This window comes from Stegodyphus dumicola, chromosome 3 (assembly GCF_044657685.1).
Source record: "Stegodyphus dumicola isolate Sdum_Otavi_A_Nest chromosome 3, ASM4465768v1".
NCBI classification, from domain to species: Eukaryota; Metazoa; Arthropoda; class Arachnida; order Araneae; family Eresidae; genus Stegodyphus; species Stegodyphus dumicola.
The window spans coordinates 8,539,995-8,601,864 of record NC_140770.1 but is presented as its reverse complement, the minus strand read 5'-3'; the positions used below and the strand labels follow the sequence as shown (position 1 = coordinate 8,601,864).

At 32.0% G+C, this 61,870-nt stretch overlaps 1 protein-coding gene across 4 annotated transcripts; it reads left to right on the top strand.

Annotated features, from left to right (window-relative positions):
* Positions 1-9,946: 9,946 nt before the first annotated feature.
* Uba3 (Ubiquitin-like activating enzyme 3) lies at positions 9,947-53,851 on the top strand. 4 transcript variants are annotated; one of them, XM_035361543.2, is made up of 16 exons: positions 9,963-10,117; positions 10,218-10,320; positions 11,824-11,890; positions 12,311-12,391; positions 16,768-16,850; positions 16,946-17,026; positions 19,539-19,582; positions 22,181-22,245; positions 26,215-26,364; positions 31,397-31,490; positions 33,937-34,050; positions 35,317-35,407; positions 38,654-38,735; positions 41,671-41,771; positions 47,998-48,116; positions 53,674-53,851. In XM_035361543.2, the coding sequence occupies exons 2-16, from the start codon at positions 10,280-10,282 to the stop codon at positions 53,772-53,774; spliced, it is 1,314 nt and encodes a 437-aa protein (XP_035217434.1). In that variant the 5' UTR covers positions 9,963-10,117; positions 10,218-10,279; the 3' UTR covers positions 53,775-53,851. The 4 variants fall into 4 exon arrangements, with proteins under 4 accessions (XP_035217437.1, XP_035217434.1, XP_035217436.1 ...); XM_035361546.2 differs by having other exon boundaries at positions 9,947-10,320; positions 47,998-48,142; XM_035361545.2 differs by lacking the exon at positions 11,824-11,890 and having other exon boundaries at positions 9,965-10,117.
* Positions 53,852-61,870: the final 8,019 nt, after the last annotated feature.

Below are 61,870 nucleotides of genomic sequence, written 5' to 3'. Positions count from 1 at the left end.
AGAAGAGTAAATATCCCGTTCCTTGGACAGCGGAAACAACTGCTGCCTTTAATGGAACACTGATCTAACAAATTCAGCAGCCCTGATCATCAGTTGCCATTGATGGTCGATGCCTCAGATATTGCTATTGGAGCCGTTTTGCTCTCGCGACGCGATAATGGCCTTCATCCATCGGCGTTTTTCTCCCAAAAACTAATTCCACCTGAAATTAAATACCGCACATACGATAAATAATTACTCGCTATCTACTGCGCTGTAAAGCATTTTCAACATAAACTTGAGAGACAAGTTCTTGCAATATATACAGATTATCAACCTCTAATATTTTTATGTTTAGAAAAAAAAAACAAATTCTACATGACCCTGGCAGACTAGGCATATAAATTATATTGCCCACTTCTAGAAAATATTTTGGCATATATATATTATCGCAAATTACAGCCATTAATAAGCTGGATGTAAAATTTTGCACAGATTACTGAATCTTAACATAATGATCCCGGACTGAACCATCTGTTGTTCACTGAAAGTAGCTCATTAAAATTACGAGAAATGGAATTGTCTCCTGGGCTAAATTTGTATCGTGACTCAAGTGGTGACAAGATACGTCCCTTTGTTCCCAGCTAATTCCGGAGAGCAGTATTTGATTTACTCCATGGAATTTCTCATCTAGGTATCCGATCGACCAGAAATCCTTTCGTTTCGTTTGGCCTTCTGCATCAAAGGATTGTGTTGCTTGGACTCGTGCTTGCATCGACTGTCAGAAGTCCAAAGTTATACGTCATTCTCAGAGTCCATTGCAGTTTTTCGCTGTACCCAGTCAATGTTTTGAGGATGTGCATTTGGACATGGTCGGGCCTCTGGCATCCCCGGAAGGATACTCCTACCTGTTAACCCTCATCGACCGATTCTTCCATTGGTCGGAAGCAATACCAATGAACGATATTTAGTCAGAAACTGTCCCAATACCACATACAACCCTGTAGCGAATGGATTAGTTGAGAGATTTTACCGTTCACTAAAGGATAACATTCAGTGGACGTCGAGTCCTCCAGTTATCAACAAAGATCTGGGTGGAACCTGCTCGAAGGTGGTCTATGGATGTACAATTCGCCTTCCCGCAGAGTTTTTGCAACCCACCCAGGTTTCTAATTCTGTTAACCCGATTTCATTTATATAGAAACTGTGTGAGGCATTGAGAAAGATGTCAGCAGTACCCACATCAGTTCATGTTTAAAATAAGCGTTTCGTGCACCCAGCTTTAGAGTCTTGTACTCAAGTGTTTATGAGGCACGATGTATTTAAACCACCATTGATTCGCCCGTATAATGGCTTATTTGAAGTAATAAAAAGGTTTGATAAAAATTTACCCTTCTCATTAGGGGAAAGGGATGTCATTAGGATCGACATCGATCGCCTGAAAGCAGCATTTTTTGTTTCAGGCACTCCAGCATCAGTTTCCATTCCTGAGCAGGCTCTTACAATAAATCCGTCGGGCACCACAGTTGAAATAACTATGCTGGCCAACCAAACACCATCAGCGTATACTGCTTGTGGCAGTGGTTAACCCGTGGTATCCTTGACCCCTTGTATCTTTGGCAGGTGGAGAGGGGGAGTATCCTCGTTGAAATAAACGACAACATTCATCTTTGCTATGCAGTATGCATATATATTCGCCATAGCGCGAACTATTTGCTAAGTCTTACTACTTATTTCTCATTTTGTTTGCCTGTTCTTTGCCGATGTCTCACGTCGGCCCTTGTGTGTTAATGTTTAAATATTTAGCCTCTTACGAGATGAGCTTTCCTTTTTTAAATGTTAAATAAAGTTAACTTTTTTTATCGTGCACACATGTAACTTTTAAATAAATAATTAATTTAAAGAAAATAGAATTACTTTGTATGTTCGGATTGAATGTAGAAGCAGGCAAATATGGGATATAAGTCATCTACTTTGATGGCAAAAATAAGGCCATATGCACAGTCACAGTGAACCAAGGAGAAGAAACATCCAGACTATCTAAGGAAAACCATACACAGTTCAACGCCCCAACCCTTAGAGGCGATCCGAAGAGACTAACCCCCCAATCAACCCAGTGGGACAGAAAGTCGCAAAGCCTAGGTAAATACAACGTTTAGTCAGTGACGCAATCGTCAACAAAGAAAACGCAAGTCAAGGGGTCTGTCCCCAGTGTTGACCAGGAAAAGGCATTCCCCCCGGACAACCTTGTAAATCTAACCATGTAGTGTCCCTACAACCAAGGGGCAGACAAGACTGTACCACCTGCCGAGCTTGAACCGAACGCCACATATGCAAAATTTTAAATTATTTGATGATTATAAACTATACCATATTTGACATCCTCACCGGATTTTTACTTTTTTAATGAACATAAACACAATAGTTACTTTTAAAAAACGCAGCACTATTTGCTAATTCAAAGTTATTAAGCGTTGCTCATGTGAAAATAACTAGCATGCTTTGTAGGCAGAATAATAGAAATATAATAATATTTAATAGAAATAGAATGCATGCGAGATTTGCTTGTTTCAGGTTAGAATGAAATGATTACAAAGAAATGATTTAATTTTACATTTTATTTCATTTCGTTTGTGACTGAAAATGCCAAAGCCATGGAACTTCGCTCGATGATCCGAATCCTAATGGAATTTTATTGATTTTCAAGTAATCACTTCGGATATTTCGATGCAACAGTTTATCAATGTTAGAGACCAAAGCAAAAATCTATAGCGAATAATGATTATCTGAAGACAAAAATACAGACCCTACGAATGGAGAAGTAGTCTGGCAAACTAAACCCGGCGATCTACTCATTGCATGTGTTGATAAAGTTACAAGGAAAGCTGACATCTTGAAAGGGTGAGTACTAAAGTTTACTTAGAGCAGCTTTATCCTCTAAAACTAAACATAAGGTGTTATTGGAAATGATAATTCTAATTCCCAGATAAAAAGAAATAAAGGCAGCTGCAGTAATCCAGCAGCAATTGCCGTAGCTGCAGCCACTCAGTGTCTTTCATTATGGTTAAACCTAGCAGCGATTACACGTGGATATTAGAGAATTACGTGGTGATTATTTAGATCATTTGAAAATGACTGACACGAAATTTCTTGGCCGACTTAAACGACGAAAAGTTCTGAATACAGAAATGGGACATAGGAAACTAACCTCTTTATTTAGGAAAAGGAAACTGAATACTACGTAATAAACCCAAAGGGTAAAAAAAATCGGAAAAACTTTTACTTTTCTTCTTGTAATCTATAGAAAAGATTATAGATACGCTTGAAAGAGATCTTTTTCTTAGATAATAGAATTAGTTAGCTTACTAATACACGAATAAAGGCACCCGTGTGTGTATTTCTAATTGAGATGGTACCAAAAGAAGGATTTGCTAAAATTTTCGACATGAAAGATCTTGTTCATGAAAGATCAGCCCCAATAGAGAAAAAAAAATCATAAAGCCTAGAATTAGTTTTCCTAAGTGGTGGTGTAGTCGAACATGTTCGAAGGCTTAATGCCCCCCTGAGTAGAATGGTGCAACACCGGAGTACGTAGGTGCACTGAACCTACCTCCATCGAAGAATATTCGCTTTCTTATATATCAAGGCGAACTAAAAAAAGAACATTCTATCAATAATTGCAAAAGATCTGAAGTTGAAGAAACATAATAGTCGAAGAAAAGTCCCGAAATTATTCGTGGCTGTAGACGTGAGAATACGAAGCAATTACGAAAATATAAATCACGTAATAAAACTAAGAAAAACACTCAAGCAAACAAAACTACGAATAAATAAGCTACAAGTGAATACAATGCTTCTCTCTTAGTTTCTCCACCTTTACTGGTTTTAATACCGCACATTGTTTCGAACAGTTTCGAAGTTAAGATAGCTTCTTCTTTTAGACAATTACTACCACCGGTAACTTTATTAAATTCTAAGATTGATAAAATCCGCAGTATCTTTTTTATATTACGGTATAGTTCTTTGCAACAGCAGTTATATAGCATAAAAAAAATGAGAACAGTTCCATTCGACGTTGAAGACCATTTTGAAGACCTATCTATCGTTACTACAATCGCGAATTCGAAAAGAAATAAAGAAGTTGTGATGACTTCGTGGTTTAACAAGGCACCATTTAGCAAGACGAAACAAACATTTATTAAATATATAATTCAAATAATAATATAATAGTTACTCAGAGCAGTACGTCGCTCCTACCGCATAGTACAATCTACTACCTTCCTCTTCCGAGGCTAACATGCAACTCCTAATAAATACATTAACCCTTCTCGAAGAAGAGCTACCTGCGCCAAGCATGCTCTGTTGATCGCCAAACAGTCGCCAGATATCACACCCCCGTCGTAAGATTGTTGTTGATATTATTTACAAATCAATCAGCAATCTGGAAACTAAAATCTAGCAACTGTTTGCGATCAACGTGAAAAAGAAAAAAAAAACTACATATACTTTTATACATTCTCTCCTAATTTTCAAATCTCAATTACTATAGACATACCTCAATTTACTACATAAACATAGATAACACATTTTTATACATAAACATAGATAAATCATTTTTAACTTCACTTGTTCCGAACCTTATTATTATTGTAACAATTTATCAATTCTTAATTCAAAGAAACCAAGTTGATATTTTCTTTTATAAACATGTTAAAATATACCCTAGTATTATTCCAATGATGACAGTAAAATTATTAAGTTTCTTATATATATATATATAAAATTATATTCTTAGCATTCCTTTTAATTAATGATGCTGCAGCATGATTTAAATCCTTGGGAGACAAATATCTAAATTTACCACTTACCTCGAATATTTGTTATCCAATAATTTCTCTATCTATTTCAAATTACATAAACATCTTATTTGCACAGAATTGTAAAATGATTATGAAAAGCAAAGAAAACTATATAATTATTAACTATACAAAATGTTCGTGAAGATGAACAGTAAATTAATGTTCAAAGTTCACAAGTGGGAAGTCTGGATAATGCATCCGCGTTTGACAGTTTTTTTCCAGGGCAATGTTCTATTTCGAGATTGTATTTCTGCAAAGCTATGGCCCATCGTTGTAATTTGGACGATTGCGGAGCATTTCTCACTATAAAGGCTAAAGGATTATGATCAGTCACAATTTTCACCGATGAACCGAATATCCAAGGTTCAAACTTCTTCAATGCCCATACTATAGCATAAGCTTCACGCTCCATAGTCGGCCAGCTCTGTTGAAGTTTCGATAATTTCTTGCTCGCGTAGCAGATGGGAAATTGCTTCTCTCCCCTTTGCTGTGACAAACATGCACCTATTCCGATTTGGGATGCATCAGAATGAATGACAAACGGATCCTGCAGTGTTGGGGTGATCAGCTCCGTTGACATCGCTAATCGTTCCTTCAGTTGTTGAAATGTTGACTCATGAATTTCTTTCCATTCGAGTATTTCCGGTTGTTTATTTTTCGTGAGTTCTGTGAGTGGGTAGGCGATCTCTGCATACCCTGGGATATAATCGCGATAATAATTACATAGTCCTAACAGACTTTTAAGATCTCTTTTCGTTTTCGGCGTTTCCAGCTTCTTGATTGCCTCTATTTTCTCGGGATCTGGTTGATGTTTTCCTGATCCAATGATGTGTCCTAAATATTTAATTTGAGGTTTTGCAAACGAACATTTCTTCGAATTGATAGTAAATCCAAGTGATTCTAATTTGGTAAAAACTTTATCCAGATGTCGGAGATGAGTGTCGAAATCCGTGGAAAATATAGCTATGTCATCAATATAGGCTCTTGAAAATTGTTGAAATTCTTTCAGCGCGTTATTCATTACTCTCTGAAAAGTTGCTGCTGCGTTCCTTAATCCAAAGGGTAGCACTTTAAACTGATATTGACCTCGATGAGTTTTGAACGATGTGTACTCTTTACTTTGTTCCTCCATGGGAATTGCCCAATATCCTTTCAGCAAATCTAAAGTTGTTATGACGTTGGCTCTTCCTATACTGTACATTAAATCAATGGCATTTTGCATAGGAAAGTCATCTGGCTTCGTCACTGCATTCAAAGCTCGATAATCTAAGCACAATCTGATATCTCCATTTTTTTTGCTTACACAAACTACTGGATGAGCTATTTCTGCATTACTTTCTTCTATTAGTACCGATTTCAATAATTCTTCTACTTCTTCATCGACCTTGGGTTTCAATGCTTCAGGAATCCTATAAATTTAAGGTTTCTTCCTCTCCATATTGGGTATTAATCTAATTTTATGAGCTTCAACTTTAGCTATTTTCAGCTTTCCGGTAAATAGTGCTCGGTGTTTGTTGATAAGAGCTATCAATTTTCTTCTCTGCTGCGGATTCAAATTTTCTAAATTCAGATTTGCATCTATTTTAAAATCTTCCAGGGGGGTCGAGAGATCTTTTCCTGGTAAAGTTATAATTTCTCCAAATTCTTCTTCATTTTCAAATATCACTCCAACTGCATTGACACTAGCTTGGAATTTTCTAATTTTATTTGCATGAACATGTTTGATCTTTCCATCAGGTAGTTTTACTTTATAGGAATGAGGTGGGCAATGATTCACGATTTCTCCTGGACCAGTCCATCGTGCATAGAGTTTGTTATTTGAATCTGGTATGAGTAAATAAACTTGTTCTCCGATTTTGAAATTTTTTGGTATTGATCTCCGATTAAAGTACTCAGCATATTTTTGTTGTTTATCACTTGCAATTAAATTGGCTTGTTCGGCTGCTTGTTCTAACCTTATTTTTAAAAGTTGTAAGTAATCCACTGCCGATTCACTTAGATTAGGTGGTATAGGTATTTCTCCTGACCATGAAGACTTCAGTACTGCTAAAGGACCTCTTGGTTGTCTTCCATACATCAGCTGAAATGGTGAGACACCCGTGGTGCAGTTTGGTACTTCTCTGTATGCAAAGAGCAGGTATGGGATGTGCTTATCCCAATTCGAAGGATCAGTCTTTATGACATGATGTAACATTTGCTTGAAGGACTTGTTCCATCTTTCTACTAATCCATTTGAAGCACTATAAGCAGGTGTAGAGAACCTAGGGTGAGAACCTAGTCTTTTCTGGAATTCTTTAGTTAATTTTGAAACGAAGTTACTTCCGTTGTCACTAGCTATTGTATTAGGGATTCCTGTTCTCATGAAAATCTCCAAAAGCGCGTCGCAAGTGGCTTTTGCTGTCAAGCTTCTCAGTGGAATGGCTTCTGGCCATCGGGAATGTTGATCTACCAGACATAACACATATTTATGTTTCCTAGCAGAGGAAGGTTCAATAGGTCCAATAATGTCGATGTTAACTGTTTCGAAAGGTAATCCTGGCCTTCTGACCGGTGTGGTGGGAATCTTGTCAGATCGCTTTTCTGGACTTTTCAACTGACAATCTTTGCACGTTTTACAAAAGGTTTCAACATCTTGTGCTAATCCAGGCCAATAAAATGAATATCGTATTCGCTCCTTTGTTTTTCTTATCCCAAGATGTGCACCGAAAATGGAACTATGTGCTAATTCCAACACTTGCGCTCTTCTACTAAGTGGAAGCACTAACTGAAAAACATTCTGTCCTAATATTTTTTCTTGGTGATGTAAAAGATGATCAATAAATAAATAATTTCCTTTTTTTTTCTATTGCTAGCTTCCATGCTTCTCTCAGCGAGGGACAGTTAACTTGCTCTTCGCGTAGGCGTTCAGCAGACGATAAGTCTGTGTTTACATAAACACTCGCCTTCTTCCCTTCCTCCTCTTCGTTTTTCTCCTCCATAAGCATTAGCGGGGGGGGGAATCGACGCTGTCGTTTGACTGTGCATTGGCGAAAAAAGTTTGTAAGTTTTCGCTTCCGTAATTATTTCTTTCTGCGTTTGGTTCTTCTGCCGCAGGATTAATCAACAGTTTGTATATTTCTGGAGTTATTAGGCAAGGCACATTTAGCTTATCAGTCACTGCAATTAATGTATCCACAAAATTAAATATATTGCTTCCATGATCTTTATGGTAAATAGGTACACGGCAAACTTTTGCTTCAATTGGTTGTCCGAAAGCAGGTGTTAGCAATATTTTACCTCCTTCTCTCTCCTCTAAATTTGGAATGAGCGATGAATGTACGATCGTTATCTGCGTTCCAGAGTCTACGATAGCTTCGATTTTCTCAGAGTTAATAAAAATATCTACTTTTTGCAGTGGTTGAACGATGCGTTCTGCGAATTCAGATCGTAGATGGGATGAGTCTACTTTAGCTACGATGGCTTCTTCTTTTGATGTTCTGTTTGAATTTTTTTGAGTTTTGGAATCATCCTTTCCCTTCTTATTTACTGCAGTTTCGTTCTTTCTTCTTTTGTCTGGGCAATCTCTCGCGATGTGTTGATAATTTCCACAAATATAACATTCTTTTCTTCTCGCGTGAAATCTTTCGTGTTTTGGATATTCTTTTCTCATGGGTGGTGGAATATATTTGTCGTGTGCACATGTTGTATCCAGGAATCTCGGTGATCGCTTAATTCCATTTCGAACTTCGTCGAAAGATTTTCCTTTGGCCGTGAAATAAATATCACATTCTGTAGCTAATTCTTGAGGCTTCAGCCATTTATTTCCTTGGCGTATTGCGACGTGTGCAGCTGTTTCTTCATCTAATGCTTGGAATAATTTATCGGAAATAATTAACTCCTTGAGTGTTTCGAAATCCTTTACTTCTCTTGACTTGCAGTAATAGTCCCATGTAGCTTTTAGTCTTGAAGCGAACTGGATATGCGTTTCGCCGGAATAACGTTTAGTTTTTCTGAAGTTTTCTAAACAGGTTTGAGGAGTAGGTTGATATTCCTTCAGAACAAGAGTTTTCACTTTTTCGTAATTTTGCAGATCTTCCTCCTTTATATAAACAAGAACATTTGAAGCTTTTTCTCCAATTAATTTCAATAATATTTCTGATTTGTATTCTTCAGGAACCTTCTTGTGCTTAAATGCTCTTTCGATAGAATCGAAAAATATATTCCATTCTTCTGCTCTCTTCGGTACTGGTATAGTCAGTGTTTCTACTCCTTTGATCAGCTTGTCCAGGGAAATTTCGGTTTCTCGTTCTGTGTTTTGGATTAAAAGTGTTGGACTTCTACTTCCTTCATTTTGAGTTGCTCGAATCTCCGCTAGTTCTATTTCGTGTTCTCTTTCTGTTCTTATTCTTTCTTCTTCCATTTGCATTCTTTCCATTTCTTCTTTTCTTTTTCTATTCTCCACTGTAGTAATCAGAATTTTTCACGAAATCAGCATCTTCGATGTATTCCTTGCTATTCTGGAGTTTGTGTTTCAGTTCTACCAGCTTCAAATCTGGGGATGCTTCTTCGCCAATTTCCAATAGAACTGTTACTAAATCCTCTTTCTTTGCGTTTTTGAACATTTTCTTCTATTTTCCTTTAGAATCAAGCCTTTCAAACTCTCGATTAAATAATTCTCACGTTTTTACTCTCTTTTGCAAATGAACACTTCTTTCGTTAGTTAGGCTTAACTTTACGCCTCTTCCGTTTTCAACGCTCTAAGCTTCTAACCTCTCTGGTTATTCTCGTAAGAGAGCGTGTTGTGATGACTTCGTGGTTTAACAAGGCACCATTTAGCAAGACGAAACAAACATTTATTAAATATATAATTCAAATAATAATATAATAGTTACTCAGAGCAGTACGTCGCTCCTACCGCATTGTACAATCTACTACCTTCCTCTTCCGAGGCTAACATGCAACTCCTAATAAATACATTAACCCTTCTCGAAGAAGAGCTACCTGCGCCAAGCATGCTCTGTTGATCGCCAAACAGTCGCCAGATATCACAGAAGTGAAATTCATTAAAACGAAATAACGCAGATTGTCTTTAGTATTAACATCACAATTGACCCTATTTGATCGATAAATATGTTAAGAATAACCGAAAAGTAACAAAAGGAGATTTTACTTTCTCTATGTATAGTGTATTTTCTACCATCAATACGAAGTGAAGTGAATAAAATTTCTAGTAGAATGTAAACATTGTTTCTTTCGGAAGCCGGTTGGAAAGTTGACTTGTTTTCAAAAAGTCTCTCGCTGTAATATAGTCCGATTTTTTTTAATAGCTTATCAGAAACTCACTTAATTTCATATCTTTGCTTTTTTCAATACATTTGAATAACTATTATTTCTGACTAGAAGTACTGCAATAATGGATTGGCAAGGTCGCTGGAACCACATAGCGAAAGTTCTTGAGAGAAATGGACCTTTTGCCCATGAAGACTTTTCACCTGGACCTGAGGTGTTTATTTTCTATAGTAAAAATGCTGGTTTTTGATATTACGTGAATAATTGTTTACATTTTGTGTATGAATTAATATTTTTGGGTTCTTCTTTGATTTCTTTCTTTTCCATAAACTTTTAAGTTTCTAAATATTGTAATGTCTTGAAATTAATCTCACAATTGAACCTGACGATTTATCTGTATAAATATATATTTCATATATATATATATGCATTGGGTTTTGCCCCTCAGTTCTTGTTTATGTATGTTTGTTTCCATAGTTTCTTCAGTCATTTTATGTTTTCCTAATTAAGTTGTTTTTCAAAATCAATAATTCAAATGAACTATGACACCATGAAAGAACTCTCTGTGGCATTAAGCCATCTAAAATGGAATAAATCTTCAAGTGAAGATGCAATTCATGCTGATGAATTTAGGCATTAAAGCAACTCATTCTAGTCTGAAGTTTTTCAGTATTATGTGAGATACCATCTGTATCCCCTCAGCGTGGTGTAAATCAATAATCTCAATCCCCCAAAAAAGGAAAGAAGCCCAATGACATAAAGGGAAACAGACTGATTTCACTCTCAAATATTTTATGTAAATCTTAACGGAGAGGATAATTCAATAAAGGCTAAATTGGTATGTTGAGAATTTTCAGCTTATAGTCATTGAACAGGCTGATTTCTGACAATATAGGTCAAATGGCCAGCATTTACACCACTTAGCCAAATGATAAGAATATACTATATAAAAAACAACACCTTCGGATTATGGTAACTTGGCGAAAATTTGGCAACCAACCCTGCTACAGCAGCCTGCTAGTTTTTTTTTTGGTCGCCATTTTGTTTTCACAAAATAAAGGCACATTTTTTTTTTTTTTTTACTCAACATTTTTTTCCAACAATCTGCTAGCCGAATTACGCGTATGCTAGAACTTTTATGGAACAAAAGTGCTTAGTCATGACGAAGATTAGGTGCGAAATTGGGAGAAAGTGCAGAATCGCCCACTGCTTGCTGTGTTTTTAAGAATTGAACATACATGGTTTCCATGTACACATCGGCCTATTTTCACTTAAAAAAAAATCCCAGAATTATACAAAAATGGCATTGCGCACACTCTTGACCTTATTCATGTAAACTGCTTAAGTCCTAGCTAGTAACCTTTATCGCCTTACCAAAATGTCGCCAAACTACCTGTTACCATATTCCAAATATTAGCCAAAACCCTTTCTCCAGTTTTCATTGACTTAAAATCTATTTATGACTTAGTTTGCAGGGGTACTTTACTCTAAAAGCTTTTCAATGTTGGAGTTCACTCAAACACATTTCATTGGTTTAAAAGTTTTCTTAGCCAGCAAATTTGTCGAATTCATTATGAAGATTGTTTATGATATAAAGTTTTAAGGACTGGCCTCCCACAGGGAGCTGCTACTAGATGTCTTCTGTTTAACATATACATAAATAGGCTGATAACTGAAATTAAAAAAATGGTGTTAAAAGTTTACTGTATGCTGACAGTTTCGTCTTCCGGACTGAGACTCCCAAACATCATGCAAAGGAAAAATCAGAATTATTTCTAAATCAAGTAAGGACAAATTGCTTGTTTTTGCATAGAAACTCTAATTTTAATTGTGAAAATTGTTTTAACTGTGTTTGGTGTTTTATGTTTTTCTAGATCTTTCAATTTTTAATGAAAATAATTGGAATTTTTATGCATTTTTGACTTATCCCGAAGTGAGAACTGATTTAATTGAAATAGAAATGTATCTCTTATGAAATTCGAGGAAACAAGTTTAAATGAAGGAAAAAATGCAGGAAAAAGTGCATATAATTTGATACTCCATGAAGGAAGTTGTGGTGTAGACATCATATTATTTTATTTTTAATGATTACTCACTTTTAAAATTTGTCATCTAGTTTTGTTGATAGATTTATTTTTTATGTTTTATTTGTTTTATTACTACAGACAGTAATATTATTCACTCTGTAAAATTTTATTTTTTAGGTATTGAACTTTATACAGAATGTTTGTAATGTTCTAGTCATTGGTGCCGGAGGACTGGGTTGTGAATTGCTGAAAAATTTAGTAAGCTTTCTATTTTTAAAATTATAATAATTATAAGTAGAAATACTACAATGGAACTACTCTGATATGCGCCCTCAAGTCGCCAAATTCCTCGCCAAATATTTTTGGCGAGAAACTCCACGCTGTCATATTACTATCTAAATTTTTTGTCTACATTTCAAACTTTAAGTTTAAAGTCTCCAAGAACGCGGTTCTCGTATATGCAAAAATGACGTTTTGAACACGCAATTTAAGCTAAAAATCCGAAACAAAAACCAAAAAAATTAGATAGAAAAACGTAAGGTTTCTAACCAAAAATATTTGACAAGAATCCATGTACATAGCGATATGTTTTAACTTAAAAAAAAATCTACGAACGGTACAATCTAGGCAACGAACGAATCTCAGAACTACTCACACCTCACTTTAATAAATTAACATAATAACAATAAATTTCAAAGACTACCATGTATACAGCATTCTATTTCAACTTCAAAAAACATCTACGAATTGCACAGTCTAGCCGCTATGCACTAATCAACAAAATAAACTAACTAAAATAAATTTTAAACAATTAAAAAAAACAACAACACTAATGACAGAAATCCATACTAAAAAAACAATGAACATAACATTCTACAAAATAAGAACAAGAATAAAATAAAATGCACTTACCATGAATTAATGCTTTTTCGAACAGCAGAAATACCAACTACACACCACCACGTAATCACTATCGTATTTATATGACAGCCAGGCACACTATCCAGAAAATTCATACTATGGTTCACAAACAAATAAAATCACAAATCCCTACCCCTTCATGCACAGCCACTAAAAATAATCTCCCAGACCTTCTTTCCACACCTCCAAATACCCACTGCCCATCAACAGGATAGCCACGATATTTCCTTTTGCCGAACTTCAACTCAACAACTTCCACGATTTTCTCTTTCCCCCCCTATCTTCGCAAACCAACGAGCTCAAGCGAAAGATTTTTCAACGTCAACAGGGTTGCTATACAACACGCAATCGTGCCAAAAGCCAGCGCAGAACACATATCGCCACATTTGGTGAAATTAGGGCATATATCAGAGTTGTACCACTAAAATTGATGAATAAATCTTACTAGCAGAAGATATCTAATAGATAAAATTTACTGAAAGAGGTAGTTAAAAATTTTTCTGGATTTTTTTTTTTTTAAAGCTTCTTTCATTTCCTCTATGGATGTGTTATTGCTGGAATGGAAATGCCTCACAAATTATCTAAAATTAAAATCTAACATTACTTTGCATTTTGGCATATTAAAGACATTTTGATTCTGAGAAATAAACAAGATAGATAATAAATACTATAAAACACTTTTCAAAGCACTCTTTAGCAAAAGCAGAAAAGCTACCGTAATTATTTAAAAATTAATTTCACCTGTCTTTTATATTTTTCATAAGAGTTTTTTCCCTTGTAATTGTATCAGAATATTCAAATGTATATCAGTTTTCTCTTAAAATTTCTCTTTACACTTTTTGTTTCTGAACTTTTTATTCAAATAACTTCTGGCTTTTTGTTCTTACAGAGTGGGATAATTTTTAGACTCTGTATCTCAGAAGGTTTAGAAGGATCTGAAAGCAAGATTTATAGAAAATGTGATAAAACGGCATTAACATTAATGTGATGCCTTCATGGCATTAACATCTAATGAATGGGTTTTATAGGAAATTTGTATTGAATTTCTTGTGAAAACAGAGTTATTTGAATTTTCTGCTTATTATCCTAAAAAGTCTTTCTCTTAACATGTTCATCTTCAGTTTATTTTCTCATCTTTTCATTAGACACAAAGTGAAAAATTGCAGAAATTCTAATCTTGTCGCATGGACATATCTATACAAAGGAATTTTTCTATTAATAAAAAAATTGAAAACCAACAGTTTAAAAGATTCATCTTATATGTCTCACTACATCATATAGAGGTGCAGCTGTAGCTATTTTAAAACTTGGTGGCAATCTGTATGATTCCCAACTTGATCCTTTTTGGGTCCTGTCTGGTGTCTGTCTTAAATTCTAAAAAGTTTGCTAAATCTTAATACCTAACATTTTACTGATCCGTAATCACTAAAATTTTGCTCAGTGCTTCACTAACTTCTAAAATTCTGCTACAGTGGTTTTAGTGCCTGCCCTGACCTTATATCATTTTACATTTATTCTGAGTATTCATAATATTAAAGAAATAAAATTAGCAGTTTCTTCAATACTTTCTAAATACATGCAGTTCTTTGGATTAGCAGAAATTGGCATTGTTCTGTTATCCAGGACTGGGTTTGAAAATGTATATATATATGTATGCATGCACTTTATATATGTAAGTACGAATGTATGTGTGTATACATACACATATAAATGCACATACATACATACGGTCATATGTTCATACATTCCTGAATCTGGTTCTGATAACAGAATAGTACCCTGATATCTTCAATTAAATCTGAAATGTTAAAATGAAGAGGAAATTTATTGAGAAAGAAATTGGTTACATAAAGAAAATTATTCTTCGAAGATATATTGTTAAACATTAACAAATTAGGTCATGAAACAGAAACTAATGGGAGCATTGAATTGCTTTTTGTACAAATAAACTTAGAAAAAATGCTAAAGGGAAGAAAACAGCTATCGATAATTTCATTTATTTCAATTCCCTCTCCATATGCAGAAATGTATACAGGTCCTGATTATCATTTTTGGTTGATCTTTACATTATGGTAACTTGGCGTTTTTTTGGCGAAAATTTGGCGACCAACTCTCCTACAGCAACCCTCTATTTTTTTTTCCCGCCGCCATTTTGTTTTCACGAAGTAAAGACATGTTTCTTTTCTTTTTATCTACTGAACACTTCTTCCAACAATCCACTAGCCGAATTTCACTTATGCTAGAAATTTTATCTAACAAAACTGCTTAATCATGACAAATATTCACTGCAAAATTGGGAAAAAGTGCACAACACCATACTCCTTACGCGTTTTTCAAAATAACACATACACATAAACCATGTACACGCTGACTTATTTTTACTTAAAAAAAACATCCCAGAATTGCACAAAAATGGCATTGCGCACACTCTTCACTATATCCATGTACACTGCTTTTTTCTCATAAATTAGAAAAATTTCACGAAAATACATGACAATTTTCTCAATCTTTAAATCCGGTAAAAAGAACATATATGAAATTACCTGATCGCGAAAAAGTATTTACCCTTTCCAAATATGAACATTTCCACATATAAAATAAATAAAATATCCAAAAACTTTTACCTCTAAATCATCTATTACATTATACACGCCACCAACAAATTCATACCGCAAGCATTACAAATACTTAGTGTCAGATATTTAAATTATTTCCATGCACGTTTACTTCAACTTAAACGTGTACCAAATTCCTACAAACATAAAATTCACAAAATAACTATCATTTAATTAAAATATCACTAAACCATGTACACACCGACTTATTTTTACTTAAAAAAACATCCCAGAATTGCACAAAAATGACATTGCGCACACTCTTCACTATATCCATGCACACTGCTTTTTTCTCATAAATTAGAAAAATTTCACGAAAACACATGACAATTTTCTCAATCTTTAAACCCGGTAAAAAGAACATATATAAAATAACCTGATCGCGAAAAAGTATTTACCCTTTCCAAATATGAACATTTCCACATATAAAATAAATAAAATATCCAAAAACTTTTACCTCTAAATCATCTATTACATTATACACGTCACCAACGAATTCATACTGCAACCATTACAAATACTTAGTATCAGATATTTAAATTATTTCCATGCACGTTTACTTCAACTAAAACGTATACGAAATTCCTACAAACATAAAATTCACAAAATAACTATTCATTTAATTAAAATATAATTAAATTCAAAAACACTACTTAAAATATAAATGAGCACATACATTAAATTAATACATACATAAATACCCATTTCGAATTCACTTTAGTTACGGCCATGGGATCCAAAAATTCACGAACACTGTTTCACACAACACAGAATAAAGCCAAATACAAAATTTCCAGATTTTTTCCCGATTTCCCCCCTTTTCCGATTAAAGAACCGTAATTTGTCCATTAATATCACATGACATATCCCATGATCTCTCATTTCCCTCACACAAAATAATGCATAATCGGAACTGAGTACTGCTCACATTATTACCAAAGTCCCAGGTAGTAACCTTTATCGCCTCCAAAATGTCGCCAAACTACCAGTTACCATATTGTAAAGATCAACCTCATTTTTATGCATAATATAAAATTTATCATATCCTGTTTTTGATGGCTGATTTTTTTTTTTTACTGAAATATTTTTCATTTTAAGGCTTTGATGGGTTTTAGAAACATTGAAGTTATTGATATGGATATAATAGAAGTTTCAAATTTGAATAGACAGTTTTTGTTCAGGTCAGTAAAGTTCTTATTTAGATAAATAATTACAATAATGTGTATACATTTGTCTCATGATTTAAAAATATAATACTCTCTTATGATGACTTTAGAGTGAGTGATGTCGGCAAGCCGAAAGCAGATGTGGCGGCTGCTCATATAAATAAACGAATTGAAGGCTGCAATGTTGTTCCGTATCCTTTTGATTTTCCTATTCAACAGTAAATGATGCGATAGTAATTGTAAATATTTACTGTGATGCTTTTCTTTTAATTCTGAAATATATGTTGAGTCACTTTTTAAGTTTGTGTTACTTTGTGAGCATTTGTAATTCATTAGTGACTAAATTTTTGCCAAACTAATACATGAAAGGCAACAGCCATTTTCAAAATGAGGGCGTACTAAGTTCCATTCAGTTTCAGTCAATAAAATTAAAAGCAAGAAATTTACATAGTTTTCAGTCAATAAAATTAAATAAATCAATTAAATTAAAAGCAGTAGCATAATATAATAAATCAATAAAATTAAAAGCAGTAATCAATACAATTAAAAACTGTAGTTTTCAGTCAATAAAATTAAAAGCAAGAACTATTTGTAATACTTACCATTTTCAAGAAATCCTTCTTTTTTGTGCTGCTGTTCTGCTGATGTTTACAGTGATCTGTTTTTACCTAAGACATCAGTGACTTGCTAAAACTTGGCATTGTACAACTTGAACATTGCACATCAACCAAAATAAACATGCTTTATACATACCTGGGTTTCTTTTTGCTGTTGCCCTTGTACACAGTGATCTGGTTTCACTTAGAAGCATCAGAGCTTGGCATCATACAACATGTGCTATGTGCTTTCCTGGATTACCACATAATACTTCTGAGTGATATTGTGGATGGCCAAATAACTGTTTTGGCAACATGTTGCTTTGCTTCATGAATACTTTTCCCACAACTTTGCATTAGGGTGTGGATAATCAGAAACTAGCTAATTTTCTTCAGCAAATATTGATGTTATTTCATCTTGTAGAACATATGTCAAAAGTCGTTAATCCGGACTCGTCGGGACTTCGGCGATTCCAGATTATCGATTTTTCCGGATTATAAATCATCACTTTAAATCTGGTAAGATGGCATGCAGAAATTACAAAATTAAAAATATGAAACCGTAATTTATGAAATAAAGAACAATTATGATCTAAAGGGTATCAAAATTTACAAAAAGAAAAAGCTTAATATTTATTTGTTTACTTTATTAAACATTTCTTTCAATGTAAGTTACTTCGTTTCATGTGATAATACTTTCTCTTTAATTCTATTAAACAGACATAATTTCTTGTTTAGTTACAAAGTTCTGCTGTTCAAGTCCTATAATTGCTGTGTTGAGAACACCGACTAATTTGTCAATTGAAATGTTTTTGTTTTCAATAACCTCTGGGTCACTTTCTTCACTATCGGAAGCGAATTATAATGACGAGGAACTTGATTTAAATCATATCAAAGACGGAGTACGTTGAGATGAAATACTAGACTTAGTAAGGAATTATAAGCCAAATAAAATAAAAACATCTACCCTGAAGATAAGGATAGTGCTGACAGATCTACTTCCAATCTGCAGCGTGAAATTGATAAACAGATTTCGGATTTCAAAACATACTTTCGCTTTGTAGATACAAATTACATATTAGTAAATATATATCAGAAATTCTATTTGACATAATCGAAAGTTCAAGCTTACTTTTATGAAATTGCTCTAACAGTCTGCAAAAAATAATAAGCCGGATCCAATTCGAAGATTAAGGAACAACGCAATCTGCAACATTAACTGAATTTTTAGCTTAGCTTATACCTCCGCTACACATTAAACGCGCATGCGCACAAACATATTCGCAGACGTAAAGGTCTTACGCGCACTCTTAAACGCCTGTGCGCATGCGTGAACGCGATGCATGCGCAGAAAGTTCGTAGCTTTGAGATCCGGATTATAGATCGTTCCGGATTATGGGTGTCCGAATTAACGACTTTTGACTGTATACATATTAAAAAAAATAATAAACTCCTTTATTCACAATGATCAATTATATTATATTCAAAGTTAAATGTTTCCATTTTTTTTTTTAAGAACTACTTAGTTATATGTATGTAATAATTGTTAACTTTCTTATAGTGTTCATTTTCTGATTATTTTACATAATATACAGTAATATTGTCATTCTTTTCATAGGAGATAGGATTTATGTTTTGATGTTGACAGAAGGCCCACTGAGTTTAATTTTACATCTATTTAATATAAACGGGTATAAAATTAAAATTCAAGATCCTTCTATGAGTCACAAAGTGTCTTATATTATAATGGTCAGTAACCTTTTTCTTTAATTCGAAAATTCTTTAAACAGTTTTACAGAAATATAATTTGGCACTACTGTAATATACAGTTGGTTCTATAAATAGTTTTTAAACATTTAGTTGACTATTTAAGTAAATGTGCTTCGAATTAAAATAAATTTATGCACAGTTCATTTTAACGAACAGTTGTTAACGTTTAAGTATCGGATTCTAAGTATGTCTAATGAATGTTATCTTAGAAAGGCAGATTATTTCTTTCTTGTATTTGTTTAATTTCCTATGAATTCCTGAATTTGCCTAAATTGGTGCAAGCATACTTGCTGAAATGCTTTTTTGTTTGGAAAATTTTTCTTAAATTCTGCCTTAGACATTTTAAGAAGATTCAAGATTTTGATGAATCTTTCTACCGAAGTAAGGGTTTTTTTTTTTTTTTTTTTTTTTTTTTTGTATATCACATTGTAAATTTTGATTCAGCAATAATTTTCACATGCAACTGAACACTAAGTTTAAAATTTTAAATTCTTCCGAATGTAAAGCTATAACGATTTAATTCTAACAGAAATTGGGATGCGCAAAATAAAAATTATGTAGTGTACATAAATCTCTGCATTTTATTCTTGGAATATATATAAACGTTTTTAAAAATGAAGCATAATATTTTAAAATTTGAATAGCATTTTTGAAATTATTTTATACACAGCATTTAATGAACTATTACTCAAATTGTGTCATTTAGTTTTAGTTACAATTATTTTAAAAAGTACAATATTAGGTTAATACATTAAAGTTGCTACGGTGACATTTTATTTATAGAAAGATGCATTGCTTACACTATAGAATTAAGCAGTTTATTACTGATTGATACTTTTTTGCTCTGCATTTGAGATTCTTTTAAAAAGTAGAATTAATGTAGATTTTTTTTTTTTTTTCATTTGCTACTGTTGTTTGTAACTAAATTCTGTAGTGTAAGCAGGATTTTTGGCTAATCTTTAGAATATGGTAACAGGTAGTTTGGCGACATTTTGGTAAGGCGATAAAGGTTACTAGCTAGGACTTCAGCAATAATCTGTGAAGTAACAGTTTGAATCACAGATTATTTTGTCTCAGAGAAACGAAAGATCATGAGACATGTAATGTGACATTTTCCGGAAAATTTCAATTGTAATTTTAGCTATTAAGCATTTAGAAACAATTTCGCTGCTTAAGTGCAGAATTGCTCATTTATTTGTTTGGCACTTTTTACAAGAGTAAGAAGAATTGGATTTTTGTCAATTTTCTTTGACTTTTTAAGTGGAAGTAGGTCGATGTGTACATAGATAAAGTAAAGAGTGTGCGCTATGCCATTTTTGTGCAATTTTGGGATGTTTTTTTGAGTGAAAATAGGTCGACGTGTACATGGTTACCGTGTATGTGCAATTCTTAAAAACGTGGCAAGTAATTTGCGATTCTGCACTTTCTCCCTAATCTTCGTCATGATTAAGCATTTTTGTTCCATAAAAGTTCTAGTATAAGCGTAATTCGGCTAGCAGATTGTTGGAAAAAATGTTGAGTAAAAAAAAAGAAAACATACTTTTACTTCGTGAAAACAAAATGGCGTCCAAAACAAAACTAGCAGGTTGCTGTAGCAAGGTTGGTCGCCAAATTTTCGCCAAAAACTCGCGACGTTACCATAATGTAAAGATTCACCGGATTTTTTTTAAATAGAAGTTATTTCATTCTTGTTACATACTGTATCCAGTTCTAAGTTAATAGTTATTTGAATCCCAGTTAGCGCATATCTGATTTTTTACCTTTCCTCTTTCAAAGAGTATAATATACATTGCAGCCAGACTACAATAATCTTTCACCACTTGAGTTTGATGACTAGGTCTCCTTCCTCTCCAACAGATCTTTATAAAGGGGAATTATAAAAAATTTTATACTTCTTCATTGCATACCTTTGTGATGTGAGTGGTAATATGTCCTGCTAGCAATCGAAAGATTTTGAATCTCAGCATAGGCATAGCTGATTTTTTTGTCTTTCTTTCTTTGAAAAGCCCAATCAATTCTACAAAGCGATGCCCTTTTAAAATATTGTTGCTGAATCAAAGATTTTATCAGTAGTCAATTGTCAAACAAACGTTTATTACAAAGTAAAAGTTACAGTGGCCCCTTGAAGTGTTAAAACCATTCCGCTTCAGTTTGTATGTATGGGAAATATGTAATAGTTCAGGGAGTTATATTTTAATGAGCTATTGATTTTTTTAAAAAATTTTGTAAGATCGTCATGTATCTGGAAGCCAAGTTAAGTTCAACAGACCTCATTAGACAGATTAGTGATTTATTGCTGAATCTTAAAATCTCACAAAGTAATGAAGAAGGTTTTAAAACAATCTTTTTTATTTAATCTGAATTTTTAACATAAAAGGTACTATGGTGTAAAATATAAAATAACAGTCAATTAGATTTAAACATTGATAAAATAGTTTGAGACTACACAGGTAAATAAATAAGCCATAAACTGCCTGAATTTCTTTTACCAGCATGTAAGTTTAAAGTATCAGTTGCAAGAGAATGCAAAAGTGGGATTAATCACTTCTAGACAGAACTGGCAAAATTCTAACAGCACAACATCAATGTCAGTAACTTTAACCTTTAGCTCATATACTCTAAGAGTTAATTTGCATTCTGGTGTATACAGAAAAAAGTTAAAGTACAGATTAAAATGATAACAAATGATTAATTAATGTAAGAACCTTACATTTTGATAAAAATTTATTTGCTGCACATTAATTAATTAAACTAGACCAATTAAAAATCTGTTGTCTGTCATAATGTTTGCAGTTGTCAATTTCCACTCGCTCTATTCCCAAACAGCTTATTTTAAATGACATGCTATATTACAAATTTTTTAGACCATTTTCAGTTATGTTGTATATTAATAATAAGCCTGAAGTTATATTATATTTGAACAATAACAGAATCTGTTTTTCATACCCAGAATATTCTTATTACTTTTTTTCCTTTCAGAATTTCATATTATTGTTTGTGGACTTGATTCTATTATTGCTAGAAGGTGGATAAATGGAATGCTTGTAAGTTCATTTAAAATAATGTGTGCGATATTCCAGTGTTTTAATATAGCAGCCTATTAATATAATGAATCCATCTAAGAAAACAAGTTGAAGCATTTCTTGATTAATTTGATGCTGTATCTCTTTATTAGCATTAAAATTCTAGTTGTTTAGCACGCTCTGTCTTTAAAAGAAAGAAATTCCATCATAGATCGGAACATTTATATAGTTATATATATATAACTGCATTATTGTAGTTGTACATCCTTTGTGTATTTTTAAATTCCTTCTATTAGCTCACACTCTCCTTATATCTTGTTCAAATTTTCAATCATTGATAAAATGCTTTTTATTCATCCACTTAAGTTCATACACTTTTTAAAATTTGTATTGGATAGCGCTTGATGTTAATGCAGTTTTTTCACATTTTTTTCACATATCACTTATTTATTCCTGTTTATTGGAACTAAAGATACACTGTTTTTAATATGACTTGTAATATTTATATTTGTAATATGACTCAAAGTGTTAATATTTTTTATATTATTATATTCGAGCCAATATCAGTGCAATTCTCCGCCAAACGCAGCTACGGTACTACTCAACAAAGAATGCTACCATTAATACTATCATGGGCAATAACAGTACATAAGATGTAAGGTAGCACTGTAGATAATGCAGTAATATATCTAGGACGAAAACTTTTCACAGCAGGTCAAGCATATCTCGCCTTGAGTCGTGTGAAATCATTAGATGGAATATTTAATTGAAGAACTCACTGGAAAGGTTCCTTGCAATAATGAAGCATTACAAGAGATGGATAGAATGAGAAATTATAGACCACGATAAGCTTTGTAAATTAGAAACAAAAAAATGTTAATAAAAAGTAACTAAAATAAAAATTTTCTTTGTTGACCTAAGTAGGAATTGACTTGAAAAATTTTTGCTATATTACTTGTTTTGTAAGTAATATCCTTTTCTGTATGCATATAACAATTATGTACTTAGTTTCAGAATTGGTAATGGATCTATAAGACAATGTTTCCGTGCTAAACATAGTGTTGCGTGTGTACGGGTTCGTTACGAAATGATTGCACAAGTCCGATAAAAAAATGAAGAAAATTTATTATTATCACAACAAATATGATTAAATGCCTTCAAATAATTGTGTAGTATCACAATATATCACAGTAGTTATCTTCTAACTACTCAAACGTTCAATAGAGCTTAATTCAAAACACCTAAAGAAAGCTAATCCGCAAATTCGCTACAATCAACAAGATCAGTTTTCTAAACAACAACAAACTAAGCAACTAGTACGAACTGAGAAGTTTTCCTCCTTTTATAAGATTTTAAAAATCACGCGCGAGAATTTTCTAGTACTTTCTAGAAATCAAAAAGACATATTTATTTATTTAATGTTAAATGCACATGCTCTTGTATTTTCAATTTTTCCGGCTTAGCTTTCTTTTAATATTCGTCACACGCTGCACTGTGCGGGAAATAAAACCATTTAATTTATAATTGAACTAAATTAGCTTTTTAAATACCATATTCGTAACAATAGTCTTTGAATTTTCAGTACTTTTCCATTTCACCGGTGCAAATCTCGCCAAGTAGTGGCGACAACATACAGTATACACATAGAAAATGTTGACAAATGTTAGTTCTAAGGATTTTTTATTTTGAAGGCATAACCATTTTAATATAATTTAAAATTTGTAAAAAGCCAATAAATTTGTAAAAAGACATTAATTTAAGAATTTATTATGCTTTCATGGTTCAACAAGATGATTCTCCGGTTCATATCATGTGACCCCAAGTGATCTTATCTCATGTAAACTACGCTACAAAAATCTAATTCTCTCAGTAATTATCTACATTAATTTCAAGTTAAATCTTAATTTGGAATACAAGTTTAAATGCAAGAATTATTTCACTTCATACAAATAGCTTATTCAGAAATTATGTAAAACCCCAGTGCTTTACTTAGCTAGCGTATTCCCATTAGAATTGATGAATTTAACCCTTGACTTTGCCTTTTCTGTATTTTTGCCTTCGAGGGAGCGGTGTGATTGCATTCTAATTGACTTTATTACCACGAATGGTATTGTATAAAATTATAAATAATAATGTATTATTTATTCGTATTATTTATATTATTTTTATAATAATATAAATTTATAATAATATAAAAATAATATAAATAATACGAATAAAATTAGACATCTATCTGATAGACACTATCTGATAAAAATTCTATGTAATTGTATGCCAGTATTGAAACGAACAATAAATCTGATAAGAAATGGCTGCAACTTGTTTTGAAAATGAGGCGTAAAAGGTTACTAGCGAGGATATTCCAAAGTACCGAATTTTCAAAGTTTTTGTACTTGAAAAATTTCCTATATTTGGCCAGACCCCCTTTTGTTTAAGTTTGTTTGTTTATTTATATATTTAACAAAAGTAATTGAAAGCATTAAATTGATAAAAATGTTGTATATTTAATGAAGACTCTAGATCTTTTTGCTCATAAATTTCCAAATACACTTTGTCAACTTTATTTGTCAATTTACAAAGCCACCATTTTTTTAATAAACTATGTTTATTCATTAGTTATGACAATTTTCTCAAAAAAAAAAGTTCCATACTTGTTCCTTCTGCTGTTGATGTAATATATGCTATATAATTATCAAAATTAATTTATTATTAATATTTAAACTGAAAAGCTGTCAAAGTATTTCTAATCTAAATCTTGATTTCAGCATCTTGCAGTTATTACTTCAGTTTTTAAATAAAACTGTGCCATAATAGTCCATGATGAAGCAGTGGCAATTGGATGTTATTTCAGTGACTATTAAGCGAAGCAGCTTTGTTCTTTTTTTTTCCTTCTCCCTTATACAGCTAGATCCCAGTGATTTAGTCTCTGTTTGTAATAAATTAGCAGCTTGTACTTCCAGCTGCCTAAAATAGTTAACTATTAAAAAGAAAAAAGAAATATGTAATGATTTTAATGAATCTAGCTAGTTTAATTTCGGTAGTCCAGCTAATAATTAATAGCAACAGAGATAAAGAACTGTGTCTATTGTTTTTACATCACTAACTTTGTTAATCAAAAACAGACAGATTAAATTTGAAAGAAAAATTAAATATTTTATTCTTTACTAAATGGCAACAAACTGTTGTATGGAAGATAAAATTGTTTTATATCGACTATTGGCATATATTTCTTTTGAATAGCTGAGTTCTTTACTAAATTTAAAATATAAAAATCTTACTCTTTACTGAGTGGCAAAACATTTCTTTTAAATTGGAGAAATTTTCTGATTAAATTTGAAATCTTTGCTGAATGGAAACAAATTGCTTTTAAATTCTCAAGTTCTATCAGTATGTCATTAAATTCGAGCCAGATATAAAATAAAAAAAAAAATAAATAAAAACCTCTGGCTTTGATGTATATATGCTCAGATGGAAGACTACATGTGTTGAAAATTTGGTGGCTGTCATTGCTGACATTTTCTCACAATGCAAGGAACATGCATGTAGATTCTTCATTATTTAATAACAGAGATGAAAAGTAACATTACCAAGTAACTCTGAAGGATAAACTAAAACTTATACTTCAGAAAATGACTAATTAAACTTTTAGTAATTAATCTTTTTGAAAGAAATCGGTGTATGCCATCATGCACAAATTCATGTTTTTTCAATTTTTTTCTTGTGCTTTCATAGTTTATTTATATTTTATTTATTTTTTTAAAGATGTTTTCATTTGAGTTTCTACATAGTCATGTTTTGATATTTTTTATTTGTATTTTATTGTATTCTGTTTTTAAAAATATAAAATAAAACCAGCGAGTGCTGTATTGTGTCACACAAACATGATTTTTCATAAAGAAACTAATCTAACCTTTTAAAAATAGAACCTTATTTAATCATTAAGAGAATGCATAGTTATTTATTTTGTAATGTGAAATTAATATTCTCAAGGTTGGCATCAATTCTGAAGAAATGGAGCAAGATGGATGCTTAATCCCTTTGATAGATGGGGGTACTGAAGGTTTCAAAGGAAATGTGAGAGTAATGGTACCAGGAATGACAGCTTGCATCGACTGCACTCTAGATCTCTACCCACCACAGGTACTGCTTAGTAGTTTACATTGTTCTCATATGAAGTGGATATAAGGCTTAATTTCTGAAATTGAAAGTTTTATAACCATATGGAAGGTAATTAGAAATGTAAAAAAAGAAACAAAGCAGTAAATAGTAAGCATATGAATAAAATATTAAAGCATATCAGGTCTTCCAAAAATTGTGTAGTTTATCATATTGCAGCATCTTTTCTTGATAAGGAATAACTTTTATCTAAGTGGATGCTTAAATACAGACGTTTCTGATCATTTTACATAGTAACATGCTTTGTGATTTTTTTTCATTGCATTGTAAGAATGAGGAACTTAAATTATATTACCCTCTTTTACGAATGTCACCCTGAAATTTTTGAGATACTCGTAGACTTTAAAAGTTATGAAATTTTAGATATGTTCAAAATGGTCTCTTCCAGCACTTCTTTAGGGGAATTTTCATAAAATGACTCAAGTTATTCATTTCTTGGAATAGATGAAAAAAAATGCATTTGTAATCTCATCAGTCTCATCTTTGGAATGAAAATAATATCTGTGTATGTCCTTTTTTAGATTAAAAAATAACCATAAGTCACACATAGCTAGATCAGGTGAATAGGGTGGATGTTCTATCATTTTATATGTTTTTGTTCAAGAAACTCAACTGTCAATCTTGCTGAAAGAGAAGATGCATTGTTATGATAGAGCATGAATCCTCTTCACATTCACTTCTTGAAGAATTTCTGGAAGATACTTTGTGGTGTACCAGTTAGCTGTGACTGTCTTCTGTCCTTCCAGTTTGATGGCTTTGACCAGTCCTGTACTTCTGAAGAAAATGGCATACATTACTTTTTCATGATATATTTTTTTTTCACCGTTGTGGGTGTGGGATCATCTTCAACGACCCATACTTAACTTTCTTGATGTGTTGGAACATCAATAAATGATAGGTACATTTCATCACCGGTTGCAATTTTAGGAATAATGTGGTGGCCACCATCTTAAAATAATTTAAGGTTTTTTTTACTGATTGTAACACAGTCCTTTTTTTGGTGCTCAGTTAAATTATGGGGAATGCAACAGGGGACTATCTTTTTCATATGCAATTCTTGAATAATTTTATGTATGGTGGTGGATTCAATGTTAAGTTCCTTCTGTATCATTTGGTAAGTGCAGCGATTATCATTGATTAACATTTTTCACACGACAGACACATTATATGGGATTACTGTTGGTAGTGGTCTCTTGTGTATTCTTCATTCTGAAGAGAGTGTGACCGATCTTAGTGAAATTCTGTAAACCATCTGAATACGGTAACATGAGATGCACCTGCATTTCCAAATGCTAATTGTAGACGTCAAACTCGTTCTTCTTGATTGAATCTCACTTTAAAAAATCACAGAAAATCATAGGACGATAATGTTCTTGCATTATCTCCATTTTTCCTTCTGCCTAAAATTTATGCTACAGTAAACTACTTGCAATTGTCCAATAAAAAATTGTATGCTTGGTTAAAATAGCTCATATTTTCAAATCTAACTGTTTATTTTTTTGTCACTTATTGTCTGCACGTATCTCAAAAATTTCAGAATGACCTCCGTATTTTCAAAAAGGGGAGAAAATGTTAGTCAGGCAACTCATAAAATTTGCATTGTATATAGACAAAGTGCTGTTTCTGATAATACAGTTTGAAGATGGTTTAAGAAGTAATCGCAGAAATTTCAGCCTCAAAGATGATGTCCGCTGTGGATGATCATCCTCTGTAAACAAGGGTCTGTTAAAGGAAACTGTTGTTGAAAGTTTTGTGCTCAGGTACTAACAGAGAGATTAAATGTTCCAAAAATACTACAATATATGATTATTTGAAAAAGGTAAACAATCATGATGTAAGGGTGCTCCTTGCTTTAAACAGAGTAAAATATACTTGCTTGAGTTTTGGCATGTGGTTCTTTGCTGAAAAGAAATAAAGAAGGCCCTTTTTTGAAGCAGAAATAATGCTTTGGTGAGATTATGAAGGAATTTTATACTAACGAATTCTATGCCGATGAACTAGAATTGTTGACATCAAATCAAACAGTAAATTTGAAAAATTATTCTTCCCAAATGGCAGTTTTAAAAGCAGAAATCAAAGAAAGTGTGTAGAATTGACTAATTAATTGAAGTTGTTCAGAACTGACTTCCATCATCACAAAGCTGGACTCTGCATTTTGATGAATGTCAGACAAAAAGACTATTTGACTATGGATGGAATGTTTTGTATCACCTCCCATATCCACCAGACCTCTTCCCCTCAGATTTTCATCTCTTCAGAACACTTCAAAGTTCCGTGAGCAGCCTGGAATTTACTTCTGTGGAGAATATCAAACAGTACCTTTATATGAATAAATCTGATGAATTCTTAATATGAATAAACATGGTGATGTTTTAAAAAAGAAATTTTCCATATGCCAGAGAGATGGTAGAAAGTCATAGGACAAAATGGTTTTTATGTGATTCAGTGAAGTTTTTTATGTTTTTGTACTCCTTCATCTGTATTTATCTTTAGAAACCCAAAAGAATTTTTTGCATGATCCAGTATTACAGAAAATTATAATAGGTAAACTGAATGTGTCATAAAATTAAATGAACTGAATCAGAATCTGATAAATATAGCAACTTTAATATACAAAATGGCATTAGAAAGAATCTGAGAATTCAAATAGTATTTTCTTCTATTTGAAAACCACGAACTGTAATTTGTCTTAGGAAATCTTTATAATAGTTGTCATGCAGGGTTTTACTGTATAGTCTGTTTATATTAGAACGTACTGTAAGTTGATATCAGTACTTTTCAAAAAATAATGCAATAATAATAATAGTTATTATTTTTTTATGGCCAGGTGCTTATTTAATATTCATTACCTTTGCGCCACAACAAAGGCCATTTCATTATGGAAGCACTTAATTGGTGGACACCATTGTGAAGGGGATGTATAGTTACAACCATGCCTTCTCCCTGCGATAATTAATTTTTAAATTGCAAATAGGACACATAACTGATGTGCTTTTTATATTCTGTCATAATAAACAAAATAATATTGTGAATAGAAATCAGAAGCAATATTAAAATATCAGATATAAAATTAACCTTTTTTTAATGCAAAATATGGTTGCATCCTATGGTTGATCTATGAAGTCATGGAAAATAGTTAAAAAATTATGAGGCATGAAGGGGTATATTTTGGGTTTAGTTTGTTAATATATAATGACTGTCTGGAGGATAGGATTAATAGAATAAAACAGGAGATGCCTATGTGGAAGATTTTTTTTAGAGAAACTGGCTTGTAGTAATGTTATACATGGAGAAAATCACACAGATATCTGTTTAGGTAGCATGCTTAATGGAATTCAAGCCTGGTTTGAATTAGCAGTACAGTGAAACCTTTGTTCACTGTGCTTAATTTGTCCTAAAGGTTGTTTATCAACCAAAATGTTCATAAGTTTAAATCATTTTCCTCATAGCAATTAATGTAAAAGAGATAAATGCATTGCTGGACCACAAATGGTTACTTATTTAAACTTTACAAGAGTATTTTGTGCTTATGTTTATAACCCAAAACTGATATCAATAAGATATAAAAAAGATAAATGCACTTTTAAGCAGATAAAATAGATAAAAATTTAATTTTATTCCACTTGTAAAAGGGAAAGGGTATGAAGCAGACAGCATAAATGGAAAATGATGGGGAAAGTGTTAATCATGCTATATTTCTTTCCGTAAAAACATCAGATCTCTTTAGGAAGCACCTTTTTTCATTTTTTGCTTTGTTTTTTAAGAGGTATGTGACTCTCTTCAAGAGGCGTTGAGGTTCTGTTTCAGTCAAAACTTTTCCAATGAGATATTTTTTCTTGCCTATACTTTAAAGTGTTTCTAAAGTGAGACATGCAATTGTCATCGAAAATTCTTATGTTATTGCTTTAGCAAGGTGATATTGTTACATGAAAGCTTTGCATCTTATCCCATTTTGCACAAATTTTGCAGATGAGTTCTTCCACATTTGCCTTTTGTTGCTGTTGCTGAGGTTATTGAAATTCTTTCTTGTTGAGCTCATTTCAATATCTCTCTTGTTATTTCTGCATGTCTTCATTGTTAATTTCCTAGCTTAAGTTTTGTGTAGAGATTCAGTATAGGCTTAAAAAAGTCTCTAAATGTTAGAGTGCTTTATGTCTCTGCCTGTAATTCTGGGGGCCATAAATTCTTCCAGGCCACAAACTGTGATCTTATAATTCACAGACTTCCAAAACTTTGTTAATGAGACTGAAGCAATGGAAAATATTAAGGAAATTGGATGTCCCTGAGGGTTAATTATGCGGTATAGACTTCAAAACACCTTTGAAAATCATATGTTGCCAATTTGAACATTTTTCTAATAAGCAATGGAAAATATTAAATTCATGTTCCTGAGGGTTAATTATGTGGCATAGGTCACTTCAAAACAGCTTTGAAAATCATATGTTACCAATCTGAGTGTTTATAACTTGAGATATCATTCCTTATTAGGTTTTTTACTGAATTATTTCCGAGGTGAGGTGTTCATGATCCAAAGTTTCACAATATTTGGTAGCCTTGTAGCAATGATAGATGTAGAATATTTTTAGAATCCAGTACTAAAGGAGATTAAATGCATTACATAAAACCTATTCATGCTGAATAATTTTATCCATCTTAATTTAATAATTATTTATATATTTTATGTGCTTCAACTTATATTTATTTTACGATATATTTCTTAAACGTGCAATATATAATAATTTATCTTGGAAGCAAAAATATCAAAAAATTTAGATACGGGATTAATTTATATTCTTATGTTTCTGTTATTTTATTAATAAGATTATTTTATCATTCTTTAATATTTTTCCAAAGGAAAAGTTAATAATGCATAAATTCAATTATAGCATTTATTTAATTTTCAATATTTTTTATCACATGAAACACAGGCCTATGCATGATTACATTAAATATAGTTTATTATATTTAGCAGTATATTTGCTTAAAATGTTTTCAGGTAACATTTCCTCTTTGTACCATTGCCCAAACTCCTCGCCTACCTGAACACTGCATAGAATATGTGAAAGTGTTGCTTTGGCCAAAAGAAAGAAGTATGTTAGATTCTTGCTAATTTTAATTTCTGATAATTTAACCTAACTTATGAGGTGTGTTTAGTGTTGGGCAGGTAGTGAGCGGGTGATTATAAACCAAATTGTTAGAATATTATAGCTGCCAACTCTTTCAGTTTTTAATTTTTTAGCTTTTACCGAGGAAAATGTTTCTCTGTAATAAATGAAATTTACTGAATTAATGAAATTTAAATTATAAAAATTGCGTTCTCCCACTTCTAGTGAATTTCAGAATAATTTTTGCTATTAAATTTTATTTCGTCTGAATTCTATTATACTTTTCTTAGCACATTTTATGATGTTATTAAATTTTATTTCATCTGAATTCTATTATACTTTTCTTAGCACATTTTATGATGTTATTAAATTTTTCTTATTTAATATCTTATAATCTTAATGATCCGAATAGTCTCAATCCCCTGTTAGACATATATAGAATTTTATATGAAGATTGAAGCAATGTTTAATGAGCTAATATTTGTATTTAATTTTGTTTTACTTCAATATATTGTACATTATAAAGTTTGTCCACACAAATACTAATTATTTATATTATTTTTTATCATTTCTTACTTAATAAAGCTTTCCCTCCGCAGGATTTCATGGGCATAAAAGGGAGAGTATTAAAAAATGAAATTCGCCAAAAAACATAGACTATCTTATTAAATATTAATATATTTTTATAGTGAGCATCATATCATAAATAGTTCATTTACTTGAATCACATATTATCCAGTTAATATCAGTCAGGAGTTCTTTTTGAAATGGCATCATGCATGGCATTAGGACCTTCCAGTTTTTGAGCAATAAATCTTCTGATTTTTCAGATTTTAGGGTAGCAGCTGTGGAATATGTATAATTCTGATATTTTAGTTTTATCTCTTTGATATTTTAAGTTTATTATTTTAAATATTGTTTAACCAGAGTTTTAATCATTGTGACCATTGTAAAGTAATGAAAGTAATTAATTTAAATGCAGCAGGTGATAAACCAATCTTAAGGTGATCAACCAATGTTCGAGGCAATTTTGGTCTTAAGACCATCTTAGTGAAGATGACCATCAGTGCCAACAGTTGCCAGTTTGTATGATAGATTCAATGCATTCAGACCTATAAGAAACTATAAGAGAAGACCATGAAAAGTAGAAGGGTGATATATCGATTACATGAAATAATCATAAGTTAGAAGGAAGTTAGTAAAAAAGTCTGAAAGGGTTTAAATTTCAATGGCCACCCAAAAGGGCTTTTTTTTTTAAGTTTAATATGGTTTATCAGTAGACATTACTAGTAGGGATGGCCCAGGTGGAATGGTGAAACATTTTATAGGACATATGAATGGACGTTTAGATGAAACATTATAATATCTTAAGTATATTTGAAAAACAAAACATTATAATATCTTTAGTATATTTGAAAAACAACAACAAAAAAAAAAAAAAAAAAAAAAAAAAAATTATAGTTTCAATCTAAAAAAAAATTATGTAGATATATCATCAATTAAATGAATTTTTATTTTAGTCAATTTGAATCAAAAGTAAAAAAAATAATGCTTTTAAGAACGGCATCTATTGCTTTTAAATAGCTTAATTTGTTAATCCATAGCAGGCAGATTAAATTTGAAAGATCTTACATTTTGTCAAATGGCAAGAATCGAATGAAAAGTGAAACAATACATTTACTGTAGATAGCATTTAAAGTGAATCGATGCAAAATCATGTTTCGAGACTAATGACCCCTTTAAGATAATAAGTCACATATATTCTTACACATTTGCTGCCGATCACACGCCAGTGCATGATGTGTTGTTTTTGCTGAAGAGCCAAACATGCACTACCGTCTGGCATGGAGTGATGTTACAGGTGCCCAGTCATCACCAGAACTGTTTATACCAGCTAAACTGCCCGCAGTTTTTTATCCAGCATTTCTCGAGCTTTCTGAATAGTTGAACTTTTACTGATATTTCATTTGATCAGGTAATTATATTAATTTTAAAACATTGTTTAGGTGTGAAAGATTTTAAATATATTTGCTTAGTTATGAAATTATTATTAATTAGGATGTGATTGAAACTGAGAATTTTATAAATTTGATTGAGAGAGAATGAGAATTAATGAGAATTTTCTTCCACAATAATGTAAATTAACAAGTAACTTAACCATTTATTATAGAAACAAAAAATAAAATATTTACAAAGAACATAAATTATAGAGCTGCATATCCTTATTCTATAGCAACTCCAGAATCACTGCATAACTTTCATTTTTTTTTCCACTAAGCATTGTGGAGTTCAAAGTTCAAAACTTTGGAGGAGAAGAATGAAGACCCTTCAATCAGTCCAAACTCAAAATGAGAGAGAAAATTTTATAATTTTCTGGTCTGTTAAAGTAATTGTGAATCATGTAGAATGTGATATAATATTTGCATTTCAGAGGATATATCTATTGATGGAGATGATCCGCAGCATGTAAGGTGGATATATGAAAAAGCCTTAGAGAGAGCTGCTGAATATAATATACCTGGGGTAACTTACAGATTAACACAAGGTTTGTAATTTAAATCTATAATCTTTGTGCTTGTTATGAGTTCAAAGAGGCAAAGTATAAATGAAATTGCATACTATTCCGTTATCGGGACCGTAAAAATTCACGAAATTATAGTTGATGCCAAAAATAATTATGGTAACCCTAATGAAAGGAAGGAAGCATAATAGTAAATAACTGTTAAAAAATATTAGTTTAATTTAGACAATAGGTTAACATTTATGGTCGACAGTAAAATATTTGGAGCATCTTGCAATTTATAAGCTTCCCAGCAATTTTATGCTTACAGCAGTCTGATTTATATGCATTCTAGCATTCAGTATAAGTAATACTTCCTTCTGCAATATTTTCCCTTATGACACTTAACAAAGTTTTTGTCTGTTGGTATAGAACTGTGGCTAAAAACATTCATTTGATTCTGTATATAATGTACGTACTTCAATAATCTTGTCTCATCAGCGGATTTTCTACATAGGCCTAGTGATTTAAAGCTGTTGCACACACCTTACGCATGTAACTGTTCCAGTCTTCAGTAGTATTGTGATTGATCTTTGGCTGTTCACAAATTCAATAGATATCATTTTCTGACACCAAAAATAAATGAATCAAACAGTTGTAAGGAAGGGGATTTTTGATCCTTTGAACCAATTTAGTGTTTTTAATTCTTTCTTCTCATCAATATTTTTCCTGCAGCGCAATTTCATTGTTGAGCTATCGATAAAATACTTTTTTTGTGATTGTTCAAGCATAATTTGTTATCATGAATGATGCTTTTTCTCTGAAAATTTTCTATTGCAGACTTTTCATTCTTTGGCAGTTTCCAAATTGTTCGATCCACAAAGCTATAAAAATTTTTTAAAATTAAACTAACATTTCAGTGGTTAACAATCTGGAGCTGTATAAATTTAATTCTGGAGCACAATCTAAATTCATGCATGTTTAGAGAAATTTATATTTACATGCAATTTGGAATTAAATTGGCACATTTGCAGGATTTAATTATTTTGTGCATATATTTTGCTGCAGTTTCATATGATCCCCGTAACAGAGTTGTACCTGAAATTAATACTTAAAAGAATCTAAAATAATTTATTTCTTTGTTTAATGTACTATATAGATTGATAATCTGTATTCAATAAATGATTTGTTACTTTTAGAGTTTTTTTTTTTTTGTGCATTAGATTTTCCCCCTTACAGTTGTAATTATTTTCTGAGTTCATTTTAAAATACACATATTAATCAAAGTTTTGTAATTTCTTAAAATTTTAGGTGTCATCAAAAATATTATTCCTGCTGTAGCTTCTACTAATGCTGTGATTGCAGCAGTCTGTACAACAGAAGTTTTTAAATTAGCCACAAAGTATGTAATCATTGTATTTCTATTGAATATTTTTGTGTGTACCGTCAAGTAATTTGCATCTTTATAGCCCCCTCCCCCCAAAAAAAACTGTAAAAATTTTTAAAAATAAAACTTAGATATAAAATGCATATTGGCAAAATCTATTTGTTGGATTACACTGGTTTCCAAAAGCTAAAGAAAAATTACAAAAATAGTGATAACCCATTCAAAAATAAGCCAATCCATATAAAATCTGAATATGTTGTCGAATAAATATTGCCAAGAAAAACTGTTATACGCAAATTAGTGTAGCTGCAATTGAAATACCTCATCTGGGAGGAGCATAAAATTTCAAGTTTCAGAGCAAGTCTGCAAATTTTGCTGTGATATTGAGGTAAGAAATCTGGGACAGCCAATTTGTAACAATGCCCCAGGCATCATTTGCCAGAAGAACTGCTGTGGAGAGCTGTTGGAAGACTAGAGGCAGGATAAAGTCAGGGAGAAGTGGCCAGATGGCTAAACGTGTGTCCTTCTGTGGTTGATAGATTTTAGAAACAATTTCTAACCACAGATTCGAATCCAGGAGGTACAACCAAGGACAGAGAACTGCTGCAATGAGCTCTGATGACGATATTTGTTGTTATGCACACGCAAGAATAGAGACTCAATTCCAACTCAACTCAGATCCTCCCTTGTTGTAACCACCGAAAGGCTGGTGTTAGTGCCAGCTGTGAATAAAAAGCTTCATGAAGGAGGTTGGTATGTGACGCGATCAGACATTTGTGTGCCACTCACATCACGTCATAGAGGGGAACATTTGAGGTGGGCAGGGCAACATGTCCACTGGACGTCTGATCAGTGAAGGTCTGTTCTCATTGAATCCAAGTTTAGCCTGCAAAGTGACAGTAGGCATTATTTGATTTAGAGAGAACTTGGAACCCGTTACCACCCAAACATCCTTGAAAGAGATGCATACGGAGGAGGCAGTGTCTGTATTTGGGATGGTATCTCTCTGGGTGGATGCACAGACTCTATGTCTTTCCACATGGAACCATGAATGCTCAGGCCTATAGAGGTGGCATCTTATCTTGATGCTTATGTGTGCACTTATGCCCGAGCAATAGTTGATAATTTTCTGCTACAAGACAACAATGGTAGACCGCACAGGGCTCGCATCATGGAATGATTATCTTCAGCTGCAAACAATTTAGTGCATGCAGTGGCCAAATCGATCACCGGACCTGAATCCCATCATGCATGTCTGGAATGCTTTAGGAAGATGTATAGCTGCTCTCTATCCTCTTCTTCAAACCTTTGACATGCCCGCTAGTAACTGCTTTGCAAGAGCAGTGGCTCTTACTTCCTATGGAACTGATAGACTGCATAACTGACATGCAATGCTGTCAATTATACAATCTCTTTACACATTGCTGTGTGTATTGTATTTCTTCTAGGGGAGATCATACTCTATTGAAGGTAAATTTTCTATACTAAACTGACACATCCCATTATTGGAGAAGTTGACAAGAATCAGCACAATGTTTCTAAATTTTGCAGCACTAGTTTCGATGGTTTAAATACAGAACAATCAAAATTAGTCCTGCAAAATTTGCAAACATGCTAATTCTTGTTGTTTAACTTTTCCAAAATCATTATTTTAACCTAAATATAACTGCATATTATTTAAACCTAAATGACGAATCCGATTTGTTCATTTTATACATATGCTAATTTCTATAACACCATAATTATTTGGTAATTTTTTCATGCTGTTTTATACCTTACTATATGCTGTATATTGTGGGTCAATTTCATTAAATTCTATATGCAACTTTTTGAATAATCTTCATTTTTGTAATTTTTCCTTAATTAATGATAACCAGTGTACAAATGAAAATATAACTTCTTGTATTGGTACTCGAAATTATAATTAATGAGTAAATTGATGATACTCACATATTAGCCCATCAGTCGTGAAACTGTCGCCATGCAGTGTGGTTTAATGCAAATTATGGATAAATTTTATGTAATGGTACACTCATCACATTTGTGTCTTCCTCTGATATAACTCCAATTTTTATATACAATTATACAAATTAACTGTTATTGCTTTTTTTTCTTGCATTTTGAAAGAAATGTTTAAAATTTTGAATCAGCTTTCTATACAATAGTAAGTTGAGGATTATTTTCGAAGTTATGAGATTCTACAGATCCATAAGGGATCCTAAAACTGTGCATTGAGATTAAAACAAATTACCTATGGAGTGTTTGTACTCATAGCATTCTAAATAGAGCATCCAGCAAAATCGGAGGGCGTAATAAAATAGAAATTTACAAAAACCTTTTTACAAAGCACAAAAAAGAAGTAGCTTGAATACTGATCATTTATTAAATAAGGAGTCACCAGTTTCTTCAAAATTTTGCAGGAATGACTGGTGCAACTTCGCCGAATCTCCATTGACTTTCATGGTTCGAATATAGCCAACTTTCAAGGTTGATGTGATAATATTTATGTACTGAATTGCTTTAAAGTTTTCTAATCCTTTAAGTGTAATGAATATTTTATTAGAATTAATTATTAATGTTTTTATTATCCCATTAAGACTCTAAAAAAACTATAAATATTTTTTTAAAAACTATAAATATTAAATACTGTAAATATCTTTTTAATGTGGGGCGGGAATTTATAAATTTAATTATTATACTAAAATTATATTGCCGTCGTGAGTCTCAGTCTTGAGAAGGAATATTTTGATGAAATTAAGTATTAATTTTTTCACTCTTTTTTTTTTTTTTGGATAGATGAGTGAAATACTTTACTATAAAAACTCATAAATTGTTCTAGCTACTAAAACAATCCAAGTCCTTTTTTATAAGGAATTTTTCCCTGCTTAATTGTCATTTAATTTAAATTCTGTCAGTTTTTTCCCCAGGGAATGGGGGAGAGAGCTTAAACTGACACTTTCCTTATTTTTTTATGCTTTTTGACCTAAAGTGTTGTTCTGAATCAATATTTGAAGAAACAGAGCCTGCTGTTTTTTTCAAATTCTTTTGAAAATTTTATTATACCAGATCAGAAGGAAATGTTATTTTAGTTTGCATAACTGAAGATAAGTTTAGAAAATAATGAATGCTAAGCTTTTTATATGTAATTTTTTGTAAGCATTTCTGTTTCTCTTTTCTTATCTTTTAATAAGTTCAGTAACTTTAACTAACAAAGTGGAATTAAATTAATATCAAACTGTATCTGTGTTCCTTTACTTTCAGTGCATATACATCTTTAAATAATTACATGGTATTTAATGACCTCGATGGCATTTACACATATACATTTGAAGCTGAGAAAAAGGTAAACAAATTTTCATGGTATAAATATTTAACTGAATGTAAGTTACTTATTCTTTTTAAAAAATTTGTATTCTGTTTAATTTTAAAAGCTGAATTATTAAGTAAAATGCTTGAAATTGTAATTGAAGATCCTTTTGGCAATGTCCAAAAGTACTTCCAAATGATACATATGTTAATGCATTCACTTTGTCACCAAATTTTCAGAATGTGCCTAACTCTGTAACCATTATTCGGTACTTACATATTAACACCACCACCTTGGTGCAATTTGGGGATTTTCTTTTTTTTCTGATGATAAGGCAAGCTTATTATTGGGTACAAATGGGCAGGTTTCTTGACTTTTTTTAAAGATTTCAGAGCTATTGATATTTCTCATAAGTTGACAAACATTATCAATATATCAAATGAAAAAACACTGAGTAATTTAAAGTAAAAATTTTAATTACTAAATAAACATTATATGATACATTAAATAGAAATAAAATCCATGCATTTTTCACAAGATCTGTCTGCAAAATTTTTCGCATTGTTGTTCTCCCCATGTACGGAGCTATCTGTTTTTTTTTTTTTTTTTTTAAAAACATCAGAGAATTGTGCAACAACAAGTTGCATGTGACATCAGCATTGTGTAGTAGTAGCCCTTTAGCAGTTTTACAGCAAAGTACTATTTTCGTGAAAAACTCTTACTGCAATTTCTTTCGTAGCTCGCAAATTCAACGCGCACATATTTAAAAATTAGTTTAAGAAAAACAGTTCATGATTTGTCTGTAAAACCATCGAAACTTCAAATACAACAAAGAGAATGCATATGAAAATGATAATGGTGTTTGACTGAAGGATTGTTCTCAACATGGTTACCTGAAGAATGATTATTCACATTGGTGCCAGATTTTGGTATATTCTGAAAATTTAGTGACTGAAGTGGTTGTGATAGTACGTAAGGATATGACATATTCTTTTGGCAGTGGTGCGCAAAATCATTTTTTTGTTTTTACATACTATAGCACCATTTCTGAATGTATTCTGTTGTATTCCAAAGGTTTTTTATAGACAAGTTGGGATATTTTGTGCCTTAGAATGGATTTTAAAATTTATGTTTATGGGATTTACTTACCCAGTATTTTGCAGGTTATAATATGTATATATTAGTTATCATTGGGCCTTCCTAACTTTTCCTTAGCCCTAATTTTGAGGGATAGCACCTGCTTACTCCACTGGCAGGGCAGCTTAGCATTGTCTGAGGATAGAGCTTACGTGCTCCACCAGTAGTGAATTCTGAATACAAAACCTTGGGTAAAAACCAAAATGGCAGATCAGGCAAGCATAAGAGTTGCCTAAAGCAGTGTTTCTCAACTGCTGGTCTGTGAAATGTCCGGCTATCTGTCCAAAAATTGTGCCAATGGGTCGAATTATTAAACTTACTGGTCCTCAAGAACGTACCAAAATGTTTTACCTGTCCTTGGAGTAAATCCAGTTGAGAAACACTGGCCTAAAGTATGTGCCAGACAGCTAACATCTGGTTGAAATGAAAGTTTTCCTACAAAAAACGTTCTTAATAATGTTAGGGAAAAAACATGAAAGCAGTACCTTTAGTGTAGGTAGCAGTCACCACACAAATCTACGATTTTCTGTGAATGTTTTGATAGTTTTTCAAAGCCTCGGCCCAGAAACTTGGTGACCGCGAGTTCAAAAACAGATCCACCTCATTTCGGACTAATACATAAATACCATTCCTAATTTTTTGCTTTTATTTTGTGTTATTAATTTTATTTTGCAATGTTTATATTAAATGTATTTATTAAAGTGCTGTAATACTTAAATAAAGCCCACTATCCAGCATTCAAATAACCAGAATATTTTAGGATTAAAAAAAATCCCCAGAAAAGTTTAATAACCAAGAGATTATTATAGAGCTTCTAATGATATTAGCAGATATGTATTGGGGTCAAACAATGCGATTTAGCACTAATAATGGCATCGCAACACAGCCATAAGAAGTATGTTTTGATTTAACATAAATTCAGTTAATTCAATTAAACCAACTTACCTCAATAAGTTGGTTTAATTTTTGAAAAGAAGGATACAAGTTCTGCTTCTTCCTTGCATTTTGAAAAATAATAAATATTTAGGAGTGCATGAAGTGGAATGTTTTCAAAGTTATTGAATCTGAGCAAAAATGATACATGACTTTGAAAACAATGGCAATGTAACATGAAAAATTATTATAAGAGGTTTCATTTTTATGGGCTATATTCATAATTTGTATGTCTTTATTATCTGTTATCTAACTAAACAAAGAGCCATATGTTCATTGAAACATCTGCTGGAATGATTGGCGACATCTCCACTAGCTTTCAAGTTCAGTGGTATTTTATAATTTGATGGGAATGTCAGTGGGATTTTATAATTTGATTATAAAATACATTAGTTTTTATGAAACTAAAATGCATTTTTTTAAAAATTGTAATTTTGAGTGTACGTTTTTGATATTCAAGTTCATGATAAATAAGGTGATTGTTTTATAATTTCATAATGGAAATTTTGACCTCTACTTTGGCTTTTCTAATGTGAATCACATATCTGGTATTTGGCATTTTCTGAGCTTTCCAGATAGTCGAGTTTTAAGGAATCGAATGTGTAATAACAAATTATAATATATGAATTAAAATGGATAGCTTTAAAAGATTGCTTTAATAGATAGCTTTAAAGGGATGCTTTAATTGATAGCTTTAAATAGATGCTTTAAAATACATCATAAAGCACAATTAAAAAAATTAAATTTTAGCTACGCTGACCAATTCATGTGATGTAAAGAACAAAGCTAAAAAGAAATGTTCTTTCATAATATAAAAGGCTTTATACATTTCTAATGAGAGTTTTTTAAAATCATGTATGAAATATTTCGTAAGTATCTGATTTCAATTTTAATTTTGAAGGAGGATTGTTTGGCTTGCAGTCAGAAAGTCCACACCTTAACTTTTTCTGAGACAGATAAATTACAAGTAGTGCTTGACTTTCTTATGGAGAATGCAAATTAGTAAGTTTTTAAAGTTATTTATTTCTGCTTATATTCTGGGGTTTTCATTCACTTTGTTTACATTATCAGTATTCCTTAAAAATATTATATCTGCTTGTAGTTATTTCAGTTAATAGTTATAAAATTACTTTAATAGAATAATTAAATAATAATTCATAGCTGAATTAAAAATATTAATAACACCATGCCCCTAATTCTGGCCATGAATTATGCACTCATTGGCTAGGGTTAAGGATTATCAGATTTTCACATGTTTGTGCACTTAGAACAAAAATACAAACTCTTGCAATTTCACTGTCTTTGTATGTTTTAAGCACCCTCTATTTTGAGAATAATAGGCATTTGGGTTTTTTCAGTGAAATTTGCATACACTCGTGTGGAAAATTAAGAGAATTTTCACATTATATCGAATATCTGAAAAACTAATGGATAGATCTTAATGAAATAATGAATATGTATACCATTTTACTTATGCATGGTTATCAGTAAAGCTCATAGTGCAGGGATGTCCAAAATGCACATTATGGTATTGAAATGAAAATGAGTCTGATATGGGGTATGGTCCCCTTTCACTTCTGGACAGGCTGCACAGTGTGATGGCATACTAGACAGGATATAGTTGAGGAGTTTCTTTGGCAGTCAATCCCACTTCTGCAGCAAGGCAATTTCCAGCTTGTTCTCGAAGAGGTATGGCAAGATGAAGCTGCATTCTCATACATGCTTTATATTATTCAGGTCTGGAGATTTGGCTGGCCAATCCATGTGGCGAGTATCCTCACTTTCCAGGTAATCATTGATTAGCTGAACTCAGTGTGGATAAGTGTTGTTGCCTATTAATAGGAACCCAGGGACCCACCAGTGGTCGAGCGGTAAAGTCGCTGAACACTGGTACTGCAGTCTGAGGTTTGAATCTCTGTGAATGGGCTGGATGCATAGGCATTTCATTATTCGCCCCATGTGCATTCTGTATACGAGCCATTTTCCCACAGAAAGTCCTCCATGAAGGCATCTCTTTCCTTATACAGATATCTCTTGAGTGCTTTCCCATAATCACATAAACTAAACCAAACCAAGAGGAACTCAAGATTGGCTGTGCCTCTGAAAAGTCAAACATACGGCTCTAAGTTTTCTGTATACAGCTCATAGGAGTCGGGGAGGCTTTGTCAAACATATGTGCTTATGCTTCCTCCACAGTTATGCATATCTATACTTACATATTCAACTCTGAATATTTTCATAATTCTTCAGTAGCATAATTAGTATGTTTGGTTCAATACTTTTTTGTAAAAAATAGACATAATTTGCAGATTTTTTAAATTTTGCACATAAACATGTAAACTTAGGAAAAAATATATTTAATATAGTTCATGTTATGGTTCATATATTTTGTAAATCACTGTAGAATACTGAAATGACCAAACAGAATCGAGAAAATTTTTAATTAAGTGTAGCTAATAGTTTTCCAGAATGTGATACCTTTCAAAATATTTTGGCAGATGCAAAGGTATCCTGCATTGTTTATGCTATCAAAGAATCTTGCATCTAATTGTATTCTTGTAGCATGTAGGACAGCTTTTAGTGAGTTATCTTTCTTTCATAGTTCTGTGTAAATCTTATTTACAATGAGTAATTTTTTTTAAAAGTCTATTTGGTACTTGTATGTTAACGCAACCATCTTGGTACAATTTGGGGACTTTTTACAGAAGAAAAAATATGGTGAAATAAGTCATCATTTTATTTGGTAAGAGTTATTTATCGGCAGCAAATTGGCGATCTTGGCAACTTTTTTAAAAGAATCACCATGCCATAAATGTTTTTGTTTTCAAACCATTTTCAGAATGCACAGTGTGAATTATACAAAAAGTTTGCAATACTTATTTATTTCACAACCTGGTCACTTGTGTGGCTAAATTAAGTAATTTTAAAAAAAGAAAAATATATGTAAATATTTTAATAAGTTTCAGCTAGTGTAATTTCTTAAAATATTAAATATTCCTAATTAGACATATGATAATTTAAACACATTTTGATTTAAATCAATTAGATTAAAAGAAAAAAACATAATCTTAAGAACTGCATGTATTGCTTTTAAATAGCTTAGCTTATTAACCAATAATAATCGAAGATAAAACTATTTTATTTTAACAACACAAACCTTTTAAATAGCCAAGTTTTTTTAAATATATGTGAAAGATAAATGTCTTACATTATGCTGAATGTCAACAGTCTGGTGCTGTGGAGATAAAAATGTTTTATTTTGGTCTCTGTTGCCACTGCTCGCTTTTAAACCTCTGAGTTTGTTAATCAAAATAAAGTCATTAAATTTGTACAAAGCATTGAAATAAATAAAAACATATTTGAAGTTCGACCTTGACCATTCAAACCTTGAGGTGCCCATATTTAGGTGGAAGACTGTGCATTCTAAACTAGTTACTCTAGGTTCTGCCGATTTTTCACAAGATGAGGCATACATACATACAGTTCTTTATCTTATGATAGAGATTGTGATGATTCTCTTATGATCTCTTATGTGATAAGATGATTCTCTTATGATAGAGATTGTGAAATTCAAGCTTTTGTGCTGTTTCTTTTTAAAAAATCCAATTCACAAAAATAAATTAAAACTGTTTAAAGTATTTCAAGGGGTAAGAATTGTTGTTTATCAAGGATAAATTCACTGGGGTTTGTATGGTTCTAAAAAGTGCTTAAAAGTCCTTAGGATTTTTTGGTCCTTAAAAATCCTTAACATCGTCCATAACCAAGTTTGGCCATAACTGGCCAAAATTAAGGATCCTCAGTTTTACTCATCTGACATTTTTGTCTGTTTTTTCACAACTGCCATTTAAGTGTGAATTAGCATTTTGGAGGAATATTTTTTGGCAATGAGTTGGCAAATATGTATTTGATGGGTTAAGATTTGAATTCTTGATTACTTCATAATATAAATTGTGGATACTCAAGTATTAGGCATATGAGGCCCTGCCTCATTTGAAACATAAACATTTCAAAATAATTTCTTTTTTGAGGATGAAGAATTCATAAAATATTACATTAAAAACAATGTTTTCTGTTATGGTAATGGATTTCTTTTATTATGCAACTCTAAATTTGTTGAATTATCACATTTCAGCAAATTCAAGGTCAGTTTGTATACAAAAATTTTTATTCGGAGATTTGTGAAATTTTGATGATTTTTCTTACAAACATAATACAAATATTATAAAAATTATGATATGTTAAAATTATAGGCACTTCCTCGTTATAGTAGACCTCAAAATTTAATGGCTAATTAACTGAGATGTAACATGTAGCGAGGTATAAGAATGCATGGCGAGATATCTTGGTTGATTAGTGATTCAATCTTGGAGGCCGTTGTAATAAGAAAGTACCAAAAATTATATTGCATTGATAGCATTACAATGAAACATTTTTATTTTCTCCTGCTATGTTTTAAAGTGACATTACTTTTCGTTTCAATGACTTTGGAGTATTTTGATCTGAAAAATAAACAAGATAATAAATGCTGCAAAACACAATTTGCAATATACTTCTTAAAATATATATATATATATATATATATACTACTGGGATTGTTTAAAAATTAATCTAATTTTTTTTTCTTTTATATGTTTTTCATAAAAAGAATTTTGTTTCAGAATATTTAAATGTGTATCAGTTTTCTCTTGAAAATTCACTTTACAGTTTTTGTTTCTGAATTTTTGTTTTTCAAAAGTCTTCTGGCATTTTGCCCTGACAGAAATGTAGGGATAATTTTTCTTTTGGATTTTAGACCTTGCATTTCGGAAGGTTAAAATGCAAAGTATCTTCATGGTATTAACACATAATGGACTTGTTTTATGGGAAATTTATGATGAATTTCTCATCTTTCGGAGAATCTGTGGTAGAATAGAATAGTGGAAACAAAATTATTTGAATTTTGCCCTTTTAATCCCAGAAGCCTTTCTCTTAAACATGTTAATTTTTCCTTTATTTTGTCATCTTTCCACTAGACACAAGCATTGAATGAATTACAGAAAGCAAAGTAACTGCAAAATGACAATTTATTAAAACAGTCATCATATATGTCTCAGTGCACCATACGTACCTCAGTGCCTGCCCTAAATTAAAAAAAAAATTGCCATCCCTAAATTTTGTGGGTCAATGGTTCACTGAATTCTAAAAATTCTGCCACACTAACTCTAGTGCCGATCTTGACCATGTATCATTTCATATTTATTCTGAATACTCACATTATTAAAGAAATAAAATTAGAGTTTTTTCTATATGTTTTAAGTAAAAGTAATTCTTTAGAATAATAAAAATGTGTAATTAAATCTGAAAATTCTAAAATAAAGAGGAAATTCATCACCCTCCCCAAAAAATAAAAGATTTTATGAAGAAAGAAAAAAATGTTCTTCAAAGGTACATTGTTGAAACTTTAACAAATTATGTGATGAAACAGAGATTAGTGGCAACATTGATTTGTTTATTGAAATGAATAAACTTAGATGCTAAAGAGAAGAAAATTGATGTAAATTTTCCAAAATATATAGAAAATTTTTAAATTAAAAAGACACATAAATAGTTTGTCGTTTGTTGTTGCTAACAAACATAAATAGGTTGTAGCTTTTAATGTATAGTTATAGTAACATAATTTTAGAATCAATATCATTAATTGCAAAATGTTCTTAAAGCTTTTTTAATGGATACTTTTCAGAAATTAAAAAAGAAAATGTAATTATAATCATATAAATCTATTATGGCTAAGAGTATCTAACTACATAATTTAATTATTTGTAATTAACTGCTCACCCTTAGAAATTATCTCTACATGTTAAGGTGAGTTATTTTCTCAAGTTAAGTCTTATTGTGGATGCAAGATACAACACAAAATATAAAATTTAACATAAAACTTTATTTCTTACAGCTATTGAGACTTAAAATGATATAAAATAACCTACTATCTCTGATGTTTCAGCGGCATGTAGTAACTTTATATTATATGCAGTAACGTTATATTACATACTGCATATTAACTCAGCTACACTCTAAGCTATGGGTTTAACTGGGTCTGACAAAGTGCAACTATCTATCAACACTTACCAACCATAGCAACATCATCCGTTTACATCTGTTCTGATAAGTGGCTCTTTGTCTCTAAGCAAGCAGCTACAGGGACTACAGCCAAACTTCTGTTCAGTCATGCTGATTAGTATTTTATTTCACTATTTAACTTACACCACTTGACATAAAATTTATATATACCTATGGAATGAGCAAATATATGATGAAATGAGGCATGAAAGAAAGAATCAATATAAAGGTAACTGTTAGTAAAATTTAATATAAAGCCACTAATCTTCTTTTGTGAGAAAATAAGGGTAATATGTAAATGTTTCAAGAAATTTTATACTTTAATGCTTAAAAAGATTTATGAAGTTAACTTTATTCTTGAATTTGTTTTATAATTAAGTTAAATATTAGATTATGTTTAACAATAATACATCCTATTTTCAGACTTATTTTATTCTTACAAGTTACAAAAGTAATATCACAAATGTAAAGTTTGGCTGTAGATAATTATTTGAGCTTGTTCATTTGCTATTTGCTTGATAGGTCCTTAATGTTTTTCATTGATATGGTCCTTAAAAGTACTTAATTTCCACATGCAGAAGTGTATATAAAGCCCAGATTCTTTTGATAAAAAAGAATTATAATCTCCCTTGGAACAAAATTATCATTTCATTACTATCATTATTATAATTTTATTATTCATAATTATCATTATTAAAACTTCATTATAATTTTTATTGAAAGAAGTTTGATTTGTGTAATTTAATATTGAGAGCAAAAGAGACTGATTTGTGTAATTTATTAGTTTTGGAATCTACTTTTTGCATTGATTAGTAGAAGAAATTTTGCTTTTCACAAAGGTGATTCATCATTTTCCTCAAAATATAGATTTCTTTTGTATTGAAACTAACATCAAGACAATGTTTGATTTTCTTACAAAGTTCATACACACCTCTTGCACTATATGCATGCAATAGGTGGCAGTAAGAAGATTCTTTATCTTCTCTCACTGCAAGGTATTTTCACAAAAAAGAATTCATAAAAGGAATTTCGTAAAAAGGACATATGTTCATTTAAAAGTGATGCTATTTAAATTTTTATTGTAATCAAGTTTCCTGATTTTGACTTTGTTTTTTTTTTTCTCTCCCCGCAGTCAAATGAAATCTCCTGGTATAACCACTTCTATTGACGGAAAAAATAAAACCCTTTACATGCAGTCAGTTGCTTCCATTGAAGAGGCTACTAAGCCAAATTTGAAGAAAACTCTGAAAGGTTTTACTTATTTATTTTTTCCTAATGTAATTGTTTAATTATTCTACTTGATTTATGTGAAAAGTTTAACATTATTTTCCTAATGCATTGCCATCTACATCTACAGGTAGCTAGCATCAATAGCCGAGTGGTAATGTCGCCGAACACTTGTAGGTCGACCGGCATTGGAATCTCCGTGAATGAGCTGGCTGCTTGGGAGTTTTTCCCTTGTGAATTGTGGTTATGAGCCAGTTTCTCTTGAAATGTCCTCCATAAAGACATTCTTCCACATAAGCAGATTGTTCTCAAGTTGTTGTGCCTTAATCAATTAAGCTAATCTAACTTAACCACTGACCCACCAGCACCTGAGCTATAAAGTTGCTAAACACTGTTAGTTTGATTTGGGTTCAATTCCAGGCAAAAAGGGCTAGCTGCATGGTCATTTTCATGGTTTTCCTATGTGAAATATGGATATGAGTCAGTTTTCCACAAAAAATCCTCTACAAAGGCATTTCTTTCCTTAGGCAGATAGCCGTTACATGTTTTACCATGACCAAATAAACCAAACCAGTCTAACTGGATAGATCAAAAAGTTTTCAATCTCACAATATATATATATATATATATATATATATATAAAAAAAATTGGTTTCATTTTCACAACAGGAAAAAAAAAATGCTCTTGCAGATGTAGTTGTATTATTAAATGCTTAAATTTGGATGTTTCATTGGAGAAATAGCTTGCATTCGTCTCTGACTGTTTACTGAACGAAGTGATGTGTTAGTTTTAAAATGTTGAAAATTGAGCATCGTTCTGGAATTAATTTTTGGTCTGAAAAAAAACCCTTAATGTTAAAGAAATAAAACAGCCCTCAAATTACATGTATGTCGATTTGTCTCCATCCTGTTAAGCAGTGAAAGAACTGGTAAAACAATTTCATATGGCCTGAGAATCCATTGAAGTAATTTTTTTTAATGTTGATCCTTGGAGTGTTGGCTTCAGAAAAAATATCCCTCATGTCCAGGAGAATATATAGTGTGACACATGATTAAAAATCAAGGAGATAGCAGCAAGCCTGAATTTATCTGAAACAACAGCTTTCCATATTCTGTGATCTTCAGAGGGATAAATTCTCTGCAAGATGGTTATCTTGACTTCTCTTGCCAATTCAGAAACAGAAACATGAACATCTTCACACGAACAAAGTCTGTGCAAGATTGGTATTCCATCATCTTTCAGAAATTCATAAGCAGCAATTTCTGAATTCAGTTTATCATTATTTTGTATTGTATACTGTATTTAACATTATTTTCAGAGAAGTTACAATTCAGTTTCTGGATAACTTTTGTTCTAAACTGCTTGTATTCCCTCCCCTTATTATCCCTTTTTAATTTAGTTCTCTTCCAAAAATCTGGAGAACTTGAACTACCAATTAATTTTAACTTTAATAACATCTGTGCTGAAGTCACTAAAAGTTTGGTTTACATATCATCTGGGTATTTTTGGTATAATTAAGATTGTGGTTCTTTCATAAATTTCTGCAGTGTTCTTGCAAAGGTGACCTACCAGGCCATATCTATATCATCTATCTGCATTTGTCATTGGTTATGAGTATGAATTATGTTTTATGGTCACCTGACATAGATATGGCCTGGTAGGTCACCTTTGCAAGAACACTGCAGAAATTTATGAAAGAACCACAATCTTAATTATACCAAAAATACCCAGATGATATGTAAACCAAACTTTTAGTGACTTCAGCACAGATGTTATTAAAGTTAAAATTAATTGGTAGTTCAAGTTCTCCAGATTTGTGGAAGAGAACTAAATTAAAAAGGGATAATAAGGGGAGGGAATACAAGCAGTTTAGAACAAAAGTTATCCAGAAACTGAATTGTAACTTCTCTGAAAATAATGTTAAATACTGTATACAATACAAAATAATGATAAACTGAATTCAGAAATTGCTGCTTATGAATTTCTGAAAGATGATGGAATACCAATCTTGCACAGACTTTGTTCGTGTGAAGATGTTCATGTTTCTGTTTCTGTGAATCATCAGACAAAATTTGTTGGTCATGCTAGGGTGTCAACACTTTGACAACAGAATAGCTATGGGATCATCTTAAACAAATAATTGTACAGAATTGGAGAGGTGTAATATCCATGATACTGACCCATCGGCTTGCCGAATGGTGGCGATGATCTGTTGACAGTGGGGACAAATTTTTGGCCATACTGAGAGACATAGGGGTGGCTATGTCAATGTAGTTTTATATCTGACTAGTAAGCCTCCCGATTCTCTAACAAATTGGAAATAATGCTTTAAATTAAAATGACTGACTAACATTACCTGTGTTCCATGGAGGTAGGAAAGGAAGGAGGGGCCAATCCACACTAGAAGTGAAGCACTGCTTTGAAGCTTGGGTCACCAAATGGGGTGTTCTTTGTTTACATTCAGAAGCTCGCTTGACAGGATTCTGATAATATTTCGACACACGACAGTTCTGTACAAATCGAAAATTTCGCATGAAAGAAACATTCATAGTGTGATGGATAATAGCAATTTATATAGTTTAGTGACATTTATGCACAAATCACATCTTGGTTATGTTTCGATAACTAACAACAGCGATTTTGATTATGAATTTGTTTTATAAAATTCTAAGCTGTTGAACTACAAAAATATAGATTTTAAGAAAAATGTTATGCTTAAAGAATAAAAAATACCTTACGGTACATTTAAAATTGTATACGTCTTTCGATACCCTTGATAGAGTATTCGCAACTTTTATTTTATTTTCCAAACGCCAAAATGTTTTAAATAAAACAATTTTTTTTCACATCCATATATTATTGTTGCATATTATTGCAAAAACCATGTATCTGCCTTTGACAAAATACATAAATATTCATTTAATTATTTATAAATGTATTTGAAATGAAGAATTTATTCACTTATAAACAACTGTGAAAGTACTGTGAAGAAATCTAATGATTAAATGTATCTAATTTATAATAATTATAAATGTTATCTAAATATATAATAACCTTAATATTGAATTGTAAACATAAATTGAAATCCTGTTGACAAATACATTATAAAACTATTTAAGCAAGATTTGTTCGTATTGGAAAGCAATCTGTTAAAAGGTATTGTAAAGCAAATACTATGAGATGCACACTTAAGAACGTAATAAAGAGTTTTGGATTATGTATTGTTGAAATGAAGGGTAAAAAAAAATCTGATAAATATAATTAAAAGAATTATTCCCCTTGCATTTTATAATAACTCAGTTACAAGTTTTAAATAATACTTAAAAAAAAAAAACTTATTTTATTCCCTTTCAGAAATGTTCAGAGAAAGTCAAGTACTATTTCAAGTATTTCGCTAATTCCTAATAATTCTCTAATTTAAAATGAACCAAATAGAACATTGACTTACATTTTTCGATTTAAAAGATGCCTCAGAAGCCAAAAAATCATGTCATATTTAAGAAAGTATTTTAGGAAGAAGCTCTATAAATAGAAAAGAAATAATGCATAATTTTCATATTAATAATACAATAAACTTTGATCTTAATTTTTGTACGTTAACCGAATAAAATCGAATTACCTTAATTTTTTTTTCTAATGTAATTAACGAAAACTTGTGAAAATATTTCATTCAAATTAAACCATACTGAGAAAACTGTCCTGTGAAAAGTGTAGCATTTAATTCCGTTCAGAATGAAATGTTGTTTAAAAATATGTTGTTTTCACATACTTAGGACTCTGAAGTGTTGTAGAAAAAGAAAATATATACATTTATATGTATATTTACGACGTAATTACAAAATATTTACATCCGAACGCGTCAAATCCCATTGAACTCAATAGTAAATGACCCAATGTTTTGGTCACCACGTAGGGATCGCCGGTGCTTCAGAGCAGGGTACGGGAGAAACTAGTTTAGGGCGACTCCATCTTACTTCCTACCTCCATGCTGTGTTCTAGCCAATGTTTAATCATTGGTTTCAGCCCCCAATGATTTGTCTTAAATAATTTTTTTGGTGTGTTAGTATTGATGTTAATTCATCATGCACATGGAAAAAACTAAGCTATTTTGGCTACTAGAAGTTGATGTTAACTTATCAAGTACATGGAAAGAATTTTTTTTTTTTTTTTTTACCTCTGAATGATCTCTTGGATTGCTTTTTGTACTCCCATTTTCAAAATCCTTACTTGTAAATGTAAACACTAGTCAGCTGAGTGCATCCATACCACACACATTTTCTCTTTCCCCATTCTTTTTCCTTTGCCATTTTTCTCTTCGCTCTTCTGAATCATGTTAGCCAAAATGCCGATGACACTGTTAGTGCTGGAAATAATAACTAAAGTAACAATAAATACCACCTGAAGTAGGTAACTCTTGCCTTAAAGCTCATTCGTGTCATAATATCGTAAAACTGTCATGGAAAACGTTTTCGGAATGCAAATTGTAAAATTAGATCATAATGACAAGGCTCATAGCATCCCACTGATTGTATGATTGGAATCGTAAAATTTGCAATTTTAAATATATAAAAATAACTATCTTGCCTGCTTTTCAAAATAAACTTAAATCTTCATTACATTTTAAATTGCTTCACAAATTGTTGCCATCCTTAGTTTCAAAATAAAGAATAATTAAATTAAGCATTTTGATATTTTCTGATTTGAGTTTATGTTAATAATGAACTTTCTGGGTAAACATGCCAGAAGAGATAAAAAAAGTAACCCAAAATTTGGAACCTTTTTTAAAAGCAGTAACAGTCAGGATATCTTCACCAGTTTACATCCCAAATAGTGTAACGAATATGTAAAAAAAAGTACCACAACACTTAACACTCCAGAAACATTAGCACTGATCAGCTGATTACGGCCAGTGAACACACATTTTTTCTGTTTAGCTTTTCGAATATAAAATCATAGTCATAAAATGATGACTAATAACAAATGTGAAATAAGTCCAGTTTATAACAATAAGGTAGCCAAATAAGATCGCTTGAATTGTGTTTAAAATGCAGTAATTACCACTGAGGGATACGATATTGTATCTGATGATTCACTGTGGCTAATGGTGCAAGAATATTTCTCAAAATAACATAATAAAATTTAATAAAAAAATATTCTAATAATTAAACAATCAAAGATATATTATTAGGCTAACTTGCCTTCCACATCTTACACGATTAGCATCTTATCTGCCACTGACTATCGGAGCACAAACAGCACCCTGTAGCCAAATGGTGCAGGAAATATGAAACAGGTCCTTTTCAAGATCATATGACTGCATTCATCTTGTGATGTTGTCTAATTTAATATAGTAATTTGGTAATGTAAGTGTGTGTAATTTCTTTGAATTTAATTTACTTATGAAGTGTTGCTTTTTGTGTGCTTCAATATGGTAACGTTATCAGTTTCTTTGGTTTCGATCGTGGTTCACGGGCAGTAGGTCACCAGACGGGTGTTTGATCACCTGTTGTGAAATTACCATTTCTGCTTAATCTTAAATGTGTTGCATATGTGTAATTTTTATTAATTCCATTTTTTTAGATTTGGGTATCGTCGATGGCCAGCAGATTGTAGTCGCCGATTCTACTACGCCCTCGTCTCTTATTTTCAAGCTAAATCTCATCTCCAGCATGGAAAGTTAACTGTGGATGAGACTGTGTAATATAGATACTGTATTTTTATTAATTTTGCTATCAAATAAATCTTTTCTGTGTGATTATTTTCCTCTGAAGCATTATTTTATAGCTAACTAACATACCAATACAGTACTAAATATTTAAAATTTACTGTTTAAAAATATTTCCTGATTTTGTAAGTTTAGTTTATTTTAAATTAGTAAACACATAACTGTTATCAGTTTAGTGTACAGCAAAATTCTCGATGTGCCTCACAAAAACTGGCCTCTTTGAAAGGTAGTTTGTCAAGAGAAGTTATCTTGTATTTAAATTTAATTTCCTGCATAAGAATGATGTCTTAATCAACCCTTTTGCGAAGGTGCACCTTTGTTTAAGACGCTCGTGCAGGACGGAAGGGAATCGAAGGCTGTCACCGTACAGGACGGAGATTTTGCATCGCTAAGCCTAATTTTATAAAAAAAATCTGATAAAGAAAGTTTCACTTCTAGCATTGTAATTTTTGGTATCATTTTATATTATTACTTGAGCTCTTATATATGTTAAAATTAGCACTTAATAACATTTTCCCTTTATTTTACATGAAACTATACTAAAATAATTGCTTACCTTGTAAAATAATTTTCGGAAGTGCTATTCAAATTATCCCAAAGTTTTTAATTGATAAAATCCATCAATAAAGTTTAAAATTAATAAAACAACACAATAAAGACTATTTACAGTAAAAACTAACAAAATTTATAATGAAGTTTGAGTGTGGTAAATCTCGATGTGTGGAGAAGTGCCACTTTCTAACTCTTTAGAAAATGAACCATCACTCTCATTTGCATTAGTAAATGGTTCATTAACCATGCGAGGGTATTCTTCCTCTGATAAATAGCGCTTTCCCGCCATAATAGACTGGAGGTGAGGCTTTTCAAAATAAAAAGAGAAGAAACGGAAATATATCTGAAGGCAATGTAAAACCTAACAGAACTCCACATAGTAACCCTAAAAGACCATACATAGCAGGACTTAGAAGAGAAGGGCTAGCTCATAGAACTTTTCTCCCTGAAGCAGAAAGTGAGAAGTGATGACGTAGTCATGATGACACTGAGCGCGCAGATGCAATTCACAGCTTGAAAATTAGCGTTTTTGAACCAGCGTTTGAAATGAGCTGTGTGTGAAAGATAGCTATAATTTGGAAGAGACAATGTTACTGCTTTATGCATTTTAGACTGAACCATTAAAAAATTTAATAATACTTACTCAATTTTAAAATAATAGATAAAATGTGATACTCTTTTAACAAAGTTCCATGGTTTTTTTTTTTTTTTTTTAAATTTTTATTTGCAAGTTTTTTTATTTAATGCCCGTTTATTTCTAATCATTTCTTTATCTGCATGTTAACTGAGAGAAATTTTATACTGCTTCTAAGATAACTATAATAGCAGCTATTTAAATTTACTCAAAAAACAATTTTACATTGACATAGTTTTAAACATGTATGACATATATGGCAACATTTCTGCTAACCTACGTTTGATTTTTTGCCTAATTGTAAATTTTACATTGTTATAATTCTCTTTCGATTCAATATAATAATAGATATTTTTAAAATAATTTTGTAATTTATACTTATATCTATCAGGCAGAATATATCAAACTCAAGGTCAGGAACCTAAAACTGCGTTCATTTCAAAAATAATGGACATAGGATGCCACCTAGTGGCCTTCAGAAAAATGTTCCAGCTTTAAGTGCGTATACGCACCACCTGTCTTCTGAATGCAATCTCTAGTGATGTGTGGATGGGACGCCTGGCTGTAAGAAAAGTTCTTAGGGAATGCGTACATGGGACACCCGTCCTGAAAGGGTTAATAAGCACAGTGTGTTCCTGATTGGCATTTGCTATGTGGAATAAATGGCGCAAGAAATTCCCACATGATGTTTATGCCTGCATTCAATTCCTAGGTTATTTTTCAGTTTCTCCCCCCACTTAAATATGTGTCTATTTAAATAATAAAACTAATAGATTTATATTCCTATGAGATAAAGCTCGGCAGTGGCCGAGCAGGAAAGTCACCGAACACTGGTAATTCTGTCCGGAGTTTGAAGCCGTGTGAATGGGCTGGATGCATGTGCATTTTCATGGTTTTCCCATGTGTAATGTGTATACAAACCAGTTTCTTTTACAGAATCCTTCATGAAGGAATTTCTACCCTTGAGGAAATAGCCCTCGTGTGCTTTGGCATAATTAAATAAACCAAACCTAGCCATTGTATGAGATGAACAATATATCAGAATTATTTAGTTTTCTGCCAAGTTCAAAAGTTTCTAAAGAATAAGCCGTGCGAAATCCTTAAACACATTTTGCTCTAAACAATAGCTCCTGAGCGACAGTTTTAAAACTATTCTGTATGTATAATATAGCTTATGCAATATTTAATATAATTATTTATTTAGTCATGAGTTATTTCTTTGTATTTTGGTTGAATTTTTTTTTTTTTTTAATCTTATGGAAAAAAAAAAAAAAAAATTCTACCAAATTCTATGAGATAAACCTATGAGTTTTATCTCATAGGATACTACGTTTCTTATGAAATATCTGGTGTAAATCCGTAAATCCTAAGCTGCTGAAATTTCACTGTTATCCCGATGAACACAGCATGATGTGAAATGAGAATGTGGGAAAACTAAAATGTCTGTTATATATAGAAAAATTTGAAAATTAATTTTCATTTCTTCTATTCTAAATACTATCATTCTCTGCATCTTGGGCTTACTGGTGTCTGAGTGGTAATATCACTGAACACTAGTAGTCAGATTTGGGTTTGATTTCAGATAAAGGGCTTTCTGCATTTCACTATCAATACGTGTAACGTGGGTACAAGTCCAAGTAAAAAATGCAATTTTGAAATTATTATTACTTGGTTTCTGTTATGGTTCTGGTAGTATATTATAATGTGATATGAAATAGAATAAACAAATCTTAGATCGTAAAAATTTGAATTTCAATTGTTAGAACTTGTTGTTTTATTTTAGTAAGGACCTAATGAATTTTAAATTTTAATTTTATTAATGTGCGAAAGCCAAAAGAACTAAGGACAATGCTGTGTAAAATTAGGTATAAGTATTTGTTTTTGTTTTATAAAATAATCAAATTTTTTGATAACGATAGCCCGTATTTTAATTATGAGAATATGATAATGTAATGTACCAAACCGGACCAATAATTTTTTTCATTTATGAAAGTATAAAAGCTCAGAGAGCTAAGCTGAATATTGCGTGTATTAAATGCTTTTAGGAATAAGTTTTTGATGTTTAATTAATAAAATATCAAATTTTATGATAAAAATACAAATTTTGATCCTTATGAGATCTGATTTTGCTAATAACATTTTACTTTATTCCTGCATAAAAGCTCAAAGAAATGCTACCTATATGGTGTTATAGAAATAATTATTTGATATATATTTTTAATTATAGTTGCATTAAATTGGTTTAAATTAATATGAAGATCAAATGTTAATTTAAACCAATTTGAAGAATTTAAAGTAAAAAAAAAAAAAAAAAAAAATTTGGTGTAGAGACATTAGATTATTTTGGAAGCAGGAAAGATGAAAAATGAGCAACACCCTCGCCGGGAATCGGACCACGGACTTCTGGATTACGCACCCAGCATGCAGACCACTACACTACGAAGGCGGGAAAAATACCATATATACTTCCCCTTTTAAAGGGCGACTGGGGTTTTTTAGAGGAAGCAATCACCAAATCCTGGGTGTGGAGAATCATCATCCACCACCCTTTTAGTTCGGGCACCAGTGTAGAGATATTAGGCTATTTTGGAAGCCAGAGAGATGAAAAATGAGCAACGCTTTCTCCGGGAATCGAACCACGGACCTCAGGAATGCGCGCCAAGCGTGCAGACCACTACACTACGAAGGCTGGAGAAATACCTTATAATGGGAACAATTACTACTGGAAATTTACCAAAACTGAAATTTGTTCTGAAAATGATTTCTGAATTCATCTGAATATTCTTCCTTGTACGAAGTAAAAAGGAAGTATTGTAATCGCGAAAAGTTTCAGGCAGCATATTTTAAAGAAAATATCCATTTTGACCGCTATCGAATGCAATTTAACGATGTTTTTGCGTCATATCTGTACGTAAGGACAGAATAAAATACTCTTTTCCTTCAAAAAATTTATAAAACTGCTTTAAAATTAATTCTGAAGATAATTTTTCGTGGCGTCTGTACGAACGTATGTACGTACGTGCGTACGTACGTATCTCGCATAACTCAAAAACGAGTAGCCTCAGAACGTTGAAATTTTGTATATAGGACTGCTATAACATGTAGATGTGCACCTCGTATTTTGGTTGCAATCGGCAGCACCAAACGTATATAAATATATTTATATATATATCCACTCTATTACCCGACTCAGTAATCTCAGTTTCTTTATTCTTATATGTTTGTAACTTGTACATTTTTTGCTTTAAAAATGATTGAATTATGTTGTTTTTATCTTCCGGTTAAGGATTTTATGCCTTTAGTAAATCTGTGTGAAATATTTTTAGAATTATCAGCAATTTTAAAGTTGTTTAATTGCCGCTAAGACTGTTTTTAATGGCGGCCATTGATGTTTACATTTGAAACAGGAGACTAGTGGATTTGTTGCCAATCTAGAGAAACTTAGCTTCACAACAAGAAAGATAACGCATTCATTTATTATTGCCAATTAAATCATGCTTAATTCTTTCTGGAATTTTTTCGAGGAAATAAGCGTTTGAGATTTACCTCATAATTTTTAATATAGATATTTTGAGTTTTTATGTATTTTTGCCTTCTCGCGAAGTGAGAACTGAATTAATTAAATGAGAAATACTCAATCGTCTGTGGAAAACTGTTTCTTTTTTGTTTTGTTTGCTTAATTTCTTTTATACATAGTTCTAGCTTTATTATAGTATTTGAATAGAACATGTGGCAACGATTAGATAATTCTTTGAATGATATAAATTTTGTGCATTCTGAGTTATAATATGAACGAAATATAATACTGTTAAGTAAACCTAGCGCCAGAGTGTCGCTATGGTAAACAAAGTGAATTTTAAAGAATGCGCTTATTCTATTGTGGTTTATGCGCTGTCGGCGAAGTAGGTTTAATTCAATCTAATACGTTTAAATACATGCAGCTACATATTCCTTACACAAAAGGAACTTAGAACTTCTTTCTTCTGCTAGCTTCTACATTACAATGTATCTACCAGTCCGTCATAATGGTGCTGTAGGGCAGGGATCGCAAAGTGGCATGAGACAGGTATTTTGCTGGCATGCCACAGGTACATACTAAATTGACAGAATTTCAAGAAAATTCTTCGTGGGGGAACAAATTTGTCAACTTGATGAAGCTTTAGTAGAAGTGGAGTGTGCAGATTCCAGATATTGCATCTGAAAGTCAGGAAACTTAACCCTTGAATGATGGAATGATCTCCCACAAAATTTTTGGCCAAGAAAGGTGCGGTATCAGTGCTTACGATGTTTGGGTCCTCATACGCTTGTGAGCAGGTGTTTTCATCTATAAACTGTATGAAATTGACTGTAAGAAACTGCCTTAGTTCAGATTTAAGTGAATCTTGTGTCTTATTGAAGACAACAAATTATGACCCAAATACGTTGGTCATCAAAATTAAAGGATAATGAGGAAAAATACGGTCACTAAGTTAAAGTTGCAATCAGTGCACAATGCTGTAATTATTTATGTTAATAAAATGAAACTGAACACAAAATTTCACTTCTGCGCTATGTTAGCGCCGGAAGTATGCAAATTCGGTGATTGACAATGCGGTGCGCAATAGACGCTTGTTGGAATTCCGGTCTGTAATTGTTGTTTAAAGTGATTGTGGTTTACGAGAGTGAGCAGTGTTGAATAGCTGTGGCTCAAAGGCATCATTTAAGTGAAGGTTAAAAGTTGCGAATAATTGGTAGAATCGAGGGAGGTTAAAACCCCTTCGAGCCGGGTAGCGAAAACGCGCGCTTATCGCGGAGGCCGGCATGTCTTCCGCGAGCGTCTCTCCGGGGGCTTTTTTGCTACTAAACCTAAATCCATGAAATTTCCGAAGTATCAACGCATTGTTTAATAATGCTCTATAGAGTATTTAAACGGCTTATACTTTATAAATATTTATATATATATACTTTAATTATCTTATTTCTTGTTTAAATGCATATTTTACACATTTTATTTTAATTACTCACCATTTTATGACTTTTAACATTATACATCTGAAAACTAAATATATTACTTAAAATTCTCTTTTCGTATAAAAAATTTGAAAACAGGGATCTACACACAGTCCTACGTTACATTCCTTGAACTCGTAATAACTCATTTGCCGTTTTGGAGGATTTTTCCGGGAATGTGAACAAACGAAGCATCGTCGTCTCATTTTCTTATCAGTCTCTTCTGAACAAAGTTTTGGAAAATGTCTTTCAGTTAATTTTTCAGAATCAATTTCAGAATCAATATCTGAAATATTTTGCATCATTTCTGCTATTTCATGCTCTGTTAAACATTTTCGACGCTTCGACATTGAAACGGTAAAAACAGAAAGAATTCACGTCTAACAAGATCTAATTATTTTCTAAAAACTGAATTGTAAAAGGAAATACTCAACGCTTTAGCGCATATAAAACTTCTACTTACAATAAACAACTACGACGTGCCAATAAAGTGCGATTTAAAGAGACGTCATAAATCACGCCATTCGGAAACATTTAGTTCCCCGTTTGTTTATATAATCAAAAAACGTGTATGTGAGTCATGCTTCTCTCATTTCGAGTAGAAGGTCTAATGTACATGTATCTGAAACCATATGGACATACAGTGCCATCTTGTGGCAGAAATTATAGTTTGAAAAACGTTCCAAGGTACTGGCACAAATACGTGACAGTCGGTAGAGAACGCAACAGTGCTCTGGCACGCCTGCGTGTCGGCCGGTAGGTAAGTGTGTTCGTTGCTGGCACGTATACGTGACAGTCGGTGCGAAGGGGTTAAAAAAATGGAGATCGCCCAAGATTTGAACATCTCTCGAAGTGACATATCAAGCTGCTTTTGAAATTTTGAGCTGCTTTTGAAGCACTGGATCAGTTGATAGATAACCTGGTCAAGAGCCACCAAGCGCAACAACTGCATCAGAAGACCGTTTTCTGTCATTGTCGGCTCAAAGAAGCTGCGAAGCGACTACAAAAGGCTTGGTTTTATACCTTTAGGTTGCCACAGACTCTCGAATTGGTCGCTGTACTGCTGCACGAAGGCTTAAGGAGTTTGGACTGGATGCGAGAAAAGCAATGGTTTGTATGTCACTCCAGAGGGGCTCCTTGAAACTGGTGCCATTGTCATGTTCAATGAAGCCAAGACGAATGGGCCCAAGTACTGTTTACTGACGAGTCCAGATATAGTCTGCAGTAATTCTAGACGTGTTTTGATCTGGGAGAGAGGAAGGAACATGCAACTTGCCTTTCCTTGTCCATGAAATATCCCGTTACCGCGCACGTAGTTTAATGTTTTCGGCAGGAATCTTGATGAATGACTATACCGAACTGCATATCTTTCAAGAATGTTCTGTAACCGCTCGGAGATATAAGACCGAAGTATTGGAACCCCATGTTAGACTGTTTAGGGGTACTGTTGGAACTGTCCTTTCCTTGTTTAGGGGCACTCGCCCTCATCGAGCATATGGGGTGTTAGAATACTCGCAAACAGAAGATATCACTCGAGTGGACTGGCCACCTTACTTGCCCTACTTGAACCTTACTGAGGACGTGTGGGATGCCTTAGGGTGCCGAATTTCAACGTGTCAGATCCCTCCCCCGGACCCTTTAGAAGCAGAAAAATGCAATTTCACAAGGTTTGATCAACACTTTGGTAAAGTCTATGAAATCAAGATGTGAGGTATACATTTTCCACAAGAGGTGACTTAATTTTTTTTTTATCATTTTCCAATTTTCATACTTTTTTTTTTTTTAAATTTCAATATTTTGCGAATAATCAACTACCAAATATTATAATTTATGTTAACTAATTCTTTTGTACAAATAGCTATTAATAAATTTTAATT

Coding starts and splice junctions, on each gene's coding strand:
- Uba3 (XM_035361543.2), top strand. CDS start 10,280: ATGGACCTTTTGCCCATGAAGACTTTTCACCTGGACCTGAG. Junction 11,891..12,310: donor CAGAATTATTTCTAAATCAA/GTAAGGACAAAT, acceptor TTTATTTTTTAG/GTATTGAACTTTATACAGAA. Junction 16,851..16,945: donor AATAGACAGTTTTTGTTCAG/GTCAGTAAAGTT, acceptor TGATGACTTTAG/AGTGAGTGATGTCGGCAAGC.